The sequence below is a fragment of the Helianthus annuus genome, chromosome 3 (assembly GCF_002127325.2).
Source record: "Helianthus annuus cultivar XRQ/B chromosome 3, HanXRQr2.0-SUNRISE, whole genome shotgun sequence".
Lineage (NCBI taxonomy): Eukaryota > Viridiplantae > Streptophyta > Magnoliopsida > Asterales > Asteraceae > Helianthus > Helianthus annuus.
The window spans coordinates 4,447,481-4,519,569 of NC_035435.2; the positions used below are offsets into that span (position 1 = coordinate 4,447,481).

The 72,089-nt window shown below is 38.4% G+C and overlaps 4 protein-coding genes and 1 long non-coding RNA gene across 5 annotated transcripts; 3 read left to right on the forward strand and 2 right to left on the reverse strand.

The window, feature by feature from the left end:
* Positions 1–36,753: 36,753 nt before the first annotated feature.
* On the reverse strand, positions 36,754–38,440 carry LOC110928523 (F-box/LRR-repeat protein At4g29420). The gene is made up of 2 exons (XM_022171535.2): positions 37,933–38,440; positions 36,754–37,802 (listed from the first exon to the last, which is right to left on the reverse strand). The coding sequence occupies exons 1-2, from the start codon at positions 38,312–38,314 to the stop codon at positions 36,922–36,924; spliced, it is 1,263 nt and encodes a 420-aa protein (XP_022027227.1). The 5' UTR covers positions 38,315–38,440; the 3' UTR covers positions 36,754–36,921.
* A 5,137-nt stretch (positions 38,441–43,577) lies between these two features.
* On the forward strand, positions 43,578–46,449 carry LOC110928522 (profilin-like). The gene is made up of 3 exons (XM_022171533.2): positions 43,578–43,920; positions 45,928–46,065; positions 46,160–46,449. Exons 1-3 carry the CDS (start codon positions 43,666–43,668, stop codon positions 46,292–46,294), a joined length of 528 nt encoding a protein of 175 aa, XP_022027225.1. The 5' UTR covers positions 43,578–43,665; the 3' UTR covers positions 46,295–46,449.
* Positions 46,450–47,235: 786 nt separating this feature from the next.
* LOC110927492 lies at positions 47,236–48,236 on the forward strand. Its single transcript, XR_002585665.2, has 3 exons — positions 47,236–47,487; positions 47,778–47,926; positions 48,005–48,236. It is a non-coding gene; the product is annotated as an uncharacterized LOC110927492 (long non-coding RNA).
* Positions 48,237–60,263: 12,027 nt separating this feature from the next.
* On the forward strand, positions 60,264–63,537 carry LOC110928521 (profilin-2). The gene is made up of 4 exons (XM_022171532.2): positions 60,264–60,529; positions 61,726–61,863; positions 62,440–62,582; positions 63,296–63,537. Exons 1-3 carry the CDS (start codon positions 60,407–60,409, stop codon positions 62,572–62,574), a joined length of 396 nt encoding a protein of 131 aa, XP_022027224.1. The 5' UTR covers positions 60,264–60,406; the 3' UTR covers positions 62,575–62,582; positions 63,296–63,537.
* Positions 63,538–64,005: 468 nt separating this feature from the next.
* On the reverse strand, positions 64,006–67,918 carry LOC110928520 (glucan endo-1,3-beta-glucosidase 13). Its single transcript, XM_022171531.2, has 4 exons — positions 67,643–67,918; positions 65,050–66,324; positions 64,467–64,497; positions 64,006–64,359 (listed from the first exon to the last, which is right to left on the reverse strand). The coding sequence occupies exons 1-4, from the start codon at positions 67,695–67,697 to the stop codon at positions 64,197–64,199; spliced, it is 1,524 nt and encodes a 507-aa protein (XP_022027223.1). The 5' UTR covers positions 67,698–67,918; the 3' UTR covers positions 64,006–64,196.
* Between the last annotated feature and the right edge of the window lie 4,171 nt (positions 67,919–72,089).

The following is a 72,089-nucleotide window of genomic DNA, read 5'->3' on the forward strand; positions in this document are numbered from 1 at the left end:
AAGTGATTTCGTCCACCAGATGTCCAACGAAAATCAAATGGGCTTTGGCCCAGTAGTTCCTTTTATATTTTATTCTCAACCCTTATGTGAAAAACTTAATCGCCAAACCCTAGAACCTTGGAACACGACGGCAACAATTCTTTTCGTGAAGCTTTTCCTTATTCCCTCTCTATTTTCGGTTAGTATGATGTTTCATGTATTGAATGAAATTCACTTCTATCGCATGCCTAGTTGTACTGATTTTTGATTACCGATTATGTTGTATGATATCTCTTATATGCTATCTGTTTACATGATATATCGATGGTTGCTTGTGATCCGATCTAAATGCGTAAACTATATTGTTGGTATGATGTGTTGCTTTGGATACCGTCATGTAGATGGGATAATGTAATCGACCATGGTTGCCGATGTTGATGATTTCGTATGTTAACTGTTATATATTGGTTAATAATATCGATCGTGTGTGCCTGTTATGATAGAATATTGATTGCAAACTGATTGTATAAACTGCTAGAATCTGGTTAGGGTTGTTGCTGTAACACGGAACTGCTGTTGATGATGATTGAGATCAACGAAATCACTGACACCACAAAAACACAAGGGTCAGACGAAAACCCTTTGTGTTTTCGTCACACCTCATGTTCAACCAAAACCCCCACGAAATCCCTGTTCTCAACGAAAACACATAAGTGTTTTCGGCCCAAGTTATGATCTCGGCCCAACAAGTGTTTTCGTTCTATAGTGTTTTCGCCCAAGAGAGTTTTCGGCCCATATAGTGATTTCGGCCCAAACAGTTTTCGGCTCAATGTGTTTTCGGCCCAAGCTTGGTTTCCGCCCACTAAGTGATTTCGTCCAATGACCTTTATTTGTTAACTTGGTTGGTTATTAATTCAGTTGGTTAATAACTCTATTAAGTAACTAATGCTCTTAGTTTGTAAATTAACACTGTTAGTTTGTCAAACCTGTAAAGTACTAACTCTGTTAGTTCAGTGAACTCAGTTAAATATCAGTTCTGTTAGACAATACCTCTGTTAAACATGTGACTCTGCTATATGTGTTGATCCAGCTAAGCTTGCTAACTCGGTTAAGTGTGTTATTGGTGATTATGCTAGTATAAACTGCAAAAGACATTGATGTGGAACATGAACTGTATGAATGTGATTAACTGTTGTGTGATGCATGAGGTTAACTGCCAAACACACTCTGTGATACTGATTGAACGTGAAACTTTACGAACATGAACTGATTGAGTATACGTGCACTATAGGACGTGACTGATTATTTGTGAGCTTGCATTCCTTTAGCATACCGAGCAAACCAAGGTGAGTTCACACAGCCAAGGCATGGGTTCCCGGGTGGGAATGGGATTTGTTGATTTATTGTACATACTCAGCTGATAGAATCGAACGATAAGATACAACTAGACTAGTAACACTTACTGAACTGATCTTCGCACACCTGCCAAGGGTTGGCCGCGATATTATGACTGACTTCGCACACCTGCCTTTGGAAGGCCGAGAACTAAACTTACTAACATCTTCGCACACCTGCCTGGTAGGCCGCGATACAAATAAACCTAGTCTAGAATACTTGGGATAGTTATCCCCTAATCTTCGCATACCTGCCTGGGAGGCCGCGATGGAAATATGATACATGATATAAACGAACGAACATACTATTACTCACACTATACTATTACTGAACTGTTAACTGTGAACTCGCTCAACTAGTTGTTGACTCTCTGCTGCATGCCTTGCAGGACCTTAGGTACTTATGGAGCTTGCACTGGAGGCGCGGTCGTTGTGGGATTTGGATCGTAGACATTATGCTAAACAATTGAACTTATAACTTTACTTTGGATTTTCACTATTACGCTTCCGCTATTGATACTATGTTTGGTTTGGAACATCAATCGTATTGATTTGGGTTTTTTTATTTATTTTATGCTATGTTCAATATGATTGATGGCTTGATCCTGGTCATGTCACGCCTCCAAGCGGTGGTACTCCGCGTGTGGATTTTGGGGGTGTGACAGATTGGTATCAGAGCCATTGGTTATAGATAACTTGGTTTTAATATGGGAAAACGTTTTATTAAAACCAGACTATAACCAGAACAGTGCTCTCAACGATCCACAACGACGCTTCGCTCCACGTGCAAGACTCGACATCCTAGGTAATAAGGTTTATGTTTATTACCTGCTTGCTAGAATTGCATAGAACTTTGTTCGTAGTATGCTTACCTTACTTTTGCTCACTACTTGTTACTGCCTAAGAACCTCTATGTGCTTACACTCTTCTGTCATCGCTCTATTCGCGAACCTCTCTAACTCATGTTGCATTTGTTACGAAGAATCATGTCTGGACGAATTAACATGACTCAAGCCCAGCTAGAGGCTCTCGTTCAAGCTCAAGTTGCTGCGGCACTTGCAGCTGCTCAAGCAGGTAGTATACCCTGCCGTATAGACACACACTAGGATCTTTAGATCCTACATTAACTCTCGTATTTAACTTTGTCCTATTCGTACACAATAGGTCAACACGCGCAGCAGCCTGTCTGCACTTTCAAGAACTTCATGGACTGTCGTCCAAGTACTTTCAGTGGCACCGAGGGGGCAGTGGGACTCCTCCATTGGTTTGAGAAGCTAGAGTCAGTGTTTGAAATGTGCGAATGCCCTGAGGCACGCAGGGTCAAGTATGCCACTGGCACGTTAGAAGGGATTGCGCTCACCTGGTGGAACGCGCAAGTGCAGATCCTAGGGTTGGCAGCTGCTAACGCCACACCTTGGGAGGATTTCAAGGAATTGATTAAGCGTGAGTATTGCACACGAGATGACATTCATAAGCTGGAAAATGAGCTATACCACTTGAAGATGACGGGGTCAGAGATTGAGGCTTACACGACACGGTCAAATGAACTGGCCATCTTATGTCCAATGATGGTGGACCCTCCAGTTAAACGCATTGAGTTGTATCTCAAGGGGCTTGCGCCAGAGATTCAGAGCCACGTGACGTCGGCTAACCTCAACAATATCCAAGACATTCAGCGTCTTGCTCACCGACTCACCGATCAGGCAGTGGATCAGAACAAGCTGCCAAAACGTATCAGTGCTACCACTACTGCCACTACTACTCCAGCTACTACTTCTGCCACACCCAGCGAGAACAAAAGAAAGTGGGATGGGGATTCCAGCAGGGGATCAGTATCTGTTCAGTCCCAAACACAGCAGCGTCGCACCAACGACTACCAAAGTCCGAATCAGCAATCATCAGGCAGTCAGGGGCAGAGTGGATATAGGGGGACTCACCCGTGGTGTAACAGGTGCAACAAACACCACAGTGGAAGATGTCGCAGGGAACGTTGTCAAAGATGCCTCAACCCGGGTCATGAGGCAAAGGATTGTAGAAGCTCACGGCCAGCAAATCAGAACCAGCAACTCCCGCCGCCAGCCCCTCAGAACCCACAGCAGCAGCAGCCACAGCGTGGAAACCGGGGATGTTTCCAGTGTGGGGCTGAAGGTCACTAAAAACGTGATTGCCCTCAACTTAACCAGAACCAGAATCGCAACAACAACAATCAGGGCAACGGGAACAATAACAACAACAACGGGGGAAACAACAACAACAATGGCAACGAAGCTCGGGGTCGTGCTTTTGTGCTAGGTCGGGGTGACGCAGTGAATGATCCCAACGTGGTTATGGGTAAGTTTCTTCTCGCCGATATTTACGTTACTGTCTTATTTGATTCGGGTGCTGATACAAGCTATATGTCTTTGAAAATGAGTAAACTGTTAAAACGTACACCAACACCCCTAAACACTAAACATGTCGTAGAGTTAGCAAATGGTAAAAGCGTAGAAGCCGCACACGTAATCAAGGGTTGTAGTATCGTTTTAGCTGGTCAGACCTTCTCGATTGATCTTATACTCATAGTTTTGGGTAGTTTCGACGTTGTCATCGGTATGGATTGGTTATCCCAACATCACGCAGAGATTTTATGCAAGGAAAAGATCATCCGTATTCCTCGCTCTAGTCAGGAACCTCTCGAAGTCCACGGCGACAAGAGTGGTGCTGTGGTTGGCATCATTTCTTTCTTGAAAGCTCAGAAATGTTTACGAAAGGGGCACACTGCCATTCTGGCACTTGTCACTGACGCATCAGCAAAGGAAAAGAAACTGGAGGATATTCCAGTTGTACGTGACTTTCCTCAGGTGTTTCCTGAAGATCTACCCGGTTTACCGCCTCACCGCCAAGTCGAATTCCAGATTGAGTTAGCTCCTGGAGCAGCACCAATAGCCCGCGCACCGTATCGTTTAGCTCCAACTGAATTGGAAGAACTTTCAAAGCAACTACAAGAGCTCTTGGATAAGGGCTTCATTCGTCCAAGCTCTTCGCCTTGGGGAGCTCCAGTACTTTTTGTGAAGAAGAAGGATGGCACTTTCAGGATGTGCATCGACTACCGTGAACTGAACAAGGTGACGGTGAAGAACCGTTATCCTCTTCCGCATATAGACGACTTATTCGACCAGTTGCAGGGGTCGAGTTACTACTCCAAGATAGACTTGAGGTCAGGGTATCATCAGCTGAGAGTCCGGGATGAGGACGTCTCCAAAACCGCATTCAGAACTCGTTACGGTCACTACGAGTTTCTTGTCATGCCATTTGGGTTAATGAACGCGCCTGCCGTATTCATGGATCTTATGAACAGGGTGTGCAAACCTTATCTAGACAAGTTCGTCATTGTTTTCATCGACGACATTCTGATTTACTCCAAGAGTCAGGAGGAGCACGAGCAACACCTACGATTGATCTTGGAACTTCTTAGAAAGGAGCAATTGTACGCCAAGTTTTCAAAATTCGACTTCTGGCTTCGTGAAGTCCACTTTTTAGGCCATGTGGTGAACAGGGATGGGATTCATGTCGATCCATCCAAGGTAGATTCGATCAGAAACTGGCCTACACCACGTACACCAACGGAAATACGCCAATTCTTGGGTTTGGCGGGTTACTACAGACGGTTTATCAAAGACTTCTCCAAGATCGCACAGCCGCTCACACTACTGACACAGAAGGGTGTCACCTATCGCTGGGGAGAGCCCCAGGAAACCGCTTTTCAGTACCTAAAGGATAGGCTTTGCAGCGCGCCTATTCTCTCATTGCCAGAGGGCACGGAAGATTTTGTGGTCTATTGTGACGCGTCGATACAGGGGCTTGGTTGTGTATTGATGCAGCGGGATAAAGTTATTACCTACGCTTCGCGACAACTCAAAGTTCATGAACGGAATTATACGACGCACGATTTAGAGCTGGGAGCTGTTGTTTTCGCGCTTAAGATATGGCGACACTACCTGTACGGTACCAGGTGCACGATTTACACCGATCACAGGAGTCTCGAGCATATCCTTAAGCAAAAGGATTTGAACATGCGTCAACGGAGATGGGTTGAACTACTGAACGACTACGAATGCGCCATCAAGTACCATCCAGGCAAGGCCAATGTTGTGGCTGATGCTCTCAGTCGGAAAGACACTCTACCAAGACGCGTACGAGCTTTGCAGCTCACTATTCAGTCCGGTCTTCCTGTACAGATACGAACTGCTCAGATAGAAGCATTGAAACCCGAAAACGTAAAGGCTGAAGCCTTACGCGGCTCAAGGCAACGAATGGAACAAAAGGAAGACGGCGCCTACTATGTAACGGGGCGTATTTTGTAAAACCCTTGCAGGATCAATCAATGATATCAACAATATCTTGTGAAAGCGCGGAATTCAATCACAAGACGATTCAAGATTAAACAATGATAATAAAGAACAATAGTTGAGAGTAATAGAAATCACAAACCAATAGATTCTTGCATTCAACGATAAACGTAGACTGATACAAGATCTAGCAAAGGAACTCGCAACCTTCTATCAACCAACAACCTCAACCCTAAGGTTGAGGTTTGTTTAAATACTAGTTATCTAGGCCGAAACCTAAGCCCACAAAACAACCTGGTTGCGACATAACCCAATCCACCTAATCGGCCCATACATAAACTAGAGAAATACACAAAACAACCCCTATACTATGCAAACCTACATGTATAAACCTTCAGGTTCCAACAATCTCCCCCTAGGTTTATGCATGCAGGTTTTTGACGCTTCAAGTATCACGATCACCACCCAACCGATCCTTTAGACCACCGAATCCCTTCTTGCGAATATGAATGGCCGAAGCAACAGCTGCGGTCCATCCCTTGGCGATAGCTTCATATTTCTCAGTAGCTCGTATCTGATTTTGAGCCAACACTTCTAAATCTTCAAGAGCAATGTTGAGCACATCTACTTGATCCACCAAGCGAAAATTAACATCACCATCACAAACAAACACTGCCTGACCAAGACGCTCATCATAAGCCCAGAAATGTAGAGACTTCAAAGCACCTTGAGGAATCTTCTTTACCAACGGAATCACTTTCTCTTTGTCTGTCACAGGCCAGTGCACTGCTTTCATTCGCTTATTAGTAAATGGATCCCGAACACCTTTAAGAGGTTTAACAATAGAGTCAGCAGTACGCAACGATGGAAAGTTACGCTGAACTTCCCTCTTCAATCTTTCGAAAAACATGTGTCCAGGACCTCCAGGATTATCATCAACGTAAGGTGCATTTGACAATTCAGTCAGATCAACCTTCGTAAATGATTGAAACTGACCAGGATGTTTATACCATTCCACAGGACCAACTTTCCTCTTGATCCACCATCTTTTTCTATCATGGTCATAACCCCAGCTTACCACACCTGAGCGATTTCCAACTTGATCATACAGAGTTTCACCAACATCCATCAGATGATGAGTAGCCTGAGCATCAACATCATCTGGGTTCAGATTCTTGTTCTTCAAAATCACCAACTCCCTTTTCCTTTTAATTCTTTCTGCCTTTGTTTTATCTGCTTCTGGATCAGTAACTCTCTCAAAGTATTTCTCCATTGCAGCATTCTTTTCAGCATTATCCTTTTCAAAGGCCTTCCTTTTGTTTTCAACATCTGTAGGATCAGAAAATTCCTGCCCAAACTTCTTTTCAAGTCTACCACGCAGATCATAGACCATAGAGAATAACAAACTAACATCTCCTTGAAGTTGCTCAATCTGTTGATCCTTTTTCACTATGGTGTCTTCAAGTTGGATAATCTTCGCTTCCTTGTGAATCGAGTCTTGCTCAACAACAACCAACCTTCTTTTCATCTCTCTCATACTGATAAATTCATCTTCATCACTTGAGTCATCGTCAAAAGGCATTCTTACTGGTTCCTCAGGCCTTTTACCACTTGAACTACTAGGCATATCATGAACAACATTAGAAGGACCAGCAGAATCAGAAACACCAAGTGACACAGCACCAACAGGCTCAGAAACAACACTCGTAGCTTGAACTTCGACAGTAACATCGGTGGTATCCATATCAGTTCTTTGAGCGTCAACATCAGACTCAAAGATGTCTGCGGTAGAGGTGGTGGTATCAGTAATATTCTTCTCAAAATCAAAATCGTAAAGACCTTCATCACCTTCATCAGTAATCAAGGGTTGATCTTTGTGTTTCTCAATATACATTCCAAGCCGAGGATCCCTCCTTTTCCGCTTCAAGGGTAGGGAATCAGGATCCTTTGGGTTTTCACTAGGCTCTTCATTTAGAACTGAAAGACCAGAAGGAGGATTTCCCATCTTTTCAGTCACAGACTTTAATAACTGAGCTAAACTTTCAGCAGTAATCACTGGATTAACCGTAGAAACAGCATCAGCATTAACTTCAGGAGGAAGTTCTATGTCATCATCAGAGTTACACATTATCTCAACACCTTCATCGTCAGAGTTAATTGTAATACGCTCTGGCTCAGGCTCACCTTCAACTGTCCTTGGAATATCATGTTCTTCAGCAACAATAGCACATGCAGTTACAGATCGTGCCACCACTGGATTCTCACCAATATCTTCCGTCTCTGCAAACTGACCAAATTTCTCCAATTCGATCAACCCTTCAAACTTTTTCTCGGTTCCTTTCTTCGTAGTGAGAGCACCAAAACATGAAGGACCCATAGGCTTTAACTCCAACGTATTACCAGATCTCTTCAATTCAGGATAACGCTCATTCAAAATCATCTGCACGAATCTTGGATACATAAGAAACTTATCCTTTCGAAGCCCAATTGCGTTTCTCTTCATTGCTTCCAGAATATATCTTGAATAGTTGAACGGCTCGTTTGTAATCACACATATCAATGCAGCAGTCTGTGTGGTATTCAACTGATCAATTCCCCCTCTATTTTCTGTCATGCACAAAAGAAACATGTGCAGTAATAGACGCCAGTAAGGATGCACAAACTTCTTAACCAGGGGAGGAAACTTTCCTTCATAACTTAAACGAGGCAAGATTGCTTCCACGGTTCCAGCAGGAAGTTCTATAGGATCTGTTTCCTGATCATTAAACTTCAACACATCTCTAATAATCTGCTCAGTCACTACAACTTTCGTCTTTTCAATCTCAGCAACTATAGCTCCTTTTCCTTCAACAATTTCAACTTTAGCAGTCTTCCAAAAGTCTTGAATAAGGCTTTCATAAACAACTGGATTCTCACGTAGAGCATGAACAATCCTGCATGTATTTAGGCCTTTTATCAATGACGTGTACAGCTGCTTGTGCTTCACTGGCGGAGGTGCTAAGTATCCAACTTGATTATGAGAAGATATAAACTTTAAATCCATTTTATGCACACAACACAAATCATATAAGTTTCCAACTACTGATATAACAGTGACAAAAATAAAAATCAAAACAAACACTGTTACTGTTCACTCGAAACCATGAGTCGCAACCAAAAGGTTTCGAGTCGAAACCATGAGTCGCAACCAGCAGATTACGAGTCGCAATCATGAGTCGCAACAAACAAATTGAGTCGCAACCATGAGTCGCAATCTTGTTGTTGCGACTCGTAACCACTGATTTCGAGTTCTAAACGTTCTTGATTGCGAGTCAAAACTTCATCGGAAATATCAAAACTTCGTCGGAAACATCAAAACTTCATCGGAAACATCATCGGAATCTTCAAACATTCATCGGAATCTTCAAACATTCATCGGAATCTTCAACAAGATATTCATAATCCCTGCAAAACTTGAATGATGATGTCATAATACCTTGAAGATTAACAAGGTAGATTGCGAGTCGCAATCGGAAACCAGTCGAAACTGTTGATGAATGCCGGAATCTTGAGAGAGAAAAGGAGATCAGATTGCGAATGAATAAGGATTATGACTCGTAATCCCCTTTTGTACTCAACTGTTTTCATGGGCCCATGTCTTATGGGCTTGGGCCTTATGGACTTGGGCTCAAAACAGATTTATCAATTAATTTTTAAACCCATTTAAAAACTGATTTAATAAAAACTATCCATTAAACCTTTTGAGCAATGTTTGCAAAATAAAACCTAAAAACAAAATTAAATAATAAAATATTACTTACAAAATAAAATCAGGAAATTTGCATAGATACTCAGGGATCAAATCACAAAGTTTCGGGCTTGACTTCACTTATCAACACTGATCTACTACAGGATGATCTAGACAACTGCCAGTATATTTGTCCTCTTAAACTCATCTCCCTAGACCTTTTCCATATAACTGCCTGTATCTCATTTTATCATGTTTTGATATTTTTAATAATGAACACCCAAACAAATACTAATCAAATCCTGGAATTATGCACAGCTCACTCTATCATGCAAGCAGTTTCCCTACCACATATTTCACAAGTCCAATCCAAATTTCTGAAATCTTAACTGGGAGTAGGTTAAGAAGAGAACAGAATAGATCTTATGCAGAAATGGTATAATATACAGATCAAATGAGTTTTCTCAATTTGATATAGGTTTATTGGGTTTCTTTTGGGCACTTGAGGGCCTCTTTCGGGTGTTAATTGATCTACAGATCGACAACGTACAGCTAGGTCAGCATGTATCTGGATGCAGCAGAAGCTGTAGTTGCCTAGCACCTCCAGGTCAGCATGTATCTGGATGCAGCAGAGGAGGTACACGACTTTTTCAGATAAGATTTCAGAATCAGATCAAAATTGTGTGTATCGGGAAAAAAACATACAGACATTCAAATAGACATGAGCTAATTCCAAGTGATTTTCTTTTCTGAGGTCATGTACTAGTTTAGTTCTGAACAGAAACAGCTAATGTTTCCAATCTTAAGGATAGAGCCTACCAACACATCATACTAGAGTCAAACTTTTTCGATACTGGTCTTACATGAGTCAGCCCTCGACCATAATGTGAAAATTCATTTCATTTCCCAGTCCAGCCACACTTCCTTTTGTACTTCTTTTTGTGTTTTTTCAATTTTTTAATGTTTTTGTATTTTTCGATTTTTCTCCCCCTAAATTTGAGCATAAATAAAAAACTACCTAAGAATAGAAAAACTTTATGAACAAATTTACCTACAAAAAACAAAACATGCTCAATCAGTAAAACGGATCATTTTTAGAAAATCCACAAGCACTCTGAATTTCGAGCTGCTGACAGGTTTAGTGAACAAATCGGCAGCATTTGCATCTGTGTCGATTTGTTCAAGAGTAATAAGACCTCTGTCAAAACAGTCTCGAATAAAACGAACTTTAATATCGATGTGCTTGGTTTTGGAGTGGAAAACAGGATTTCGAACAATTTGTATTGCAGCATCATTATCGCAGTAGATAGTAGTGTTAAGATAAGTCAAACCATAATCCTGCAATTGATGTTGCATCCACACCACTTGAGAGCAAGAAGCAGAAGCAGCAACATACTCGGCTTCAGCTGTAGATATCGCCACTGTTTGTTGTTTCTTGCACTGCCAAGAAATGAGCCGATCACCCAAAAATTGGCATCCCGCAGATGTAGATTTCCTGTCACTGTCAGTACCTCCAAAATTGCTGTCAGAGAAAGCAAACAAGTCAAAATTGGAATCCCTCGGATACCGCAGGCCAAACCGAGGTCGGCCTTTAAGATACCGAAAGATCCTTTTAACAGCAGTAAGGTGAGAAGTTTTAGGATTAGCCTGATAGCGTGCACAGTTGCAAACAGCAAACATGATGTCCGGACGGCTAGCTGTGAGATACATCAATGACCCGATCATGGACCTATATTGACGTTGATTGACAGACTCTCCTTCTTCATCTTCAGTCAATAGTGGTCTCTCTGCCATAGGTGTTTCAGCAGGCTTTGCGTCCGTGAATTTGAATTTTGCCAACACATCATCCACATACTTCCCTTGATGAATAAGAATTCCTTGCGAACTCTGCTTGACTTGTAGACCCAAAAATAGTGTCATCTCCCCCAGAGCACTCATTTCAAACTTTATCTTCATAACTCTCTCGAACTCCTTGCAAAGATCCTCGCTTGTAGATCCGAAAATGATATCATCAACGTAGATTTGAACCAAGATTTGATCACGTCCTACTTTCTTGATGAAAAGAGTCTGGTCTATGGTGCCACGCGTATACCCATGAGCCAACAGATGCTCTGTGAGTGTGGCATACCAAGCTCGAGGAGCCTGGTGTAACCCGTACAGCGCCTTGTCTAGCTTGTAAGCGTACTCAGGATGGTCTGGATGCACAAACCCTGGCGGCTGCTCGACAAAAATTTCTTCCTTCACATCTCCATAGAGAAACGCGGTCTTGACATCCATCTGATAAACAGTGAATCCCATGTATGATGCGTAAGCCAAAAAGATCCGGATGGCTTCAAGTCGTGCAACCGGAGCATATACTTCATCATAATCCAGTCCTTCAATTTGTCTAAATCCCTGAACCACCAGCCTTGCTTTGTTTCGAACGATGACTCCTGCAGAATCCTGCTTGTTTCGAAATACCCATCTAGTTCCAAGCTTACGTTTTCCTGCTGGCAACTTGACGAGCTTCCATACTCCAAGTTTTTCAAACTGGTTCAGCTCTTCGTGCATAGCATCTACCCAGCCAGGTTCCTGCAAAGCTATATCAATGGTTTTAGGTTCGATTTGAGAAAGATAACAAGAATATAAGCAAGTGTTAATGGTTCCTGATTGACTCCTGGTCAAAATTCCTGCATTTACAGGACCAATCACATTCTCGATTGGGTGATTGCGTTGAACGCTCGTAGGTATGGCCAAATCAGGTACAATCTCCTCTTCAGTGGTGGTGTTGCTAGACTCCCCCTCATTAGGTGCTGTAGTAGTGTGAACTACAGGAGAAGTGACAACACAATCCTCAGGAATTGGTTCAGGAAACAATGCAGAGTCACTCGTTGATGCACCCTCAGGGGATCGATTGACCGACGGAGTTGGTGTAGGATGTTGCGTAAACACCATTCCCGGTGGATCAATGGTATGATGCCTCACGTTGTCTTGCATCTGTTCTTCGTCTTCCGTATCTTCAAACGACAATGGTTGTTTGGGAATAGACACACCTGCAACTGAAACATCACTTGACAAAATGTTAAATGATTTAAACAGAGCAGAATAATCGTATAACCAATCTGGACCAACTCTAGCGTCCGTAGCATTCTCTTCAAGCCATTCAATGTTGCACGACTCGACAATCTTTTTAGTTACTTTGTTGTATACCCTATAAGCAGAGCCTTTAGCATATCCAACAAAGTAACATTCGTCACCTTTGACTTCAAACTTTCCATTGGAGTCCATTAGTAATAATACACATGGACAACCAAAGATACGAAAGTGTGAAACCGAAGGTTTATGTCCTTCCAGAATCTCATAAGGGGTTTTCATGTGACGTTTGTTTACTAAAGCATGATTCTGGATATAACAAGCCGTGCTAACAGCCTCGGCCCAAAAGAAGCTAGGAAGCTTTGAATCAGCCAGCATAGTACGTGCAGCCTCAATGAGAGTACGATTCCTTCTTTCAGCTACTCCATTTTGTTGTGGAGTTCGAGGCGCACTGAACTGACGATCGATTCCCTTATCAACACAGAAAGTATCCAAAGTAACGTTCTTGAATTCTGTTCCATTGTCTGATCGAATAACCTTCACCTTAGTACTCGCTTGATTTTCAGCCAAAGTAATGAATTGTTTTACCAAGACAGCAGTTTCATTTTTGTGGCTGAGAAAATACACCCAAGTATAGCGAGAGTAATCATCGACGATTACTAGACAGTAAGCTTTCTTCCCAATACTCAACACATTTACTGGACCAAAAAGATCCATGTGAAGTAGTTCAAGCACAGCTTTCGTCGAGGGTACTGGTTTAGTCTTATGAGGTTTTCGATGAGCTTTCCCTTTCGCACAAGCAACACATTTTTCCACCAACATGAAATCCTTGATTGGAAGATCACGTACCAGTTGACCTTTAGCCAGACGGTTCAGATTTTTCATGTTCACATGCCCAAGTCGACGATGCCACAACAGACCATCATGCTCTGAAATCTTTGAAAATAGACAAGTGATCTCTTCACACGGTTTCTTGTTCATATCAATGACGTAAGCATTTCCCTTTCTTTCAGCTGTCATCAAGAACCAGTCTTCTGGAATAACAATCCCAGGCTTAAGAACGTGACATCCCTTTTTCATGAAATGAACTGAATTCCCTCGATCACAAATCTGCGAAATACTTAACAGATTGTGTTTCAGTTCTGGAACATAATTAACATTTTCAAAGCTGAGAACACCGTTTCGAACAGTTCCTTTCAATGTGATTCTGCCAGATTCACCTCCCGCAAATGAGACATATCCTCCATTAAATTCTTTGACGTTCACAAGTTGGGATAAGTCTCCTGTCATGTGCCTGGAACAGCCACTATCCATGTACCAGAGGCGCACGGTAGTCCTCCATAGCTGTTCCTGCACGATTAGCGGGATTAGTTAGATTTAGGTACCCAGCCCATAGTGGATCTGGGTTTTCCATTTGCATCAATGTACGTTACTTTTTGCCAGATCAGATTATCTTTATTCAAAAATTTTGATTTATCTCTGTTGACAAAAGAGTTTGCATTCATGTTTGACTGGGCAGCCTTGACTTTTGGTCTCCAATGTTGATATGACCATTTAGAGCAATAATTATCAAAAACATTTTGTTGGTGTCTTTGAAAATTTTTTTGACTTTGTTGGTTTCTTCGTTTGGCTGCATTCCAGTCAAAATCAGAGGGCTTGGTCCTTCGACTGTTATTCCTCATTGCCTCAGTCTTTGTGACGTTCATAGGCTTTGAATAACTAGTTCGATTGGATTTATCCTTCTGATTTTTGAAGCCTTTGTGCTCAGATGACTTCCTTGGGAGATGGACACAATTTCGTGCAATGTGTCCCGCAATTCCACAATTGAAACAAGTTTGTCGTTTCAATGTGTGGAGAGTCGAGGTTTTCTGAAAATTGTTCCTGTTTTGCTTTTCAGGTTTTGCGATTTTTGCTGGCTTTCGTTTAGAGCGATCTGGGTTCGGCTGATTTGACGTTTCACAAGCATGTGATGTATGTTGAGATTCAGTCGCAACTTTCTTACTGTGATTACCTTTTTCTTGAAAATCTGATGACTTGAGATCAGTTTTATTAGGTAAAACGTCTGTTGAAGATTTTACGTTCATGTTAACATTTAATTCTTTGTCGATGATTTTTGATTCAGTTTCAATTTCAGAAGCATTTGAAATTTCACAAACACATGCTTCTTCAACATGTGTATCAACAGTTTCCAATGGGGTCCCACTAGATTCAACATTAGGGACTCCCACTGAGACCGATTCCAAAGAAGAATCAGGACATTCTTGATTTTCTTGAGAAGAAGTATCAGTGGTTTCACTGAATGTATCCTGAGGGACCTCACCTGCAACACTATCATCTGACATATTAGAACCACCACATTCACAATTATTAACCGAAGAAAATTCATCACCAGAATTAATGTTCACAGTTTCAACACAACCATCATCAGTCTTGCCCAAAACATCAGGCCCATTAGCAGCTAAAGAAAGAAACATGCTAAAAATATTTTGTCCCAAAATAACATCAGGATGATTTTCATCAAAACAAGGTTTTTGTGAATCAGAATTTAAAACGTGTTCTCCCCCAAGAGTATCTTCACATTTCAAATCAACTTTTTCTGCACATGCAAACGACTGGTTAGGATCAACATTTCCTTTTGAGACGAAATTCATTGAAGGAGCTGGTTGTTTGTTATCAACAGATTTGCTGTTGATTGATGACTTATCGGTTTTTGGACCGTAAGTCATCTTGCCCTCATTAATTAACTCCTCTTCCGTGAAAGGCATATAAGTGTAGTTATGATTGTATGGAGGAGGAGTTTTTGTGTATCCCAGACCAGCCCCTTTCTTTTCTTTATACTCTAGTTGTATATCACAAATGTTCTTGACCAAATTACTAGAGGTGTCAAATTTTTTAATATTGATTTCATTTATCTGATATTTGACTTTCAAGTCCTCTAATTCTTTGGTCAGGTCACTAATTGTGGCTAGAGAATCTAAGAAATTACAGTTTTTAGCACTGAGGTCTTCTTTTAGCTGAACTATATCCTTTCTTTGGGCCTCAATTTTTTCTTTGTAAAGTTTTTCATTTTTGGCCAAAGTAAAGTTTTTATTCTTAAGATCTTGATAATCTTGAATAAGTTCAGCATTATGTATCCTATAAGCCTCAACTCTTTCTCTGCATTCAGTAGTACAGAAAATAGAACGTACCTCCTCAGCAGTGAGTCCATGAACAGGAGCTGACAGGATTTTGGTCATGAACGCAATGTTCTCAGCTTGAGGCTCAGCATCTGGCGAAGAATCCTTTTCATCAGAAGTCGTGAAAGCTATGTTTTCAGCAGCACTCTGGATTTCTGGTTGAGAGATGTTCAGGCGTTGAATTTCATCATCCCAATTGAACTCTGCACTTGGTTGAACAACAAGGGCTGAACTCTGAGTTCCTTCACCAGCAGCAGTTGAATCGTTTGTCGTTACAAGAGCCCTTTCAGGATTTGGAGGGGCAGGATGTGCAGGTGTATAGTCTTTGTTGTTGTTGGACTTAGGACAATTTCGTGCCAAATGACCTGGTTCGTGACAGTTGTAGCAGCGTAACTTCAGTGGAACATTTGCAGAGTTTGAAAAAGAAGATCCCCATCTATTTTTGCCAGTTTTATTTGCGAATTTTTGTGCTCTGAATGCTGCCATTGCCATTTGCCAGGTGATGTCCATCTCCTCCACATCGTCAGGATGATACTGATATAGATCATTCAACGACCAGCTAGGAGGTTGTATTTTACCTGCGACAAAAGCATTTAAACAATTTATAACAGAAGCAGCGACCTCCAGATTCTCTTTAGATTGCTGAGTAAAGAAAGCAATGAGCTCGGATTTTGCTGAATGAGTTGTGGCAATCTTTGCTGCAGACGATGAGGGGCTTGAGCTAGAGTAATGCACAGTAGTGGTCGACCCAGAAGTAGCCTTTTTCGATCCATTCTGTGAAATCAGTGCAGCGTTGTCATTGCTTGAATTGGTAGAAGAAACAGAAATGCCTGTTGCTAACAAACTGGACTTGTGATTATTCTCCCGTTGCTTGTCATCAAGCTCACAAGCTTTGATATGAGAAATCATTTCAGTCAAGGTGCATCTTGCGAGATCTTTCGTCCGCTTGATCATAGCAACGTGGTTATCCCAACTCTTTGGCAAGGCATTCAGAAGTTGTCGATTCTGAGCAGCCTTTGAAGGAAGGATTTCTTCTAGGTCCATTTGAGTAATGATTTTTGAGAAACGCTGAATCTGATTCTCAATGGTTTCCCCATAGATGTAGTTGAAATTATTGAAATTTTGCCTTAACAGGTTCCTTCTGCTTTCCCTCATGTCTTCATTCCCTTCGTACACATCAATCAAAGCTTCCCACATTTCTTTAGCCGATTTGCAAGTGCGAAATCCCATAGCGATGTCTGACCCCAGTCCCATAGTCAAGTAAGACGTTGCTCGATTATCTTCTTCTTCAATAGCATAATCTTCATCAGTATACTCGGCACGAGGTTTCTTGACCTTGACTCCAGGGTTCGTTTCCCTCTCATACATGATTTCTCTAGGACCTCTTTCAATAACCCTCCAAAGTTTAGGCTCCTTAAACTTGATATGTTGCTCAAAACGCCACTTCCATTCAGGAAAATCATTTGCATCCAAAAGCCTTGTAATACGAGAGCTGGTTCCAATTTTGGAGTCCAACTCTTGCTGAGCATTTGTGACAGCTAGGTCATTAGCAGTTGACATGTTTTCTTAAATAAAATTAATTAAATCAATTATTTAAAGTCCAACAGTCCAACAGTGCAACAGTCCAAAGGTCCAAAAGTCCAACAGTCCGTAAATCAGTGTCGTTGCGAGTCGTAACAGAGGTTGCGAGTCAAATCTACTGTGATTGCGAGTCGTAACTGCAGAGGTTGCGAGTCGTAACTAAAACAGAATGAGCCGAAACCAGTGAGGATTGCGAGTCGCAATTGACACAGGATGAACCGAAACCACTGATGGTTGCGAGTCGTAACTGGAACGTGATGAGCCGCAACTAGATGGTTGCGAGTCGAAACCAATACAGCACAAGCCGAGACCACAGTTGTTGCGAGTCGAGACCTGCAAAACAGATAAGAGATAAGAACTGTTGACTCGTAATCCCGGATTTCCAGCACTTCCAAAATTCAAAGATTTGAGATCTTTGAATTTTCTTCAATCAGCTCCGAACAATCAGCAAACAGATTTCTGAAAATTATACGATCCAAATCAGTAACAATTTTTAACAAAATCACCAAGAACAGATCCAAAACAGATCGGTAAAACTAGTTCCTTTCACTGCAAAACAATCACCACAAACCAGATTAGTAATAACGGTTTAATCTTGAATCTGATTGATATCAAAACCGAACCAAGAATGGTTTCTTGGCTCTGATACCAATTGTAAAACCCTTGCAGGATCAATCAATGATATCAACAATATCTTGTGAAAGCGCGGAATTCAATCACAAGACGATTCAAGATTAAACAATGATAATAAAGAACAATAGTTGAGAGTAATAGAAATCACAAACCAATAGATTCTTGCATTCAACGATAAACGTAGACTGATACAAGATCTAGCAAAGGAACTCGCAACCTTCTATCAACCAACAACCTCAACCCTAAGGTTGAGGTTTGTTTAAATACTAGCTATCTAGGCCGAAACCTAAGCCCACAAAACAACCTGGTTGCGACATAACCCAATCCACCTAATCGGCCCATACATAAACTAGAGAAATACACAAAACAACCCCTATACTATGCAAACCTACATGTATAAACCTTCAGGTTCCAACATATTTGGGTCCCACTTTATGGCGGTTTACGCGAGCTGGTAATGGACGAAGCTCACAAGTCTCGCTACTCGGTACATCCAGGGTCGGATAAGATGTACCACGATCTCAAAACAACATACTGGTGGCCTAGCATGAAGGCCCACATCGCTACTTACGTCGGCAAGTGTTTGACATGTGCAAAGGTCAAAGTGGAATATCAGAAACCAGCGGGCCTACTTCAGCAACCCAAGATACCGCAATGGAAATGGGAAGAAATTTCCATGGATTTCGTTACAGGCTTACCTAGATCCCAGCGGGGGAATGATACCATATGGGTGATCGTGGATCGGCTCACCAAGTCTGCACACTTTCTGGCTATAAAGGAAACGGATAAGTTCTCCACTCTCGCAGACGTTTATCTTAAGGAAGTTGTTTCGAGGCACGGGGTGCCCACCTCCATCATTTCAGATTGGGATGCACGATTCACGTCAGAGCTATGGCAAGCGATGCACAAATCTTTCGGCTCACGGTTAGACATGAGCACAGCGTATCATCCTCAGACGGATGGGCAATCTGAGCGAACGATCCAAACTCTTGAAGACATGCTTCGGGCGTGTGTTATTGATTTCGGCAACGGCTGGGAAAAGCACCTCCCTTTGGTGGAGTTCACATACAATAACAGCTATCACACCAGCATTCAAGCCGCTCCATTCGAGGCATTGTACGGGCGTAAATGCCGGTTACCTCTCTGTTGGGCAGAGGTGGGGGATAGCCAGATCACGGGTCCAGAAATTGTGGTGGACGCCACAGAAAAGATTGCACAGATACGACAACGCATGGCAGCAGCACGCGACCGTCAGAAAGCATACGCGGATAAGCATAGGAAACCGTTGGAATTTCAGGTCGGGGACCGGGTTTTACTTAAAGTCTCACCCTGGAAGGGTGTGGTTCGCTTTGGCAAACGGGGCAAACTAAATCCGCGGTATGTCGGACCGTTCGAAATCATTGAGAAAATAGGCAAAGTGGCCTACAAGCTAAACCTACCAGCTGAACTCGGTGCAGTTCACAACGTATTTCACGTGTCGAATTTGAAGAAATGTCTGTCAGATGAGACCCTCATAGTTCCATTTAAGGAACTCACTATCGACGAGCGGTTGCAGTTCGTCGAGGAGCCAGTTGAAATCACGGACCGGGATGTTAAGGTCCTCAAAAACAAGAAAATCCCTCTTGTTCGAGTTCGTTGGAACTCCCGTCGTGGCCCAGAGTACACCTGGGAACGCGAAGACCAGATGACAGAAAAGTATCCCCAGTTATTCGAAAACTGTGCAACCACTACTGAGGCTGAAGCTACTACTACAGAATTTCGGGACGAAATTCCAAATCAACGGGGGGATGATGTGACACCCCAGGAAAACCAGTGAACGATACAATTTACCTAGCTTCCTCAGTGAGTGCGTACCAAATTTCGGGACGAAATTTCTTCTAAGTTAGGGATAATGTGACAACTCGAGTTTCCAAGATTTCCTTCGCATTTATGACACGTTAATTGTTTGTCTGTTTGTTTACACGACCGGTTTGTTTCACTACTGTACGCGTTTGTGATACATTGAGTCGTATTGTGATTGTCATGTTATGCATGTGTTGCTTCGTGTTTATGTATGGTGTGTACTATACGAGTATAGGTTATCAATTCATGTTGGTATTATGTTATTATGGTACAACTAAAATATGCACCCCACACGAAAACAGTCTTGCCGAAAATACACTCCACGAAATCAATAAGTGATTTCGTCCACCAGATGTCCAACGAAAATCAAATGGGCTTTGGCCCAGTAGTTCCTTTTATATTTTATTCTCAACCCTTATGTGAAAAACTTAATCGCCAAACCCTAGAACCTTGGAACACGACGGCAACAATTCTTTTCGTGAAGCTTTTCCTTATTCCCTCTCTATTTTCGGTTAGTATGATGTTTCATGTATTGAATGAAATTCACTTCTATCGCATGCCTAGTTGTACTGATTTTTGATTACCGATTATGTTGTATGATATCTCTTATATGCTATCTGTTTACATGATATATCGATGGTTGCTTGTGATCCGATCTAAATGCGTAAACTATATTGTTGGTATGATGTGTTGCTTTGGATACCGTCATGTAGATGGGATAATGTAATCGACCATGGTTGCCGATGTTGATGATTTCGTATGTTAACTGTTATATATTGGTTAATAATATCGATCGTGTGTGCCTGTTATGATAGAATATTGATTGCAAACTGATTGTATAAACTGCTAGAATCTGGTTAGGGTTGTTGTTGTAACACGGAACTGCTGTTGATGATGATTGAGATCAACGAAATCACTGACACCACAAAAACACAAGGGTCAGACGAAAACCCTTTGTGTTTTCGTCACACCTCATGTTCAACCAAAACCCCCACGAAATCCCTGTTCTCAACGAAAACACATAAGTGTTTTCGGCCCAAGTTATGATCTCGGCCCAACAAGTGTTTTCGTTCTATAGTGTTTTCGCCCAAGAGAGTTTTCGGCCCATATAGTGATTTCGGCCCAAACAGTTTTCGGCTCAATGTGTTTTCGGCCCAAGCTTGGTTTCCGCCCACTAAGTGATTTCGTCCAATGACCTTTATTTGTTAACTTGGTTGGTTATTAATTCAGTTGGTTAATAACTCTATTAAGTAACTAATGCTCTTAGTTTGTAAATTAACACTGTTAGTTTGTCAAACCTGTAAAGTACTAACTCTGTTAGTTCAGTGAACTCAGTTAAATATCAGTTCTGTTAGACAATACCTCTGTTAAACATGTGACTCTGCTATATGTGTTGATCCAGCTAAGCTTGCTAACTCGGTTAAGTGTGTTATTGGTGATTATGCTAGTATAAACTGCAAAAGACATTGATGTGGAACATGAACTGTATGAATGTGATTAACTGTTGTGTGATGCATGAGGTTAACTGCCAAACACACTCTGTGATACTGATTGAACGTGAAACTTTACGAACATGAACTGATTGAGTATACGTGCACTATAGGACGTCACTGATTATTTGTGAGCTTGCATTCCTTTAGCATACCGAGCAAACCAAGGTGAGTTCACACAGCCAAGGCATGGGTTCCCGGGTGGGAATGGGATTTGTTGATTTATTGTACATACTCAGCTGATAGAATCGAACGATAAGATACAACTAGACTAGTAACACTTACTGAACTGATCTTCGCACACCTGCCAAGGGTTGGCCACGATATTATGACTGACTTCGCACACCTGCCTTTGGAAGGCCGCGAACTAAACTTACTAACATCTTCGCACACCTGCCTGGTAGGCCGCGATACAAATAAACCTAGTCTAGAATACTTGGGATAGTTATCCCCTAATCTTCGCATACCTGCCTGGGAGGCCGCGATGGAAATATGATACATGATATAAACGAACGAACATACTATTACTCACACTATACTATTACTGAACTGTTAACTGTGAACTCGCTCAACTAGTTGTTGACTCTCTGCTGCATGTCTTGCAGGACCTTAGGTACTTATGGAGCTTGCACTGGAGGCGCGGTCGTTGTGGGATTTGGATCGTAGACATTATGCTAAACAATTGAACTTATAACTTTACTTTGGATTTTCACTATTACGCTTCCGCTATTGATACTATGTTTGGTTTGGAACATCAATCGTATTGATTTGGGTTTTTTTATTTATTTTATGCTATGTTCAATATGATTGATGGCTTGATCCTGGTCATGTCACGCCTCCAAGCGGTGGTACTCCGCGTGTGGATTTTGGGGGTGTGACAGCTCAGGTAAATACTTTTAACTTATTTTCCCTTATACAGGCTTGGGGGTACGGTATATAAAATACCGCTTGGTCGGGCAATTGACCCCAACTCATTAGTAGTTGGGTATTATCAATGTGACCCGTTTGAAAAATTGGTTTTGTTTGTTTTTACGCCTTTGGGAGTTTAATGACCATGTCCCGGATATCCTTGGCATCATTTTAAGTAATGGCCACGACCTTGACACCCGGGTGTAGGCGTACACCCGGTATTATGTCCATATTATTAAGGTATAAATGTTGGCTTCCCGCCGCGGACTTATACTGAGTGGTGTGTCAATTAACCTTAAACCCGACACGACTCGGGCGACTGAACGCATAACGAACATGTAAATCTTTTACAAGTTTAACTTTGATTAATTATTCCCAAGTTATAAAATGTTTTGTGCCTTGAGCATCTAAATCAATTTTTAAAACCTTTTCAAAATGAGTCAGTTAAATTGTATTTACCAGTGTAAACTGATGTATTTTCCCCAAAAAGATTAAGTGCAGGTGCTATACGTAATAGGCTGGTCTCTCCTTAGCATCATAGAGTCTCGCGAGCTTTGGGATGCATTTATCTGTTGAACAATTTTTCTCTTCTTATTCCGATCCGCCTGTGGATCTATTTCGACTATTTGTGATACTTTAATATTACATTTGATGGTTGAAATAAATCTATTTCTTTTGCTTCCGCTGTGCATTATAATTTGTGTTGTTTGACTATGACAATATCAACTGCGTCACGATACTCCCCCACCGGGCCCACCGGTGACACGTGGAAATTCGGGGTGTGACAAAATCTTGTTCGCTACGACAGAAACCTTGTTCGCTCCGGTGGGATCCTCGCATCTCCGAATCTCCAGCGATCTTCAAAACAGCGCGTGTGATAGATAGGGGATGGTGTGTGATGGTCGTTTATATAGCATTCACAAGTTTCGTAAGTATGGAAATGAAATTGTGAGATGTTTGGATAAGGTCTGCAGGAAAAGAAAAATGAAGTGGAGGCTAGGGTTTTCAAATAAAATGAAGGAGAAGAAGTTATGAAGAGTCTAAATAGTTATGATGAGTTTAAATAGAGTGGGTGGGAGTTGAACAACAAAAAAAGACTAAAGTGCCATGTTTGGCTGCTAACTTGCGGTTGCAAGTTTGGTCTAGCTTTATTTATATTTTTTTTTTGTGTGACAACTTGTGTTTAGTTATAATATGTTCTATAATTCAAGCACAATATTTAACCACGATGTATATTAAAAGTATTTAAAAATTCTTGAGTAAATATACAAGTAAATATATGTTAGTTAGGAGTTAGAACACAAATCAGCCAATGGCTAGTTTGAGTTATTTGTTTGTTTTATTATTTAGTTATTTTTTTTTAACTTGTATATGATATGAGTAGTGAATATTATAAATAATTTAGTTAGGTGATGGTCAATGGTGGTTCCAAATCTGGCCGCAAGTATGGATGGTTTTTATTTTTTATTTTTTTTCTGATTTCAATTGTGAATTCTAAAAATAGGAGGCGAATACAAATTTTCTAAAAATAGAAATACGGAAAGAGCGGAGCGTTACATCTTGGTACCGAAATTTCGTTTGATAGATTGCCGAGGTTCTGAGATATTCGGTCTTTATGCTGCTTATCATCTGGGTATCATGGTTATATCTTTTACCGAAAAATAACGGGGACGCAAGTCTAGATCTTCCATGATATCATACATACGTGTACATATTGCATTCGACCTCAATAAGTGATCAACAATCACATGTCCAAACAAATAAGTGATAAAATATCACATTTATCCAGGATTCAAGTTCGTCTCTCTGCTGTACGAAATTACTGACCTGTTCACGGACTTGTTCCTGTGCCCTCATGCATCGAAAATCAAGTTCCTCATCAATAAGTGATTCTATCACATAGGGCTTGTTTTCAAATCAAAATAAGTGAGTATCTCACATTTTTATACGATCAAACATATGATAATCGGTATACTCACCGGTAAGATGAATCCTCGTGCATACCTTGATACGGGAATGTGTCGTGAAGTGGATTCACATCAACTTGTAAGTATAATTCTTACCGTAAATCGTATCTCCTAATTGTGATTACGTTTGATAAGCTTGAGTTTATGTGGACAACAATACCGATAATCGAGGTAGTATACTTATCAAGAACTTTGAACAGAAATCAAAATCATGTTGACTAAGACCATAAGCTGGTATGATTCCTTATCCTTGAAACTCGCAAAAAGTTGCACTTGTACAGTTGCTTATTTCTTTCAATTGCCTTTCGTTTAGTTTTCCGCGCTTTAAAATTGTTTTTAGTGTAGTGTGTAAGTTCGTTTTTGATTAAGCCAAAGTTGTAGCTTGGTGTTTATGCCGGAAGCCTGAAACCTACTTCATAAAACGTCCTTGCATTTGAAAACTCAAACAAAATGAAAGAGTGTTGAATTAATCAAAACCTGTTCAGTGTACAAAATTTTCATGCCTTGGTACTTTTGAAAATGATGTCGACGAATCAAAGTATGGTCGACGAAACAGATCCTTATCGACGAAACAGAGAATGGTCAAAGTCCATGTTCCAATTTGGTCAACATCAGTCAAACCAGTCTGGTCATCGACGAAACAGGCCGTTTCGTCGAGGTAACGACGAAACGAAATTGGCCCACTCTGTTTCGTCGTGGGCTAACTTTCAAGGCCCAAGTTCAGCCCATCTTGTCTGTTTCGTCGAGGCCCAATTTCTGTTTCGTCGAGTTGTCCGTTTCGTCGAAGTGAGTCGGTGTATAAAGGGACCCAACTGTCAGACATGTCCTCATTTTTCAAACTTCATCAGTTTCATCTTCTCCAAACACACCAAACACCCATACTTTCGGTCATCCCTCAATCCCTTAAAATCATCATTTTATCTCGAAATCTTGCAAAAATCAAAGGTACAAATGTGTTGATGATTATGTTTATTACATTCTAAACCGTCGATTTTGTCCAAAACCCTCGGAGACCCTTTTTGCTTGTTGTGTTCATGCTCTAATCTTGTATGTTGTGTCTTCTCATGATAATACACAGATTTAGGATATTGTATTTGATGATACATGCTTTGATTTGGGTTTGGGTTATGTAACAAAAACAGAGGGTTGTGGATTGTTATGGGTTTGCTATTTTAAATGGGTTTTTGACCGAAAACAGTATCTTCATCAGTCTTTGGGTATGAATCCTACTTGGTTTGGGTTATTCAAAGCACTGATTTTGATTTATAATGATCTGCAATCTGTTTAAGCCCCATACGGCGAAACGCCCAATTTTCAAAACCCTAACCACGGCGAAACAGGCAGACGGCGAAACGGAACAGTCAACGAGACTAATCTGTTTCGTCGTGTAACTGGTCAACGAAACACATTGGGTCCGTTTCGTCGAAGACATGATCGACGAAACAAAATGGTCAACGAAACAGAGCTGGTCAACTGTCAAATTCTGTTTCGTCGAACATAATTCTGTTTCGTCGAAGACCTCCTGTTTCGTCGTCCATGCCTTAGGAAATTTCACAGTTTGTTACGTGTTCACAGTAGACATGGTTTGATAGGTTAACTGTCAATTGGATTCATGAACTTGTATCCATACATGTCTAAATGCATATGTGATATGATTGTTGCTAATTGTGGACATTTCCAATTTCAGATGGCACCGAAAGAAGGCAAACGGAAACCCGCGACAAAGAAGGAGAACAAGACGGAAGAGGAGATTATGTCTGAAAAGCGCCATAATCAAATCGCCTATTTGGATCCGGAAGAAAAGCTTGCTGAATTGAAAGATATCACGAAGTGGATCAGGGAGTCACGGATAAATTATGCTATCACTTTCTCGACGCCGATTTACAAGTCTCTTATCAAGGCGTTCTGGGATTCCGCAAGCGTTGTGCAAGTGGATGGAAAGGATGTTATCAGAGGCCGTGTGAACAATTTGGATGTGATAGTATCTCCGGATATTCTGAACGAAGTGTTACAACTACAAGACCATCCGGACGCTCCAGATTCTATTCCAATTATGTGTACGTGAGGCTGCTTGTTACGCATGAAGTGTACCGGAGACATCTTCAGCACTCAAATCAACAGGGTGATCTACCGTTACGCTACAAGTTTCTGCTACACGTTCTCATTCAGTGCCTTAGCAATAGACGTGCCGGATATGACATGGCTGGCAACGATCTAGTTGGTTTTATGGTGGCGTTGGTGCTAAACAAACCGTTTAGCATCTCAAGGTACATCTTCGGCAACATGAAAGAAAACATGACGAGAACTGGGAGTAGGATAACCGGGAACAAGTTCTGGATGTATCCACGGTTTCTTCAAATGATTATGAATATTCAACATCCTGGTCTTCCTAAAGCCGACAATGATATTCTGAAGATAGAAGCAATGAACTTCAATTCTTTAAGGATTATCAAGAATCTTGCGCACAAAAGATACAAAGAAAGTGATCCTCCAAGAAAGTTGTTCGGTGCGCTAGGAAACACTGAATACGTTGCTCCTGAAGAAAATAAATGGCGTCATGATGACAGTGAATCAGATGATGAAGAGCCGGAGTTGAAAAGAAGAATGAGTGAAAAGTTCGGTCCAGATCCAGTTGATTCGGAGAGTGATAGTGATGATGAAGGTGATGATGGTAGTGATACAGGTGCCGTTGGTGGATCTAGTGTTGGAACTACTGGTGGCACATCAGCTGGTGGTACATCAGCGGGTGGTACATCAGCAGGTGGTGTGTCAGCGGGTGATACATCAGCCGGTGGTGATGACGAGGCTGATTCTGATTCTGATGATGATCATCTGATCGAACCTGGATACGAGATGTATCTCGATGAACGTGGTGTTAAGAGATTCAGGAAGATTCGACAGGAAGATGATCCAGAATACGTTCCTTCTGATTCTGAAGCGAAACGTCTAAGGAAAAGGAGAGCAGAAAAATCTGCAGAACATCAGAAAAAGAAGAAAGCTCGAAGATACTTGAGTACCTCTTCCCGGGAATCTGTTCCACAAGCACCAGTTCAAGAACCACCTGTGGTATCTTCAGCTCCTGAAACTCAAACAATATCTCCTCAAGCTATTCCACAAAGATCGGTGGCTGAAGTAATTAGAGCAACAACTTCTCAGCCTAGTGGTGAGCGTCAAAGGATCTTCTCGGAAATGACTCAAGACGAGAAGAATAACTTCCTATTCTCTCAACTTGAAGCAACGGCTGATCCTATTCAAAGACAGACGGACTTCATCAGGATCACGAAAAACGATCAGATCACTCATCAGGTGGACATACATAAGTTGAAGTCCACTGTTGGCGAACAACAAGCTGTAATACAACGCCAACAAGCTGAGATTGATCAACTTAAAGCTGAAAACGTCCGTTTAAGAGCTGCAGACGAAGAAAGACAAAGAAGTAGCTCTATACTTCAGAAGCTGGCTGAAGATCTTAAGAGTAGATGTGATGTCATGAAAGAGTGGTACGACTCACGCAATACCACAATACTTGAAGGGGCTAAGAAGATAAACGCTGGCTACGAGTTTCTTCGAACTCGGTTTGCTACTCTGTGGGAGGATCGATGTAAGCAGCAAGAAATACTGAAGAAAAGGGATGATGATCCTGAGGATCAAGGGAATCCTGATCCATCTGCTACATCACAGCAGCCAACAGCCGCTACATCTTCCGCAATTATTGTTGTTCAGCCACCAATAGTTGAATCTACTCAAGGAACTTCTTCTGGAATAGCTGAAGAAGTACAACAAATTGAAGGTACATCTTATATTCCTAGCAGTGCTGATCATGCATTGCAGGTTATTCATCCATTCACCGGAGAACTTCTTGAAGAAGGTGAAATTGTTGAAGATCTCTCACAACAGCAGTTGATTACTCTGAAAGCAATGAGAGATATTGATGATGATGAGATTGAAAAGATGCCTAGTGAGCCGGAATCTACAAATGTTGAAAACATTGAAGAAATTGTCTTCGAGGGAAATGTGAAGAAGTCTTCGTATGTTCGACAAGACGGAACTGAGTTCGCCCCGTTTGATGAAGATTGGTTAAAGGACAATGTAGAAGACATTGATGAGCATCTGAAGAACCGCGATACATCAGAAAATGCCACCGATGCATTCTCCGCGTGGCGTCAACGGTTCTTGTCAAATCTTTCTAAGCCCGTGCCTGAGGCTGCTCAAGTTGACTACTTACGGTTTGAGAAAGTGAAGCCTAGCGGGAGAATCCTATGTTGGATGTTTGTGAAGGAAATACATTGTGTTGCCATTAAGCGGGAGTTTGGAATCCAGTACTTTCGGTCTTTACTGAGCATTCTGTCTTTGCCATTTTATGACGTGGCCGCATTGACAAAGATAGAGCTCATCAATCGCTCAAAATATGATGGTGCAACATTATTCGAGCGACTGATCAAGTTGAACAAGAAGTCTGGGTGGAAGGATAAGTCGTACAAACCTCAGTTCCCCATCTATCAACAAATCAAGTTTACGCTTGATCCGGCAACCAACACTGGCAGATACAAGCTTGTTTATGAGCCAGCGAAAGCGGTAGACAAGATTCCCTTGATGCCAATGAGGCAAGACTTTCTTGGTGAAATGCGTTTATGGTGTTATGATTCCGACACACATGAGGCAGTGATCATTTTTAATGGCGATCAAGAGAATTTCAGGATGTTGGATCCAATGTGGATAGTTAATATGTCCGCATCCGACATTAACAAGCTATACCGGTATGACATATTCTATGAAGACAAGGACGCGCATCAGGCGTTGAAATTTCAGCGCGTCGCTTGCTTCTGCTACTACAGGGGAATACATTCGAGCAGTTCGTGGTCCGAACGACACTGAAGAAGGAAGATTTAAAGACCGAAGACGAGTAACAGACAAGGGGGAGTTTGTTGATGCATTTTTGTGTCTGTCACTAGTCTTGTAATTTACGATGTATTTTGTACGGTCTTTTATCGTTTATCGAGTCTGTATTCGACGTCGACCAAGTCGGATATCCTTCAATCCGCTTGTGTCCGACTTGTTTGTCTCCTATGTTATCTAATAGTCTTTGAACAATGCATGTTGCATGTAAAGGGTATTTGTCATTTGTTTGTGTTTACATGTGCCTGCTGTTTGCTGTCTGTTTGCAGCAAACAGTTAACAATTTACAGCCATCGACAAAACAGATGTGTTTCATCGAACACTTGTCGACGAAACAGACCTTGATCTGTTGTTTCTGTTTCATCATGATCAGCGACGAAACAGATGTGTTTCATCGTCTGATGGGCTTGTGTTGTGGCCCAGTTGTGTTTCGTCGGCTCACTTAGTGTTTCGTCGATCACTTTGGCCCAGCTGCTATATAAAGGCACAGTCTGTCTCATTTACAACTTAGAGATGAGAGAATACCCTGAAAGTTACTTTGTCTAGACTGTGTTTGTATCAGTTTGCATTCTCATCCAGTTTAATCAAACGATTGTGTTTCTTTGGTTAAACCATTGTTGTTACTGTTTTCTATGTTTGATTTGGCTTAGTTACGTGGATTCTGCACACGTGACTTTGTTTGTTATAAACAAGGATTTGGTTGTGTAAATCGATCCTGCGATTTCGGGACCTACACAAATACATCTTACCTTATCCACTGTTCAACACTCACCAAACTTGACACAAAACTCAAACAATACTTTACTGAATGATAGATTTTCAACAACCCACCATGCTTTTAGACACAAAATTCAAACAACTTGTATTTTAATATTAATAACAACAATAATAATTCACTCTCAGAGATCAAACACAGACAATGTTATGAAGATCAACAAGAACACTTTGAATATAAGATGAACTCGATGAAGTTTCCGGTCACTGGAAAAATTACCGAACACAAATTTTAACGTCTAAACTCAAAACAACTTGTACTTTAATGATCTCCAACCTTTTTCTAACAAGTTTTAAACAAAACAACACCGATTTTCGACTTTTAAATTATAATTTTCATGAAGCACAGAACTGGGTTTTGAAGATTTATACAAGAAGAACTCAAAACCCACTCGAAAATCACACCGGTAACTCGGTTTTCAACAAGAAATCGAGCCTTGCACAGGCATTCTTTGTCATGTATAAAATAAACAGAACAATAATTCACATACAAAATTAACGTATGCAGCGGAATTATCATATTGGTTTGGTTCCATGATTACAAAACGGATTGATAATGAATCGATGATGATAGGAATGAATGGACAATTTTGGCGGTTAATTGTCTTGGTACCGAGAACAGTTCCCGACAACAAATATCTATATATTCAGACATGAAACGGTTATGTGTTTTCGGTTGAATAATGGCGGGAATAACTGCCATTTGAATGGAGATCAACCAACCGACACACGGTTCAATATTCGAGTTACATCGTTACACATACATACATAATAACATAAATATTACATATCCTAAATAATAAGAATTATGTTTATAATATGTCTAATACTCTCCCCTAAACATGATTCAGTTTACGAGAGTATTCAAGGTCACTTGCATTAGCTTCATCCATGGCTGCCCTTGCTCTGTTGAAATCGAAGGTCCTTCTGATCCGCCACCTTTTAATCTCATTCCATCCATTTTCAGTGAACAGTATGTAGTGCTCCATTGGATTTCCAGCAACCTCTTGACTGTCGTCATTTTCTGCATCTTCACCTGCATCTCGTTCGACATCTTCTCCTTCACTCCGGCTGCCTCTTGGATCCATCTTACCTCCAAGCACTTCCTTTTCATCTGTCACCTTCTTATCATAGACTTTTGATTGAACAGTCTTGAATTTATAGTAATAAACGATGATATCTAAGTACATTGCATACATAAGCCGCATTAATTCACCATCATTGTACTCTAATCCCATATCTTTGGCCACCTTAGGCCATAAATTATTTTCAGTCACCCTTCTATGCCCACCTTCCCTTTCTATTTCCAGATATAGATCTAACAGATTCACCTTTCGATTATTTGACACATAAGCCGGAATTGGTCTTGTAGTCACCCCCAGTTTCTTCGTTATAAACCATTCCACCGTCTCTTCAAACTTTGTTTGAAGAATGAACTTGTATTTTCCGATATACTCATCATCATCATCCATCATGTCAAGTAAAGCCTTACAATCCAAAAATTCCTTGAACTCCATTGTTTGAAGTATCATCACGTTCCAATCCGGTTCGTTGGATGATATTTCAAGTTTTTCGAAATAACTGTTCAAGTAATTTGTTTTGAATACCATAAATTCGGTTTCTTTTTCCATCATCTTCTGTTTCTCCTTGACACACATTTCTTCTTCTTTCGTTAATCCAGTTTTTATACTTCTAATATTGTTTAGGGGAATACTAAAGGTAGGAAATAGTTTACACTTATCCTCGGTGAATTTCACCGTGAAACCCTGTGTAATCATATGATCATAACTTAAAACATTCCTATCTATGTCTTGAGTATAAAATACACTTTGAACACGAATTTTTTTAACCCCTGAAACAATATCTACAACTCCGATGCCCCTTATAAAGTAAAACTGATTTTCGCCCGTGTTTGTTTCTACATCATTCATACACTTAATGCGCTTAAACATGTTCAGATTTCCAGAGAAGTGATGTTTTAGAGTTTTACTAACATACCACATTTCCGACCAAAAACCTCCATCTGTTCCGGCTACGAGATATTCTTGTTTCTGACCGATCTTGTGTTCTTCATTTTCGTCATACTGTCGTTGCACCCCATTATTAATGGCAAGACGTATTAGTTGGGATTCTTCATCGTCTTCTTTCTCTTTGCAGTTCGATATTTGATGGCCTGGGTTGTTACAATAGTAACATCACTTCATCAGCCACTTTCTTTCCCTTCTTTCGTCTGCACAATGTTGGCAAGGAAGTGTTGTAGAAGTTGCCCTAAGATCAGAATAACCTTGTGCTCTGATACCACTATGATAGACATCAGATTGATATGCAGCGGAATTATCATATTGGTTTGATTCCATGATTACAAAACGGATTGATAATAAATCGATGATGATAGGAATGAATGAACAATTTTGGCGGTTAATTGTCTTGGTACCGAGAACAGTTCCCGGCAACAAATATATATATATATATATATATATATATATATATATATATATATATATATATATATATATATATAGGGTAAGGTTCATGCGAGAACCACCTTTATTGCGAAAACCGCGAGAACCAATGTGAACACAAGCTAAAATAGCTAAAAAAACCTAAAAAAACCCTAAAAAAACCTAACCCCCACCCCCCCACCCGCCAAAAACCTAAACCCCCCCACCCCCCCCCCCCAAAAAAAAAAAAAACCTAACCCCCCCTCCCCCACCCCCCAAAAACCTAAACCCCCCCCCCACCCCCCCCCCCCCAAGCTAAAATGCTAAAAACTAAACCCCCCAAAAAACCTAAAAAATCTAAAAAAATCTAAAATTTTTTTTTATTTTTTTACTATTTTTTATGTTCAAATCGCTACTTTTAGTAGCCAAAAAAAAAATTTTTAAAAAAAAAATTTTTAAAAAAATTTTTTTTTTTTTTTGATACTAAAAGTAGCGATTTTTATATAAAAAATAGTAAAAAAATAAAAAAAAAATTTTTGGGTGTTTTTTAGATTTTTTTAGGTATTACTGTTTGTGTTCACACTGGTTCTCGCGGTTCTCGCAATAAAGGGTGGTTCCTAACGGATCTTTGTCCTCTATATATATATATATATATATATATATATATTCAGACATGAAACGGTTATGTGTTTTCGGTTGAATAATGGCGGGAATAACTGCCATTTGAAATGGAGATCAACCAACCGACACACCGGTTCAATATTCGAGTTACATCGTTACACATACATACATAATAACATAAATATTACATATCCTAAATAATAAGAATTATGTTTATAATATGTCTAATACATATTTCGTCATGATCATACAGACTGGACTTCCGTCAAGATCTTCACTTTGTTTCGTCATGCAGGATGTTTCAGGAGTTTCGTCATCAGGCTGCGTGTCTTTCGTCATGTAGGGGATCAGAGTGAAGTTTCGTCAATGTCTTGCACAGGCATTCTTTGTCATGTATAAAACAAACAGAACAATAATTCACATACAAAATTAACGTTTATATGTAGTCTCCATGTGAGAAGTCTTCTCATGACATCACCATGGTGATGTCATGATGATGTGGCGTCGGGAAACGGCTCGCGGCGCTTCGTGCTTCGTGTGTCGAACTCTGGGGCGCAAGACGGAGGAATGTCGTGACGTCGGACTTGAGCCGAACCTAACCGAGTCGAACCGAACCGAGTTGCGTCCACATAATATGTATCAACAGGTGTGGGGCTCGTCCCCCGTCCACACCGCCCCCTCCGGGTCGGCACGTCACCAACGTCGGCCTGCTGCCGTTCTCGACGCTCCACTTCTCTCTTTCTTCTTTATGCTAACACACACACATTTGATATTGAAAGTGATTTCAACGCTACAAAAACCAAAACCCGTAGTCAGCCAGCCAACCACTCGTTAATGTAAAAAGGTCCCTTGGGGTGAGGTACAAAGCCTCATCATCATCCTTAACGTCGTCATGGAGCATCTGTCGCACGACGCTGATACTCATCGATTCAACAAATGCCATATTTGATATAACATTGCATTTACTTAAAAAACTTGGTGTTTTGATAAGAACTTGAAGAATGTGAAACCTACACCTTATGTGTAATTTCACCGAACATTATACATTCATTGATAGTAGGTGTTGATATACAATATAGAAAGTCTTGTAAAGTAGTTCACATCAAGCTGTATAGCTGGGTCCTTCTTAAAAGTACAAAAAAAAATGTTAAGGCTAGGTAGTTACTAGTTATGGCTATTGTGACAAATATTGTAACTTCCAATCACAATTACATATTTTACAGGGTATTTTCTCTACATTGGATTAGTATACATTTTGGTCATTTTGTTTAAGCAAACTTTACATGGCATATTGGTTTTATAACATATGATGACTTTCTTTTTTGTTTGATTTTTTTTTATTTTCTAAAAATCATGCAATCATTCTAAATTTTATTAACCGAGCAAGATTAAGTGAAGTAAGTTGTGCTAGCTGAGCAAAGCATCTAGTCAACGCACAAAACGATGTCAAACATTTCTAGTTATTATCATTGTAGCTTGCCTCAACCGATAACTTACATCTCTCTTTGTAACCATCCATAAGAAAACTTGTGTCTGACGAGAAATTCGTTGCACAATATTTCCAGTTATACACCGCTCCAGGATTATTAAGGACTCAGGAAGGCGTCCATGAAAAAAATGAGGTGTAGCCGAATTGATAAAATGGGACTATTTATACTAGGGTGGACTATAATGGACCAATAGAAACCCACCCAAACCCGAAATAACAAATCATGAAGTGTAAGACCAACAACTAATATGCATTAAATTGAATCGTTTTCTTCCCATCCGAACCAATGAACTGCTAGTTGGAATGTGGAATATGCAAGTCTTTCTTGGGGTGATTCGTTCAAATGATTATGTAATTGTTGGTCCATTCTTTTAGTGTTATGCTCTCTGTATATGTTTGATAAATGAATTTAACATATGGACACTGAATCAAGACTCACTGTAATGGAAAATCATTAGCTTAGCCGACAATATATATATATGTTTATAAACTAACCCTTCGACTTTGACAACTGGCACTTATGAAACTAATTATTTATAAACGTAACACTGGAACAACTCAATGAGAAAAAAACTAGTCATATGGTAAATGAAGATGTTTCAGATTTTTAAAAAGTATTTGGTCGGGGTTGGATTCTTCTATGTTTTCATCGGCTTCAGCCGCGACCAAAACTTGTGAAATTTGTAAACATGAGAACCGGACCCTGTACATCAATTGGGCCATAAGCCCATAACCGGGTCGGTCCTGTGCAGGTTCTCAGTTTTCTCGGTGGGACCCGATGCTGCTCAGCATTTATACCCATAAACTTTAGCCATCATCTGTGATTCTATGCAATAAATACCGCTCATTTAGCCACAATCTAATTAATTCCGAAATGTTGCAACTTGAAAGTTTAAACATGATGAGAATAATAATGCAATACAATTCATATATATGCCTAACATTTAGATCAGCTATTTTCTTCACCTCTCTATTATAATTCATAAAAACTGAAAACTCACTAGCCTTTAACATAAATTAAAAATGCTAAAAGCCTGCATCAACATAAACGATTACAAATGACATATGATGGATCTTACCTCGTCACAACTGGAGCTTCTTAGATGATTTGTGGTGTTCAAGTATCTTTCATGCGTTTACCCCATATTCCCCACCGCCACTTCAACCAGGCCAACGAGCCATGCACTTAGACCTGAATCTTTTACATCGAGTACCATCAACACCACTGTGGATAAGCAACGAGACCACCGACAAGTCTACGCATTGGTCCAACAGACACACAACATATGAGAAAAAGTCAAAGACGGGTCAACTAACTTCAGATATGCACAAATTGTTTTCAATCCTATCCTCCCATCCAAAGTCTCCCAACCTTCTAATAATTCCGACCAAAATGATTAGATGGAAATTCTTATACTAGGGTGTGCTATACAGGACCAGTAGAAACCGACCCAAACCCAAAGCCAGTATCATGAAGTGTAGGACCAAAGACAAAACCAGAAGCGCCTTAGTTGGTCTTGGTGCTCTCGGTAGTGAAAAATATTGGGCCTTTACTACAAATTGTTAAACCATCAATATGACATGATTGACAGCCCTACTCACTGGACCTATTTTGTTAATCATCAAAGGACACTTTTCGTAAAATTCATGAGACATCCTTGAGCACGTTGACTATTTTAAAGCCCAACTACTTCCGTTCTGATAAGGAAACTCCACTTGCTAACCCGATCTTAATTATTTGAGGCTATTATAGTTTGGTAACTTTATATAGCACAACAAATGATATCTCAAAATAATCAAAGGTCAAAAGTGTCAATTGACCCTTTACAGAAGCTGCAAGCATGAGCCTATTAGCCTCACTGATGTGGCCTAATAATATTTGACAGAACCAATTCAACAACAAATTAAACACAATTTTATTAATCAGTTGCTGCTTCAAAACCATATTCAGTCCTGAGTTGATCCTCAAAAACAATTTTATAAAATATTTGATTTCTGAAATAAAGAGTACCAAGAAATGAGAATGAAGTTGGATGGACGGATAGATATGATATAAAAGAATTACATATATATAATAGTTGATGTCATGCATGAACACATTTGTTATAATTAGAATAGATTGAATCAAAGTCTCCGATTAGTTGAGATGGTTATTACAAGTTAACGAGTGCATGTTTGTTTTGATACTTTTTCCTCTGAAACAACACATTTCAACTCAAGTTCTTTTTGGTTGGACCCGTTTGGACCCGAAACCAAAATGATACCTTTAAAGAACGACGCTCGACCCAAACTCTATATGCTCACAACCCGTTTTGACGCAAACTTAATTTACCTGTCGCCCAACCCGGCCCATAAATTTGACCAAAAACATGGACAAGAAACTAAAATTATAAAGGTGACACATTTTAATGGTATAACAGTAGCTTATGCATTAGTTTAGTATAATATATTGTAGATCAAAACCAATAATATTCTGGAAATATTGCACACCAACCAATCACATATTTCATAAAAACACACTAGCCTGTAACATAAACTAAAAATGTTAAAAGCCTTCATCAATAGAAACGATTACAAATGACATATGATCGATCTTACTTCATCACAACCGGAGCTTCTTAGATGATTTGGGGTGTTCGGTTATCTGTAGATCGGTTATCCAAGTATCTTTCATGCCTTCACCCCATATTCCCCACCGCCACTTCAACCCAGGCCAATGAGCCATGCACTTAGACCTGAAACTTTTACATTGAGTACCATCAACACAACAGTGGATAAGCAACGAGACCAGTGACAAGCCTACGCATTGGTCCAACAGACGTGCAACATATGAGAAAGTCAACAACGGGTCAACTAACATCAGATATGCACAGATTGTCTTCAATCCTTTACTCCCATCCAAAATCTCCCAACCTTCTGGATTCAAACAAGCTTCTAATTCCGACCAAGCACCTGAATTAATACGTAGAAAACTCACGTTCGGAAAAACCCTGAACACCTTCTCTAGGGTAAATTTTGAATATCTAGCGTCTCTTGGTGCTTTGCTTCTCGAATCCAATATCAAAGTTTCTACTGTTTTTGTGGTCGGGAATTCTGAAAGTAAGAAGCCAGCATGTTTAAGGGTATCAAGGCTAAGATGAAAGTGAGATAACATGGGAGCTTCAACATGAATTGCAGTGTAACAGAAACATTCAATTCTGAGTGTGATGAGGTTTGGTGTTATCAGAGTCAAAGACGGTTGCTTATGATATACAGACCAATGACAGGTTTGGAGGTTGAGATGGTGGAACTTTGGATCTTTAAGTCCTATGATACCTACCAACTTAAGAACTTGAAGATTAGGGAAACACTTATTAAACTGGTTTAGGTGTTGATCTTCTAAACTTGAATGTGCAAGTGTCAAGGTAGTAAGCATTGGCATTGGATTCAAGTTGTACACAGACAGCCATCCATAACCTAGATTTAACTCAACAAGATTATGACCTGCAACAAACAAAGCAGAACGAATAACTTAACAAAATCACTAGAAAGAAAATATTCAAAGAGAAGACTAATCTAGTGGCCATAATTGTACATTCAACTCAACAAAATCACTAGAAAATATTTAACTTACAATACTTAGAAATCAGAGGCAAAACATTCAAAGGAAGACGAAATAACGAAAGCGATTTCAAGGTTTGGGAAACCCTAGGCAGCCACTCCTTTAAAAATTCCTCATCTACGGGATCAACTCCAATGGCGTCATGAAGGCCGATACACACCGATTCAACAACTCTCAGTTTAGAAATAAGGTCCAGAAAAACCTTCTTGAAACAACTCGGAGAAACAGAGCCTGAAGTACCGCACCATGGGCATGAGCATAGTAGGTTAATTGATCGAAGGTCTGGAAAAACATTATTGAAAGCCTTGGAAGCGACTCGGCAGCAAGCAACGTCGGCTGAGTTGTCGAGTCGACTCAGGATTTCGAGTAGCAGAGACTCAGGAAGTTTGTCCATGGAAACAGTTGCTTCTTCAAGAGAGCTAGGGTTTTGAAATAGGATGAGAAGATGAAGCCTGAAGGCTATAAATTAAAACCCTAAGATGCCATGCATTCGGGTTACGTGGTCATTAAAACCCTAAGATGTCATCGACCTGATAGGGTCCAACCCAATCGACACCCTTTTTAAAGGTTTTTTTTTTTTTTTCTAAACCGGTTCAGATGGAACCCGTTCCGGTTTTGAGTCCACAAAAGCCGAAACATGTTTGTGTTGGAAAAAAAGTCAAACAATTGGGTTTGGTCAGTTTGAAGCTCGGTTTGACCGGGTTTAAGCCGATTTCGAGATACAGCATTATAACCCGATATAGCGTTATACTCAGTGGCGGAACTAGCCCAAAAAGTTAGGGGTATCCTAACTTTTTTTTAAGGCTCAGGGGTATCCTTTATATAACGTAAACGGAATTGAGAGATAATTTTACACTACGGAAATTGAGTTAAGGAGTATTTTTACACTACGGAGACGGTGTTGAAGGGTAGCCCGTGCTACCCCTACTTTCACTCTAAGTCCGCCATTGGTTATACCCGAGATAGCGTTATAACCCGACTTCAACTGTACGGTTCAAGTTGTTCTTTTTTTTTAAACGGCCAACATAATTATTTATTACTCAAAGGGCCAACAACATATTAGCCCACATCAAGTTACATACACCAATTACATACACCAATTAACTATCGATCTACTAACATTTCCTTGATATATCAAAATTACACCACTCCTCCCACGTTATTTCTTTCAATGTCGATCGGCTACCAATCCATAGGAAACCCAGTTGTTTAATTTCATTCGTCATCCGATCCAAATTTATTTGTTTGTCATTGAATAAGAGATCGTTTCTACTTCGCCAAATTACCCATAATGTCACCTGTATGTGTTGGTGCATTGTTTTGTGTCTGTAACTTGTTCTTAATTAACGTCGTTATTTTACGGTTTTTTATTTATCGAGTCTGTATGTATTCGTCAGTCGAATACATTTTTTTATAAAAAATATTAATTAGGGTGTTTTATAACATAAAAACCCTTAATTACCACACAATTTATTTTTTAAATTAATTTCATATGAGTCGTATAGGCAATGAGACTCATATACAACTCCTATAAGGTGTTCATTGACCAATAAGCCTCCCTTGGTAGACACCTTATGAGTGTCTCATTGACCAATAAAATGGAATGGTTCAGGTAAACCTCCGGACCATCGAACAAACGGGAAGTAAGTTTGACAAACACTAGTGCTTAAATACGTTTTGGCCCAACGTATCGTATAATAATAGTAACAGTAATAGTAATAATAATAATAATAATAATAATAATAATAATAATAATAATAATAATAATAATAATAATAATAATAATAAAGCATATGCACACATCGAGTTGCTCATTGATCAATAATAATAATAATAATAATAATAATAATAATAATAATAATAAAACATATGCACATTTAAAAAAAAATGATGTTATATCTAGTTCCGGCAAACGGGTCGGGCCGGGGGTCGGGTAGGGTCTTTGACCGATGACGATATTTTATGAAATGAATTGTGTGTATTATAAAATGTCAAATTTTTTATTTATCAATTATTATTATGTCTTTAATTATTTTCACTTGTCATTTATTAACCATAACACAATAAATACACGAAACATCGTTTTATTAATACACAAAACATGTAATTTTAATACAAAATGTAATGACTAAACCCTAAACCCTAAATCGCTAACTGTTACATATTCTTAAATTCTTGCAAACTGTATCGGTTATTCAAATCTCTATTCGGTCACCATATTGTTGCTATCAAGTTTAAGGATGCGTTCCACGGTAAACGTGCTTTCCGCTTCCCCATTACCACATAAAGAACCTCCGACCTGATCTGGCGCTCCCTCGTTGTTGCAGAAGAAATCTCAGCAACCGGTTCCACAGCATGAAGAACCAATCCATACAGAAGGAGTTCTCCCTCGAGGTTGCTGACGCAGAAGCATTGTCGTTGGTGGAGGTTCCAGGACATTCCAGTTCACCCTCACAGTCACCGGTAAATATATACTTCCACCCTCGCAGATTGTGGGTGCAGAAGCATTGTCGTTGGTGGACGTTCCGGTGCATGAATCTAGAATACGAACGCAGTTAAGCGTTTGAATCTGAAATATGAACGCAATGTACTTCTTCATAAGGATTACGCTATCACCTAGGGGTGTTCATCGAATCGAATAACGAATTTTTGAATTATTCGAATCGAATTATTCGAATTTTTATTTTTTTACCTGAATTCGTATTCGATTCGATTCGATTAGTATTTGAAACTCGAATTCGAATCGAATTCGAACCGAATTCGAATAATTCGATTTAGTTCAAATTCACCCTAAATAATAAATTATTTTACTTCCATTTTAAAAACTGCGACAACTAATTATATTCAAAATAAAATATAATAATTTGCAAAATGAATTAACTATCAATATGTCAAAACACCAAAATTTAAAAGATATGTTGGTTACTAATAGCGATTTGAGTTAGGTAAAAATTGATAAATAAGTAGTATGGGCTATTTGTAAGTAGATTTGGTTATATTATGAATAATAAACTTATCACTTATAGAGTTAGTTCATACTTTGGCCAAGTTTAGAAGTTATATGTGTGTGTATAAATATGTCTGTGCGTGTATATACATATATTAAAAAAATATATATAATTGAATTCGAATTTCGAATCGAACTGAATTTAAAATCATAAATTCGTATTCGATTACTAGATTCGAATACGAATCAACTCGAATTCGAATCTTTTTAATCGAATTCGAATCGAATTTCGAATTTTTCGAATCCGAATCGAATTCTGAACACCCCTACTACCACCACCATCAAAACACCGATTTTCGATATCCTGTTAATAAAACATACAATTATAGAATTAGACCCGACATCCGAAAATATATTGTTAAAAATAATAAATATAATAATAAAAATAACATATGCACATTTGCACAAGATTTTAGTCATACAAATTCGACTCGCTACTTGAGGATTCGAGTCTCATGGAAGGTGTCCACGAAAACACTGAGGTGTGTAGCCAAAATGATAAGATGGAAATATTATACTAGGGTATACAACCGACCTAAACCCGAAACCAAAATAAATAACCACAAACTAGATATGTTTGCTTAAAACTTTTTTTACACGAGATCGATTCTCGAAAAAAGCAAATTTACAAAAGCTTAGTAATTAGCATACTATTGTTTTAGTATTTTTATGAGTTTTATTAAACATGTACTTCTTGATTTCTTGTGTTTTCTATGAGCAGTTTAAATCGTTGCTCATTTATTTGAGTTGGACATCAATACTCTTCTTTCAATTCTGTGCACAGATATATTTTAGTTTAAAGCATAAACAGATTTACGACATTGAGCTGCATGTTTGAAAAAAAAAGGAATTATTGCTAAAAAAAAATATAAAGAGTTAGTCAGAAAATTAAAATCAAAGAAAAATATTGAATTGATTGAAAAAATATAAATCATTAAAGAGTAAAAAAATAGATATTTAATTAATTTAATAGAAATATTATATGTTGGTTAAAAAGGAAAAAAACATACACAAAATAAAGAAGTTCAAGGAGCACCATTTTAATAAATATTAGGACATGTTTGGGATAATTTAATAGAAATACTATATCTTGGTTAAAAAAGAAAAGACATACACAAAATAAAAAATAAAGAAGTTCAAAGAGCACCATTTTTTTATAAAAGAAAAGACATACACAAAATATTGAAACTCCTTATTCACTTATTGACTTATGAACTTTTATAAGTTAAAAAAGTGTTTGGCAAAGTGACTTTTACCCCTTAAGTGAAGAGGGTGCATGCCTAAAGGGATTAGGCAAAGTTTTCCCCATCGAATGTTATATACCATATAATTTGTCTCTCATTCTTGTCCAGGGGCGGACCTACATTGAACAGGTCGGGGTCCCCGGACCCCAATATTTTTAAAAAATTAGTAGATCTGGTATATTAAATTTTATAAGGACCCCATAAATATAATTAGGTTGACACCATAAAAAGAAAAGGAAAGTCGGTGTAGTGGTAAACCCTCCTCTTTACCAACAAGAGGTCATAGGCTCAATCCTTATATACCTTTTTTTTTTGTTTTTTAAAACCTAATTCAAAACTAGCTTTGACCCAACCCGAAAATTTTAAAGTTTTGTTATGAAAATTTTGAACACCGAAAAAATAGACCCCATTGGGAAAAAAAATCCTTGGTCCGCCACTGTTCTTGTCTATTACCCAAAAAAACATAACGGGTGCATGCCTAAAATGATATTAGGCAAACCATTTATAGAAAAAAAAAACAAAACAAAACAAAAAAGAATGATTGGTTGATTTGGTTATGGCCCCACCATTCTCTCTCTCTCTCTCTCTTCTTTCCCCATCGGCAAGTTCTCACCGATTTCTCCTCTCCATCTTCATTGTCGATCACCTTTACTCCATTGGCGGTGGTCATGCCCAAGCGACAAAGGGTTGCCGAAAGGGGTTGCCGAAGGCACCCCGTTGGCCCTTATGCAGTGGCGGAGCTTGACTAGAAGTTCTGAAGGGCGGAAAGTCATGGGACCCAATTTATATATTGTATAAATATTTAGGCAAAATAATTGGGGGCGATCCTTTATAATTTTAAAATTTCGAACGAAAAATCAAAAAGTTTACACTTTTAACCTAAACATTCGGGGAGAGAGACGGGTGCACACCCGGGTTTCCACTAAGCTTTGTCCCTGCCCTTATGACTTTTTAATGGTGTTTAAAAGGAGTTTTGAGAAGGTAGAGGGATATCTGGACCATTTGGAAGTGGAAAAAGTTGGTTTATGGGGTGATTCAAGTGACAATCTGGACCATTTGGAAGACTCGAAACGCGAAGGTGTTTACAAAGACCCTTGTATTCGTGCAATGAAAGAGGAGATTAGGCACTTTAGTTTTTTGTGGGTAAAAAGTAGAGCCAAGGTGAGGTTTTTGACATGGGAACAATGGGTTCGGTTCGATTTTGCTAATATGCTTTTGTAATCTGTTGTGTGGTGCTTTTTTGTTCTAACTAGTTTGTTAGTCTATGTTTATTAATAAAGGTTTGTTGGCCGTTAGAAAAAAAAAAAAAAAAAAAAAAAAAAAAAAAAGAGGGATGTCTGAATTATTTGCATACTCCTTATAAATAATATTTTGCAAAAGTCAATTAGTCAAGATATTCAAATATATCCAAACACCACCGGAGTTAATTAACGGACAATATTAACAAGGTTAGCCAGTCCGGCAAAAAAGACGGGCGAAAATGGCGGGAAATGGATGGACGGAAGTTACGCACACCATCACCTTTCCTCTACAAATCCTGTTCAAATCTCGTTATTTAACCCTAGAATTCACCTTTCAATCCATCAATTTCAATCGATTACTCACACATTTGGCGTCAAAATGTCGTGGCAAACTTACGTCGATGAACACTTGATGTGCGACATTGAAGGTACTGGCCAGCATCTCACATCTGCCGCTATTCTCGGTCTCGACGGTACTGTTTGGGCTCAGAGCGCTAAGTTTCCACAGGTTATTGATTTCTGATTTACGTTTTATAAGCATTTGTTAAGCGTTTTGGTTTCAGTTTTGTGAAATTGTTTGATATTACGTTGATTTGTGTATAATTTGTCAGATCTGGATGATTTTATCAGATTCGTGAATCTGATCGCCTAATGATAGTTTGCTTAAAGTAATTTAAATATCGAGATCTGAAATTGTGATTGATTTCACTGTTTTTGAGCTTTACTTAGGTTGAACGTAGTGGGGCTTGATATACCGCCCAAAATGGAGATCGCGCCATTATAGCGCCGGAAACACCGCCCCCAAGGGCGCTATGCTCGAAAATTTTTTTGAAGCGCGATAATCTTCGCGGCGTGATGTTGGACGATTTTGAATATATGACCGTTACAAACGGTCAGTTTTAATAAAAAAAAAATTCAATTTATTTTTCAACCTTTCCTTTAATGATTACACAGGGGCTTTATGACTACGGCCTCAAATTGCATAACGCCCCATAAAGCCCCGGGGTGACATGGCATGCCACATGTCGCATAACGCCCCTAAAAGGGCTTTATGACTACACATGCCCTAAGGCCTTGTGTAGTGGGGCGCCATCTCACCTCATAAAGCCCCATAAGGCCCTTGAACACCATTACGGGGGGCTTTATGAGGGCGCTATAAATGAAAATGGGGGGAGGGCGCGAGTTTTTTCACGGCGTTTTGATTGTTTCCATTTTCCACTTTGGTCCCTGCATTAAAACACTTTGGTCCCTGCATTTTACACTTTGGTTATGATGAGGTAGGGGCTTTATGACTACGGGCTCTAGTGACATAACGCCCCATAAAGCCCCTGTGTGACGTGGCACGACACGTGTCGCATAACGCCCACAAAAGGGCTTTATGTTTTGGTTTCAGTTTTGTGAATTGCTTGACATTACGTTTGATTCGTGTATAATTTGCCAGATCTGAATGATTTTAGGATCTGTGAGATCTGATCGTGTAATGCCTGTTTGCTTAAAGTAATTATAGATTACGAGATCTGAAATTTAGATTGATTTCACTGTTTTTCAGCGTTATTATGTGTTTTCGTTTCGTTTTTGTGAAATTGTTTGATATTTCGTTTGATTCGTGTCTAATTTGCCAGATCTGGATGATTTTAGGATCTGTGAGATCTGATCGTATCGTGTAATGCTAGTTTGCTTAAAGTAATTATAGATTACGAGATCTGAAATTTAGATTGATTTCACTGTTTTTCAGCGTTATTATGTGTTTTGGTTTCGTTTTTGTGAAATTGTTTGATATTACGTTTGATATGTGTATAATTTGTCAGATCTGGAGATTTTAGGATCCGTGAGATCTGATTCGTGAATCTGATCGTGTAATGATAGTTTGCTTAAAGTAATTTAGATCACGAGATCGAAAATTGAGATTGATTTTGATGTGTTTCAGCGTTATTAAGTGTTTTGGTTTCAGTAGTTTGGATTTGTTTTAGTTACGTTCAGATTGCAGGATCTATGTGATCTGATTTGTGGAGCTGTTTGTGATATTGTTGGATGAACGATTCGTGAAATGATTGTGTAATTATAGTTTGATTAGAGTAATTCAAATAAGAAGATCTGAATTTGAGATTAGTTTTGCTGTTTTCGCTCTGATGATTAGCGGTTTATGTGAAGTTGATCGTGTAATGATAGGATCTATGTGATTCAGTTAGTCGATACTATCATTGTTAGACGAACATTTTTTTAATATGATCTTATCGCGTGCACAGCATAATATAAATCACTAGGTCAAAAATCGAGATTAAAATAACTGTTTTTTTAACTAGTTAGCGATTTCCCTGGGTTTGATTGTGTAGTGATAGCTTGAAGATAAGAACTCAAATATGTTAACTTACATGATCTTACTGATTATAAGATCTAAAATTGAGTTTTATGAATCTCATCACTTAGTGATAGTTTGCTCAAGGTTAATTCAAATCAAGAGATCTAAAATCGAGTTTTATGTCACTGTTTTTTTCTTCTGCTTCTTTTTTTTCAGTTTAAACCTGAGGAGATGAAAGGCATCATTAAGGAATTCGACGAAGCTGGTACTCTTGCTCCAACAGGTATGTTCATCGCGGGTGCAAAATATATGGTACTCCAAGGAGAGCCTGGAGCTGTTATCCGTGGAAAGAAGGTAATAAAGACTTATCGGATTCAGTTAAAACACGTCAATACTTGTTAATATTATTAAGAATTAAATTAAACCGTGTTAAATTTTGATTTGGTAGGGAGCTGGAGGAATATGCATCAAGAAAACGGGCCAAGCTATGATTATGGGAATTTACGACGAGCCCGTTGCTCCTGGACAATGCAACATGGTTGTTGAGAGGCTTGGCGATTACCTCGTTGATCAGGGCATGTAGACCTCATGTTCGTTATTCAATAACGCCTTTTTATTTATAGTTTTCTTTTGGCTACGGGTATATAAACAAAATCCAACGTGTCGGTTTTGGAGTTTTTGTCTCCGGTTTCTTGTTATACTATATATTGCATCTACTACTACACAAGTTCAATAACCTTTTGATCCCTTTGTGTGGTGTTTATTATGCTTATAAGGTCTGAATATTACATTAAAGTTATTTAAGCCGTGTGTAAACTTGGAGCATCCATAGTTTGTAACATGAGAACATGGTTTTTCTTTTTTCTTATTCTTATAATTGTTGTTGGTGGAGTAGATGAAGGGTGAAAAAGAAAAATTTTATTTCAACTAATGGTTGAAAGTTCTGATTTTCCACCGACTTTTACATACTTTAAAACCGCCCACCTAAAATCGTTTACTAGGTGGAACTATAATTGCACATATTTTGACTTATATATACTTTAAAACCACCTAAATTCTTATTCCAATATCATTTTCACTCTATCTATATATATTAGAGAGAGAGAGGAGTGGTATCTAAATATTAATACCCAAATTAAAATGGACATATTATTCAAATGGACAAGGCGTAAACTTTTTTAATGTTTATTTGTGAGTTATTTGAGATCATCTTGCTAAATTCTCAAATCAAGTTGAGTTAAACGAGCCGGAGAGAATAGACTTACAAGTTTAAAAAGGTTTATTATTTATTAAAGAGTTAAATACTTGGTTGGTCTCTGTGGTTTTCAAAAATTGCAGACTTGGTCCTAGTGGTTTACTAATTACACGCGTGATCCCAAAACTTATCAAAAATGAACTCGGTTGGTCCCCAGCCCTAACATCAGTTAAATTTCTCAGTTAAGTCCATGTTAAATGACCAAAATACCCTTGCTTATTAACAAAACCCACTGCATCATCTTCATCACCATCATCATCTGCATCATCTTCATCATCTGCTCCGATCCATTAAAAAAATCCACTGCATCATCTTCATCACCATCATCATCTTCATCACAAACCCACACCCAAGCTCAGCAAAGTTAAACGCCAGCTGTCGGTGGCCTGTGGCACCTCACTCACATACCCTCCTTCTCTGTTATACTCTCTCTCTCATCCCATCGTCACTTGTCTCCTAAGCAATCCATCAAATGCGTTGAGACCAACAGCAGATCTCTTCCCCTGTATCTTCCCACACTTGTAAGATTCACTCATTCTTCAATGTTTCGCTCTACATTCTCTGCATTTGTTTAATTCTACTTTTGTTGACAATATTCTGCCTAAATGTGTAATATGTTTGCTTCTATTGATTCAATTTTACAACGAAACAGTGTATGAATTATAAGATAAACCATAGTTGATTTGTTGTTTTTATCTAGCAAATAGTGGTTAATCTAGTCTTCTGTTTAGCTAATCATGAGGAATCTAATATGATTTGAATTAGGTTAGTTTGTGATGGGACTGATGAGGTTTTTGGTTGATTTCTTCAGGTAGCTATTGTGATTTGAACTTTTGATTGGGATTTGGAGTTAGGGAGGTAGATCTGCTTTGCAGTAAGAGTCGCATTGTTACGGCGAAGATGGCGGCGACTGTTGGTTGGGTGTATTCTTCCGGCAGTAGTCATGCCAATAATGATTTGGTAATTATTCCACTTAATCAATCATATATATCATTTTGGCCTTCTGTCATTGCCAATTTGCTAATGAAGATGATGCAGTGGGTTTTTTAATGGATCGGAGCAGATGATGAAGATGATGTAGATGATAATGGTGATGAAGATGATGATGATGATGGTGATGAAGATGATGCTGTAACGCCTCGTAATTTAATTCTTTTTTTAGAAAAAAAAAATCATATTTGTATCATAATTCAAGGCGTTAATCATAATAAAAAGAAGTAAATTACAAAGTTCGTCCTTTATGTATGTCACTTATTACAAAGTGTGTCATTTATCTTTACTATTTACAGAAAACATACTTAATGTTTGTAAAACCATTCAGGTTATGTCCTTTACCCTAAACCTAGTTTATTTTCCTAGTTAAGTCAGGTCACGTGGGAAGCACGTGAGGGCATTAATGTCAATCCACCTACCAATTACACCCACCATCATCTCCTCCATCCTGCAAGAGAAAACAACAATGGCGATCCATAAAGATTACATTCGATTGAGAGCTGTATGTATAGGTTTTCGGGACTCAGTCCCTAAAATCCCTAAACATCTGCCATGTCGATCCATAAATTCATCATGTTGTTATAACCATCATCTTCTTCATCATATCCTCCTTTGAATCAGGAAAAAAAAATCCAGAAGAAGAACAGGAGAGACAGAAAACAAGATGAGATAAGTGGGGTACCTTTTCTAGGGTTCACCCCTCTAATTCTTCTTCACTCTCTTCGTTTTCTTCCTTTTTTTCATCCCCAATTTAGGGTTTCCATCCTCAGGTACGCCCAATTCATCTTATTACACAGTTTTTTTGTTCAAATTAGGGTTTCCATTATTCAATTGGTGCTGGCGATTGTTTAACTTCGTTGATTTCGAGTCCAAATTTGCCGAAAAAATTGAATGAAATTGTATCTTTAAATTAGGTTTCTAAAGCTGATTGAAATTGTGGGAGAAGGGGTAAAATTTATGTCGAATTCGGTGGATTTATCAGAATTAGCACCAGAATTGCTCGAAACAATCGCGAAGAAACTGAAAATTCATAAAGATTATATTGTTGTTTTCTCTTGCACAATTGCGTAAGGTGATTTGCAGGGGGTGAATTGGGGATTAGGGTTACGTATGTGCAAGTGACTTGCAGGATGGATGGAGGAGATGATGGTGGGTGAAAGTGACTTCCAAGGGTTTAGGATTTTTATAAGATAGGACTGTAATTGGTAGGTGGATTGACATTAATGCCCTCACGTGCTTCCCATGTGACCTGACTTAACTGGGAAAATAAACTAGGTATAGGTTAAAGGACATAACCTGAATGGTTTTTCAAACATTAAGTATGTTTTGTGTAAATAGCAAAGATAAAGGACGCACTTTGTAATAAGTGACATACATAAAGGACGAACTTTGTAATTTACTCTAATAAAAATATATATTATTACATATTCGTTATTCGTGTGATCGACCATTTAAATAAGTAATTATGCATAAATCTGTACTTTTCGGTTTGCAATTACGCGTCCAACGTCATTTATCCACCCTACTCGACTTATTTTCGTTCTAAAATAAACATTTTACAACATGTTGCGACACTCGGGCTCGAAAACAGGACTCGTAGACGTGACCGGGCCGCTCTAATACGCAAAAACCAGATTAATGGGCTTTGGGCCCAAACCTACTAAAACCCTAGATATTTATACACTCTAACACACACACTCACACCACTCACGCACACACACCAGCCTCCCTCCTGCTCTCTCTAATTTCCGGCGACCGGAGCAGAAGTCCGGCGAACTCCGGCATCGACCATGTTCCAACAGAACCCACAACCCCCTCACCACCTTCTCTCTTCGCCTCAGACCACCGCACAACACCCCCCTCTGCCCAACTGAACGGCCGACCACCACTGCGGTGGTGGCGGCTCACAGCGGCTCACGGCGACGAGACAGAAACCGAGAGAGAGAGAGAAAAAGAGACGCAAAGAGAGAGACGACGGCCATGGCATCATCTGCGGCGGCGGCGGCAGTCGTTCAGCCCCGTTTTGGTTCGATTCGAGTCTGGTTCAAGTTCGAGATTCTTGTTTCGAGTTTGTTTCACTTCCGACAGTTAGGGGTTGAGTCGGGGTTTGGCTCTAACTGTTTCAGTTCGTGTTTCAAGTGCGAGTTCCGATGGTTCGGGTCAGGTGACACCAGTGGGCTCGGTTCGCACTTGGGTTTGAATGGGTTGGATGTCTCGGGTTAACCCAGTTAAGGTCCGACACGGTTCGACTCGGTCAACGCCCGAGTCAACTCGGTTCAAGCTACGGGTCAACAGGTCAACGTTTCAGTCAAAGTCAGATACGGGTTCGCGGTCAGTTTGAGTTCATTCTGGTTCAAGCTGGTTTCAGCTCAGGTTAGTCTCGGTTCCAACATTGGTCTTTGCTTCTATTCGAATCCCGTTAATTTGTTGTTACTCAGCAGGTTCGGGTCACGTTACGATCGGGTTCGATTCGTTTTTTTTGGTCGAATAGTCAACTGTCAGGTACAACCTGGTCAAAGCTGGTCAACCGAGGTCTCGGAGCAGTCTGGCTACGGGTTCGGGCCATCGGGTTAAGAACGAGGCGTGATACTTTAGCGACGCAAATATTTCTATATTATCGTTTGTATTCTGTCGTTACGTAACCTTATTATATATAAATTGATTATAAAAATACATATAAATACTCGTTTATTTATTGATTGAATTTTGACAAAAAAAAACATCGGCGACTTGTATCGTCGGGATCGTCCAAAAACAGAGGAAACTCTGCCCTATTTTCGTAAAATTCCGTAAAATAAAATGCGTTAGTTTATAAAACGAAACTTATCGAATTCGACTAATTTTTATAAATAGATATAAATGAACATTTATTTTGACGATACTTCCATAATATTTTTCGATAAACTTAATTTAGATTATTACTTAAACTAAATAAAATATATATATGTAAAAATATATATATACTTATCGATCGACTAGATATACTTCAGTTTTCACTTCAAATCTACCGTCGTAATTCCGTTTACTCATGCACCATCGTTTGCCCATTTAGGGTGACCTCGGTGTTCCATCCTCCTGATCTTACGCTCGTCAACACTTGGATAATCGGAAGACTTAACAATTATGTGAGTATACTCGTATTTCCCCTTTTACTTTTATCACTTTTGGGGTGTAACATGTTTATCTATCAACAAACTTACACATGAACATTTTGCTTAAACACATGAACATTCCTATAACATGCTTGTATACGTGATGGCTTGATACTTTAAACTTGGGTGAAACTTATGTGTTGAATTTATCATTAACTTCGTACGAGCCAAACCGTGACATATGTAGCGCTATAGGATTAACGACCCGCCCTTTATCATCGGTAATGTCATGAGCATATTGCGTTTCCTTGGTTTGATATGTTAGACACATGCCATGTTTAAATGTTTATCTTGAATCACATGCTTGCTATGAGGAATTGTTTAAAACTTATCTTTTGCTATGTATGTATCAAACTTGTATACTCGCCTTTGCTTTTGCATTGAATTATTTTAAACATGTTACAGGTTGATGAGGATGATGCTAAGAAAAGAAGTAGCGTTGATGCCTAGATACACATATAGACGTTAGGGTTTAATATGTTGTATCAATTTTGTTATGTTGTCATGTTATTTTGTTAAACTTGTTGTATTTGAATTTCTTGTAATGTTGACAATTTATCTTATGAAATGAAATCGGATTATTTAAATACTTGTCGAAATTATTAGCGTTATGATGTCTCGAGCAATCTTCACACTTCGTCTCATCCCGATGTTTCCGCCATTGGTTGGGGTGTGACAGATTGGTATCAGAGCCATAACTATAGGGGATTAGGAAAAGTAGGAATGCTTTCACCTAGTCTATAGTTTTAGAGCCTTATTCGTATGCTTTGCTTGGACTACTACATGATACTTTATTTGTTACTTATTTATGCTCTTTTAAACATGTATGTTACTCATGTGTAATATTTGACATGTTATTCTTACGCATTAATGCTTGTTTTATTATGTGTTAACACTTGTTTCGTTGTTCGATTCTTTATGTGTTATTCTTGACATATTTCTCTATGTGTTAATACTTGTTTTATCATTTCATTATTTAAGTACCATTCTTGATATGCTTTCCTATGTGTTTATACTTGTTTGTGTATTTCCTTCGACATACACTTCCCTCATGCATTTTACTCGATTATTCTAAATCCGACAACACTCATATTGTACAAATGAGACGAGTTCACCAAAATAGGCGTGAAACCCACAATTTAGTGAACGACTCTCAATCTATCTATTCTTCTTTTTACACGAGATATCGCCATTGAGCTAGGAGTGAAATCCACATCTAAATGGTAAATCTCAAATTTCAAATTCTAGTGGACCCTCGTCAACATGTCGAAATTTAAATTTCGACCCGACGAGTACCAACCACACTTGGGATACGAAATCGTCAAGTTAGGGGTGAAACCCGCACCTTGTCGACTAGTTCCACTCCTTGATATTTTTTTTTCATAAATCCCGCTAAGTCTCGAAATTTCGATTGATTTGGGACATGTATTAACCGGAAGGGTAAATACCGTTAACCGACTTGTCGGCGAGAGTATTTACCTATTAGGCCAAAGCATGCTCCTCAAATTCAAAAGACTTTTCGACCACTTTGGTTAGTCAAAGTTCCGTTTTGGAACCATCCAAATTTTGATCAAACGTGTGTTTCTATTATTTACTTATACGATGCAATCTTTCAAACTCGAGTTTACTTTCGATTTCTCTTTTCACACACATCGTACTAAATCTTTTCATACATTTATACATATGCATGATTTCAAAACGACACTCAATTTTGTTTATATTCTTTATAGCACCAAAATGGAGACATATCATCGAGACAGAAGTGATTTCCTTACCTTGACGATTAACTCTACTCCTTCTTTCTTAAAACGACCTCACCGACGAGTTAGGGGTGATTCCCTTACCTAGGTGATCGTTACCAAAATTTTCTTTCAAAAAGAGACTTCATCATACAACACAGTCCTATTTTACACCTAAATCGTATATCATTCGTCAAAATCCTTACTTATGCGAATTTCAAAATTTATTAATTTATCAAACGTATTCTTTATCTCATATTCTATTTCACGTAAATCATATACACGAAAAAATCTTAATCATGCCTTAAAACGTTTTATCACCCGAATTTCAAAACCTCGCGAAATGCTACCTATCAACTTAATCGGTCAAATGGATCTCTTGCCCATGATCTTCATATTTAACCTAATCACTAAAACACGCTCACATTATATCATTATACTAAAGAATTTCGTTCTCAGACGTAAATCAAACCAACTTTCTCATATATTGATAAGTTTTATATATATTATATGACAGTTTTACCACAAACTCTTTTCAAAACCAACAAATCATTTTCATTGCTAAACTTCTTTTAAGAATCAACGTTTTCACAAAAACCTTCAAATTTCAAATTTTATATTTTAATGCAAGATTTTTTGAAATAATACGAACTAATTATTTACAACGAACTTTTATACACCGCTGAATACGTCATTCAAATTACTAAACACGTAGGCAAGACGACTTCATGGGGACCGACAATCTTCGACCTACGTAAATCTTCTTTTAAAACAAAAGTAGCATTTCCATTCCTTACAAAATACGTTACGTATAACCAATAAGTGCCTTATATTCTTCTTACATTACAGGCTAGAATCTACATTACTAGTCAAACTTAATATATTTCGATTCGATAAACTCAATGTTTCGCTTAAACAACTATACATGCATATCATCCTACATGTTTTTGTCACTATCTCACGACAACTCCACTTAAACCGTTCGTTTTACATACTCAACCTTTCGATCGTTTTCACATGTTTAAAATCGTTATATTCAGTTTATACTATTCACACAATCTTTATTATTCGTACCTACACTCATACTCATACATTTTATATTTATACTTACACCCACATGCGTATTTATACTTAAACTTATATTTTTGCTCATACTTTTCTTCATACTCATGATTCATACATTCGTACCCGTACGCGAGCGGAATCCGAGGGATTCGCTTACGTGGGTCCCATACATGCTTAAACATAAACATGCTTACATACGACATTCTTATACGTACACATTCTTATTTTCAAATTCATGTATACCCTGATTCATACATAACAAGTACAAGCTATGAGGATCATGCGACGATCAGTATAATCGCGAGTGCACACGGGATTATAGTGGTAGGCGCATGAGAATCATGGAGTGTACTACTGTGTATGGTAAGACACGTAACGTAACATGACACCGAATACGAAACGGGCGCAATGTGGTCAAAACATGGTGGATACGCCGCTGGTACTTTCTATATATAAGTGTTTTCACCATGTTACCAAACTTTCGTAGAACGTGCCATGAGAAATTCGGTGTTTTGCAGACCTCTTAGACCTGATACGAGACTTAAACAACTCACAAACGCATTATATACGATTATCCAAGACGAGACCTCATCCATAACACTACGTTCGTCTATCAGATACTTATGCTATTCTTATACTTGTATTCGTTTATTAAAGGTCGATCGTTCACTTTTATACTCCTATTACTCTCCAATTATTCTCTATCTTTTATATGAACCTCGTTTGCCATAAATCAGTTTAAACGTTCGAATCCCAATCTACCTCCTTACTTTTGAAACTACCTTTTTGTTCTTTATTCATGTGCAAACACCCGTAGTTGGTCGATACCCCTAAAACCGTTATGTATAGATGTCAAACCTATCCTTCCATCCTCCTTAGAGTCTTCCTCTTGAATAAATTTCGGGACGAAATTTCCAAAAGGATGGGAGACTGTAACGCCTCGTAATTTAATTCATTTTTTAGAAAAAAAATCATATTTGTATCATAATTCAAGGCGTTAATCATAATAAAAATATATATTATTACATATTCGTTATTCGTGTGATCGACCATTTAAATAAGTAATTATGCATAAATCTGTACTTTTCGGTTTGCAATTACGCGTCCAACGTCATTTATCCACCCTACTCGACTTATTTTCGTTCTAAAATAAACATTTTACAACATGTTGCGACACTCGGGCTCGAAAACAGGACTCGTAGACGTGACCGGGCCGCTCTAATACGCAAAAACCAGATTAATGGGCTTTGGGCCCAAACCTACTAAAACCCTAGATATTTATACACTCTAACACACACACTCACACCACTCACGCACACACACCAGCCTCCCTCCTGCTCTCTCTAATTTCCGGCGACCGGAGCCGAAGTCCGGCGAACTCCGGCATCGACCATGTTCCAACAGAACCCACAACCCCCTCACCACCTTCTCTCTTCGCCTCAGACCACCGCACAACACCCCCCTCTGCCCAACTGAACGGCCGACCACCACTGCGGTGGTGGCGGCTCACAGCGGCTCACGGCGACGAGACAGAAACCGAGAGAGAGAGAGAGAGAGAGACGCAGAGAGAGAGACGACGGCAATGGCATCATCTGCGGCGGCGGCGGCAGTCGTTCAGCCCCGTTTTGGTTCGATTCGAGTCTGGTTCAAGTTCGAGATTCTTGTTTCGAGTTTGTTTCACTTCCGACAGTTAGGGGTTGAGTCGGGGTTTGGCTCTAACTGTTTCAGTTCGTGTTTCGAGTGCGAGTTCCGATGGTTCGGGTCAGGTGACACCAGTGGGCTCGGTTCGCACTTGGGTTTGAATGGGTTGGATGTCTCGGGTTAACCCAGTTAAGGTCCGACACGGTTCGACTCGGTCAACGCCCGAGTCAACTCGGTTCAAGCTACGGGTCAACAGGTCAACGTTTCAGTCAAAGTCAGATACGGGTTCGCGGTCAGTTTGAGTTCATTCTGGTTCAAGCTAGTTTCAGCTCAGGTTAGTCTCGGTTCCAACATTGGTCTTTGCTTCTATTCGAATCCCGTTAATTTGTTGTTACTCAGCAGGTTCGGGTCACGTTACGATCGGGTTCGGTTCGTTTTTTTTGGTCGAATAGTCAACTGTCAGGTACAACCTGGTCAAAGCTGGTCAACCGAGGTCTCAGAGCAGTCTGGCTACGGGTTCTGGCCATCGGGTTAAGAACGAGGCGTGATACTTTAGCGACGCAAATATTTCTATATTATCGTTTGTATTCTGTCGTTACGTAACCTTATTATATATAAATTGATTATAAAAATACATATAAATACTCGTTTATTTATTGATTGAATTTTGACAAAAAAAAACATTGGCGACTTGTATCGTCGGGATCGTCCAAAAACAGAGGAAACTCTGCCCGATTTTCGTAAAATTCCGTAAAATAAAATGCGTTAGTTTATAAAACGAAACTTATCGAATTCGACTAATTTTTATAAAATAGATATAAATGAACATTTATTTTGACGATACTTCCATAATATTTTTCGATAAACTTAATTTAGATTATTACTTAAACTAAATAAAATATATATATGTAAAAAATATATATACTTATCGATCGACTAGATATACTTCAGTTTTCACTTCAAATCTACCGTCGTAATTCCGTTTACTCATGCACCATCGTTTGCCCATTTAGGGTGACCTCGGTGTTCCATCCTCCTGATCTTACGCTCGTCAACACTTGGATAATCGGAAGACTTAACAATTATGTGAGTATACTCGTATTTCCCCTTTTACTTTTATCACTTTTGGGGTGTAACATGTTTATCTATCAACAAACTTACACATGAACATTTTGCTTAAACACATGAACATTCCTATAACATGCTTGTATACGTGATGGCTTGATACTTTAAACTTGGGTGAAACTTATGTGTTGAATTTATCATTAACTTCGTACGAGCCAAACCGTGACATATGTAGCGCTATAGGATTAACGACCCGCCCTTTATCATCGGTAATGTCATGAGCATATTGCGTTTCCTTGGTTTGATATGTTAGACACATGCCATGTTTAAATGTTTATCTTGAATCACATGCTTGCTATGAGGAATTGTTTAAAACTTATCTTTTGCTATGTATGTATCAAACTTGTATACTCGCCTTTGCTTTTGCATTGAATTATTTTAAACATGTTACAGGTTGATGAGGATGATGCTAAGAAAAGAAGTAGCGTTGATGCCTAGATACACATATAGACGTTAGGGTTTAATATGTTGTATCAATTTTGTTATGTTGTCATGTTATTTTGTTAAACTTGTTGTATTTGAATTTCTTGTAATGTTGACAATTTATCTTATGAAATGAAATCGGATTATTTAAATACTTGTCGAAATTATTAGCGTTATGATGTCTCGAGCAATCTTCACACTTCGTCTCATCCCGATGTTTCCGCCATTGGTTGGGGTGTGACAGATGCAGTGGGTTTTGTTAATAAGCAAGAGTATTTTGGTCATTTAACATGGACTTAACTGAGAAATTTAACTGATGTTAGGGCTGGGGACCAACCGAGTTCATTTTTGACAAGTTTTGGGACCACGCGTGTAATTAGTAAACCACTAGGACCAAGTCTGCAATTTTTGAAAACCACAGGGACCAACCAAGCATTTAACTCTTTATTAAAATCTTACTATATAATAAAAGAAACCACTTTTGGGACATTTGTCATTATATTAGGCTATCTCTTATAGATAATTATTATTTTAGTTTAATATTATTTGGTTTAATAAGATAACCCTTCTACTAAATATTATTAGTTTAATATCTTATAGATAATTATTATTTAGTTTAATCTCTTTTTTCATTTATAATATTATTTATTTGAATTAATTATATTTGAACGTTTTGTTTAGTTTGATATCAAATAGATTTTATAGTTGATTACATAGTTAGTCCCTGTGGTTTGCACAAAATAACTTACTTAGATACTAATAGTTTAAAATCACCTTCTAGGGTATTAACTTTTAATTTTGTAACGTTTGGAGGTATTAATTTCTAGGGTATTAACATAGTTAGTCCCTGTGGTTTGCACAAAATAACAAACTTAGGTACTAATGGAATGTGATTTTAAACCTACAAATAACGTTAATACCTCCAAACGTTACAAAATGAAAAGTTAATACTCTAAAATGTTATTTTAAACTATTAGTACCTAAGTATATTATTTTGTGCAAATCACAGGGACTAACTATGTAATTAACTCTAGATTTTACGAAACTTAAAATAAAAATAACTAATATTATTTATCATTTATATATTTACAGAGTTTTAAATAAAGAATTAAATTTATTGAGACTTCATTAACAAATTTTGCATCAACAGAATAATCTATTTTTATCACGAAAACCAAACTTTGTATTAATATATTAAATATTTTTATTTTCACTATACAAAATTACATTTACTCAACCCATGTAATACATGGGGTTTTTTAAGATATAACTTTTTATTATTTGATATATAAAATTAGATTTATTGAATTCATACAATACACGGGTTTTTTAAGGATATATATATATATTTTTTATTTAGTACAGAAAATTACACTTATTCAAACCGTGTAATGCGCATATTTATAAAGATGTAAATTTTTTTTATTATTTGGTAAACAATATTACATTTATTCAACCCGTGTAATACACGTGGTTTTAAAGATATAACTTTTTTATTTGGTATATAAAACTACATTTATTCAACCCGTACAATATGGTTCTTATAGATATAATTTTTTATAATTTAATATATAAAATTATATTTATTTAACCCGTGCAATAAATGAGGTTTTTCAGGATATATTGTTTAATTATTTAGTATATAAAATTTATTTATTCAACCCGTGTAATACACGGGGTTATTACCTAGTATAAGTATATATTACATAATAAAAATAATTATATGTAATAACGGTAAAATAATTCAATGGTATTTTGAATATAAACCTACAGGGTAGGGCTAGATAGAAAACCCTATATATATAAAAAACCCGAGAAAACCCAAGCTCCCGACATTTTTTTTTTTGAAAAAAATAACACATGTAATATACATGTTTTTAAGACTTTTGGGCCAAAAAAATCAAAAAAGCGCCGAAGGGATATTTAAAAAAAAAAAACAAGTTTCAGCAATTTTCAGCGAAATTATGTTTTTTTTGCTTAACACGTGTTAGGAGCTGAAATTTGTTTATTTTTTTTAAAAAAATCCCTTCGGCGCTTTTTTGTTTTTTTTGGCCCAAAACACTCTAAAACATGTATATTACATGTGTAATTTTTTTCAAAAAAAAAAATGTCGGGAGGTTGGGTAAAAATGGCTTCCCATTTGGGTTTCCAGAGTTTTCTAAGAATTTTAGGGTTTTTTATCTAGCATTATCCTAAACCTACATATATATTCGCTTTGAGTACAAGTTTATAACGACGTAGCTTCGAGCTTTCAAAATATATTGTCATTAAGTGCGTTTTTCTACGTTTAAATTTTGAAACACAACCCATCGTAACGCTCCACTAAAAAATGTTATCCCGCCACTTAGTGTGAAAATAACAGTTGAAATATATTTAACAAGTAATAAAAGAGTCAGACACAAAATTTAGATACATAGCTTTAACTAAGTTTGAGCTCAACTTGACTCATTTACACCTTCAAATACTAGTTTTATCTTAGTTTGAGCTCGACTTGACTACCCTAGTAGTGAAATCCATCTTAAGACATATCTTAAGAGTTGAATGTTTATGGTTATAATGAAGTGTCAAAGTTAGGGGTGCAAACGAGCCGAGCTACTTGCGAGCTACTCGAGCTCGGCTTGAAAAAAAACTCGAACGAGTCGAGCTTAAACGAGCTCGAGCTCGAGCTCGAGCCCGAGCCTAAAAAACAAGCTCGCTTAGTAAACGAGCCCGAGCTTCGCTTATCGAGCTCGAGCCGGCTCGCGAGCCTAAACGAGCTTTCTATTTATATATTTTTTATTAATATATTAAACATATATTTATATAATAATAATTACCATTTATATAAATATAAAAAATAACTTAATTATTTGTATAATAATAATTATAATTAATATAAATTAATTAATAAATACTAAACGAGTCGAGCCCGAGCCGAGCTCGAGCTTGAAAAATTACCTTCGAGCCGAGCTTGAGCTTTAGAAATAAAGCTCGAATTGAGCCGAGCTCCAGCTCGAGCTTTCATATGTTAAACGAGCTCGAGCTCGGGCTCGGCTCGGCTCGTTTGCACCCCTAGTCAAAGTGATATACATGAAAAATAAAAATAATTTTAAAATACTTAAAAACAAAAATATCACAATTAGTTGTAAAACAAAGCGATAATCATTGGATCTTTATTCTGAAATTAATAAGTGCACACCACATCTTGCTTATTTCAACGCTATATCTCTCTCTCTCTCATCAATCACATTCAACAGCAACAAACACTCAATCAAATCTCACAGAAATTTCCGGAAGATCAAATCTCGCGATAATCGGATAACATGTCGTGGCAAGCGTACGTCGATGACCACTTGATGTGCGAGATTGAAGGCAACCACCTCACTGCTGCCGCTATTATCGGTCATGACGGCACCGTTTGGGCTCAATCCGCTAATTTCCCTCCGGTTTACACTCTATTTATCACTTTCTGTAACCTAATTTTGTTCACCGATTGATTTGTTTGTGTTAATTAGGTCATTTGTGCTTTAATTGAGTTGTTTAAGTCCGATTGTTGTTGATTTAGGTCATTTATGCTTCAATTGATCTGTTTAAGTTTGATTGTTGTTGATTTAGATTCGGATCTGATCCGTATCGTTACGTACTTGCGTTTCAGTTCAGATTCGTTTAGGTTTTCGAGGAGTTGATATGTTGATCTGGATTTACGATATACGATTGATGATTTGTTGATTGCGATCGGTTTGTGGTGTCGGTTTTGACTTAATGCTTGCTTGTTTTGATGATTTGATCTGATTTTGTTTGTTTAGTGATAGATAGATCATAGATATGAACTTGATTTTATTTTTGATTTTGTGAAGGATGTACAGTTTCAGATCTGTGTAAGGTTGAACGAAAAAAAGAAAAAAAAACTTTACAGTTGATTTTGATAGAGCTGTGAACAACTTATTGAGTGATGAAAATATTAAATGGTGACATGCATGATAACATGAGTTGGATGCTTGGAGTCTTTATTTGAGGATTGGAAGGAATTTTGTTAAAACTTTTTATCAGTTTATTTTGTTCCGGTATACAGTAAGCCGTGTTGAGGATGTCTGGATTGCTTATCGCGATGGTAAAGGGGGTTTAGGATTGTTTATTAAACCATTTTATCAGCTTATTGCGTTTCGATATCCAGTAAAAAGTTTCGAGGGTGTTTGGATTGCTTATCTTACTGTTCATCTTGCTATTTGTGACTGAAGTAGACATCAGTTTTGAATAAGCAGTTTGAAGCTTGGTTCAGAAAAGTGTGAGGTGCTCATAGTTGAGTGTGTGTCAACACGAAGCATGAGAAATGCTAAGGAAGCTAAAGTGGAGTGCTTATTTTATATATGTGGCTTGGTCAAGTTAAAAGCTTTAGAAAAATACCAAATAAAAAAAAAATAAACAGAAACTTGGATATATCAGCTAATGCTTATGATTTATGAAGAAATATTTCTACAATTCTCTCTCAGTTACCAAATTAAGAAAACTACCAATCGATATTGTTCGTTTTCATTGTTAAACAACTGTTGACGCTTAAATTTGCAGTTTATTAGCTTATTTCTGCCTTTCTAACAGCGGCTCTTTGTTGAACTAACGTTAATTGATTTGTCTAACGTGGCAGGTAAAGCCAGAGGAAATAACCGCTATCATTAACGACTTCAATGAGCCTGGCACACTGGCTCCAACTGGCTTACACCTTGGTGGGACCAAGTATATGGTGATTCAAGGCGAGGCAGGAGCCGTTATTCGAGGCAAAAAGGTAAGTGTTTGTAGTTTTTGGATGTGTTTCGGAATTTGAATTATTTGGTTTTTTTATCATGTTAATAGTGGTACTGCTGGTGGTTAATTTAGTATATACATTTCATACTGGATTTATTTTTAATTTGCACTTATGAGTATGTGTAGTAGATGTGGCAATTTCGATCCATTTACTTACGAATGGTCTCATTGTGTTTATCTCAACTGGTATATAAAAAATAGCTAGAAGGTGGATGGTCAAATGGGTTAAAGTTGCTCGAAGTCTACCGCTTAATGAATATAATCTCCAAAATTCTTTAATTCATATATTTGGATTGTTATTGATATTGTTTTTGTGATAGTGATTACCAACTTAATTATGTATAAGAAAGTAGAAAAAATAGAAGTGTTTGTATGTCTAATTCGATCCGCTTTGACCCGTTACCCAACTCGCTCATTTTAACATCTTGTCACACTTATTTCACTTTGTTTCTTTTCTCAACTGTAAGCTAACACAATTAGCTGTTCATGTAGGATAATTACTCTAATCAAGTAACTGGTTTGTTGTGCATTAATTTTTAATTTGTTTTTCCAACAGGGAGCTGGAGGTGTTACGGTTAAGAAGACCGGAATGGCTATAATTATTGGCATCTACGATGAGCCTATGGCTCCAGGCCAATGTAACATGATCGTTGAAAGGCTTGGTGACTACCTCCTTGATCAGGGTTTTTAATTTGCTTGGTATGTTCCGTATTTAACTTCTACATTAACTTTTCATACAATTGCATTGCATGTGTCGGGTTCTTTTATCTGTTTTGGACGACCTCATAGCTAGTTTAAAAACTACTGTAAATATATATATATATATATATATATATATATATATATATAAAGGTTAACATACAAAAAGCCTTATCATACATCACGTAGGAGACAATGATAACCGTTGGATCAGGGTATAATCACGCATGGGACCACATAATCACGCATGGGACTATAATCACGCACGTTCTATGATAATAACGCACGTTATATTTTTTGTCATGTATGAAGTACATTATACTTTCTCTCTCTCTCTATATATATATATATATATATATATATATGACTAATATAAAACGAAATAGACAACTACTTTATTTTTTCTGTGGATTTACAATGTTAACAAAATATGTAGTATGAACTATGAAGTGATAAATTAACAAGTAAATGAGATTTTGGAAGTGAAAAGAATGAAAACCGGTCAACAACCCTGTCAGGTTGGCCGGTTCAACTGGTCCAACTAGCACAAATAACTTGTAATGTTTTGACCAAGACCCGTTACCCAAATTTCCGACCCACTCGTTCTGTCAATCACCAATTTCTTTTCGGCTTCTTAAGTTTTAGTGTTGGAAAGAACAACCAGTTGCTATGATTCGATGCAACTAACGAGCATGATTCATAAACATTTGCAGGTAATTTGATATGGTGTGACAGTATATCAAGATTGGTCAATCTTTTGGTGGTGTTACCCTCATGATTTAGTGTGATACTTGTTGTGTTTCTTGAATTGTTTTGATGGATGTTTCAAATGCTCTCATCATCATCATAATATCTTTGTGTACGTTTTTAACTTTTTGTTAGCTTACTACTTTTCTCTTTTTGTACCATTTCAAGTCGGTCGGTCTTTGGTATTGAAATTGTTTATTTATTTATTTATCTCTAGCTTGATTCGGCGATGTTTAAAAACCGTGAGGCGGGCTGAGGTTCCCAGAACTGAGAGAGCATAACCTACGCAAGCGGCAGATACAATAACAACCATACCTAGTACAATTTTACACATAGCCTAAGCTCCAAAGTTGAAGGCAAACAGAAAAAATCCAACTTAAACATACATAGCTATTAAGAAAACAATATCGGGAAATTGGTGAAAACGTATAGAAGAGATAGATGGCACATCATATAAACTACGCGAGACATATTTGTTAGAACTAACTTGATGGCTTAACTGCGAAGGCAGGTTACGCATTCTAACGTTGTGTGTATATATGGACTTTATTTGTCACGACTAAACGTAAAAAGTTGGTTAAACCGCTCAAGTATTGTGTTTGCATACCCCCTTCGCAACGCTTGATATATTTCGTCAAATGATTCTTGATCCTATCATAAAGTAATCATTTCCATGGATATAAAAACCGAGCTTTCAATACAACAACGCTAAATAAACATGCAGTTCTCACATTCGATTCATTTTCATGATACATGTTTACAACATTTGTCTACTACCCTTATCTTACAAAACTAGGTAATATTTAACATCATGCTAGTGACATGGCTACCATAAAATGGCAACATACATACTCGAACACGGTCTCTTTAGACATTGGTCGAGAGAGATTGAATCATCACGAATACAATTACAAGTAGAAAGCAATGATAATTCGGAAGTGAAAACCTTCTTTGCCCTGAAGAGTTCGAATGTGCATTTGCATGCGAATTTGCAGTGATGTTACTTGCAGCAGTTATGTTATTGTTACTCCTGTGATAAGTTGGTAACAAAATTTTAGTTAAAGTACATGAAAAATAAAATGAAAAAATTAAAAGAAAATAATCGATGAATTGAAAGCGTTTAAGAGTTTTACATACCCGGCTGTCATGTACAAGCAATTGTCGTAACCTGTCCAAAAATGATCAAGATTAGTTAGGGGTGTTCATAAACCGTTGAAACCGACTTAATCATCTAAACCGAAGCAAGTCGAGCAGTTTGAGATTTATTTGTGAATAAAATGTCAGTTTTGTCCCTAAGGTTTGGCCATTTGTGCGACTTTGGTCTAAAGGTTTGTTTTTTCGCATTTGGATCCAAAAGGTTTGAAGTCTTGCCATTTTTATCCAGCTTGTTAACTCCATCCATTTTCTCCGTTAAGTCAGGGGTATTTCCGTCTTATTTGTTAACTTAAAAGGCAATTCGGTCTTTTTCACTTTATGTACAAGCATGTAGCATAAAAAAAATAAATAAAAAAATACAAGTATTCAAAAGACCGAATTGCCCTTTAAGTTAACAAAAAAGACAAACATACCCCTGACTTAACAAAGAAAAATGGATGGAGAGTTAACGAGCCGGATGAAAATGCAAAATTTCAAACCTTTTGGATCCTGATGCAGAAAAAACAAACCTTTGGACAAAAACCGCAAACCTCATGAACAAAAGCAATCACAAAACCTTACATACTTGGATTCTTATCGGTTTTGACGCCCGTTCCTCCAAAGCTACAAGCGATATCAGTAGCACCATTTTGCTGATAATAACTATTAAAAACATACGAAGCATGCGACACCAAACTATCAGGCTCGAAACAGGGCTGACTGGGCTGGACCGGTGAACAATCCACATTCCCAGACCCGCAAGCCCAATCCAGCCCATTTCTCAAATCATCCTCCGAAGCATTCGGGTCAGCAACACACCACGAAACACCATTCAAACTAGTCAAATTCCCCCCATTATTCACATCAACCGTACCTTTTCCGGTAAAATCGACGTTATAAACACTCGTTTGATCCGGATAATACAAGCCCCAGTTCCTTTCAGAGTCCAACCCGGGCTTTCGGTTCTCGTTAAACAACGAAAAGATGTAAACGTCCAGTGCTTCACCGGGCCTAGCTGGCGTACCCGTGTTGTTGATGACATGGCGGATCAAATTCGTGTTGTACGTCTGCGCGTTTTCAGGCGTTGCAGCGGTTTCTTTCGGGGAGCCTTTAGAGGGCCAGCCCGTTTCGGTCACTTTGACTTCTATCGTGTTGAAGTTTAGGCCCGTTAGCGCATAGTAAATCGAATCGATCTGCGCGTCAAACATGTTCATGTATAGTAAACCCGTGTTAGGGTCGATGACTTCCGATGACGACTCGAAAAGCGCGTAGTCTAACGAGACGTTATTTGATGAATCGCGGTACGCATAATATGGGTACACGTTGACCAAAAACGGCGAGTGTTTGTCCGCGAGAAACTCGAGTAACGGTCGTAAAAACCCGGCGTGTTTACTGTCGAACGCACCGGCTGATGGCGGGTACGACCGCGATAACACGCCTAACGAGTGTGTCGTCGAGACTTTGATCTTACGGTGCAAACCCGCCTTTCGAAGCGCGTTGTACACATTCGTCATGGCGGGAACCACCATCGATGAGATGTTACCCGTGGCTTCGGTTACTTCGGCTCCGACGGTAATGTAGGTGATACGGGTGGCGGGGTAGTACGGGACGATGCTGTTACGAAGCCACGTATCGGCGTTTGATTGGAACTGGGAAAACGGTAGGAGGTCGGAGTTTGGGATTCCGATCATGAGGTCGATTCCGGTGTTGGCGAAGGCTTTGAGGATTTGGATGTTGGAATCGTATATTCGGACCGAATTGATGTTTTGGTTCTTGATGAGGTCTACTGCTTTGTCCGGGGTTGGAAGATCGTCTGCGTTTCTTCCGTAGCAGATTCCGATTGTGCTTCCGTTGCAGATTCCTTGCAATGATTTAAAAAAAAAAATGTTGTTAAATGGGTCGTGTTCACAGGTTGACAGGTCAGCCCCGAGACAAACCCGAAATCGTGTTAGATGCATTAACCTGAACACGATAGTGTTAAAAAAAACACGAATACACATTTAAAAAAATAGACGTTTAGCTAAATGTGTCGAACTGAGACCAACCCAACCGACCAAACTCAAATACGCGAATTTCAGGTTAGGTTCGTGTCATAAACAAGAACCCAACTATGATCATTTGCCTCTAGGGTTCTTCTAACATAGAGATTGATGCACTAAAACAACACACTTGCAGAGATACAGCACAAAGAACACAATGTCTTTAACCCAAAGAATTTTTTAAAAAAAATAGACGGGTTAAATCGGTAAACTTGGGGTGGAAACGAGTCGAGCTTGAGCTCGTTTAACTTACGAAAGCTCGAGCTCGGCTCAATTCGAGCTTTATAGCTCAAGCTCGTAGGTAGCTTTTGAAACTCGAGCTTGGCTCAGGCTCGGCTCGATTCGAGCTTTGTTTCTAAAGCTCGAGCTCGTAGGTAGCTTTTGAATCTCGAGTTTGGCTCGTTTTTTATTTATAGTTAGTTTTTATTAATTTTAATTATTATTTTATATAAAATTTAGTTATTTTATATAATTTAATAAATAATAACTATTAATATTTAAATACATATATAATATATATTAATGAAAAATTTAATAAATTGCGAGCCGGCTCAAGCTCGATAAGCAAAGCTCATGCTCGTAACTCGTTTATTAAACTAGCTTGTTTTTAGGCTCGGGCTCGAGCTCGTTTGAACTTTTTTCGAGCCGAACTCGAGTATCTCAGCTCGTTTGCAGCCCTAGCCGCCCTAGGTAAGCGTCTCAAGGGTGTAAACGAGACGGAACGGCTCAAGAGCTACATCTGATCGGATTGGTAAAAAGCTCACGAGTCTAAATAAGCCTAAACAAATTTTATATTACTTTTATAAATAATACACCTGCTATGGCGAGCCAAGCTTTGACTCATTTAAGCTATCGAGGCGAGCTCGAGCCGAGCTTTTAGCTCATTTAAAATTGTTCTCAAATTACCAAGCTCGACCTCAAAATAGTAGGCTCAAACCGAGCTTTATAAAAACATGACGAGCCGAGCTCAAACAACTCGTCTACACCCCTATCCTGTCATGTCAACTTAGACACGCCCTGTTTAGCTAAACGTGTTAGTTTGTTCAGCTCAAAACTCACCCGAATCTGTGTGGACCAAACACTACAAAAACTGGTTCAAACATTTCCACAAACACATAATGTGCATATAACAAAACATACCGAAAACCATCAGAACAACAGAAGTAGCAAAGATCAGTCGAAACCCACGAGCCATTCTACTCAAAACTCCAATTGCAAGACTCTTCTGTTTTCAAAAAGACTACACAAAGTGAACCTCGAGAAATACTATGTAACGTCTCTGTTTCTCTCTCACACAGAAACACACACTGGTTCGAAGCTTTTTGCAGCTCGATAATGGCGTCAAGAGTGTGTGGGTGGGTACTGGGTGTCAGCACAAACGGGACAATTTGGCAGGAAACAGTATAAAGGAAAGTTTTTTTTATTTTTTTTTCGGGAATGACAAAAATCAAGACCCGGATTTCAAAGAAGTTTATAAGCTGGAATTGATTAAGTTGTTTTGAATCCAAACGTCTGATTGAAATGCACTGGTCGCGTTCTTTGTGTCACGTGACGGAAGCTTACAAAGCTGAAATAAATACGGACAGTTCAGGTGAAATAATTCTATGGCTTTTTACATATTTCTTAAGACTATCGATGTCATAAAATCTTTTTAGAGGCATTATACGACATGTGTCGTGCTACGTTATACAGGGGTTTTATAGAATGTTATATCATTAAAGGTCGTAGTGATAAAGCTTCTACCTCATCACTACTCAATTAATTAATTTTCAATTTTTTAATCAATTTCTAACTTTTTAAAATTAAAACTATTCCATTAAATAAAAAAACATTACAATAAAATTAATTTCTAACTTTTTAAAATTAAAACTATTCCATTAAATAAAAAAACATTACAATAAAATTAAAAAAAACACATTAAAATAAAATTTAAAAAAAAAAACATTACACTAAAAAAAACAATACATCTATTCTTCGTCTTCATCGCCGTTCTCTCATTCTTCCTCTTTGTTTTCTCCAGCGTCCAAACCTACGTCTTCAAAGTTCCCGGCTTCGAATTCCTCAACTTCTTCTTCCTCGGAATCTTCTTCGTCGTCACCATCGTGTCGAATTGAGTGAATCGCCCAAGTATACTCGACCAGATCCGCCTTTAACGCGTTATGTATATCCTTAGATTGCAATAGTTGAGCATTTACGATTCTCTCTTCCATTGTTGTTTGGGTTCCTTCAACTACATCTTCCGGAATATAGTTTTGGCATATCGATTTTCCATCATCCTCTGTGATCATATTATGCATAATGATGCAAGCATACATGGTCATTCATATTCTATCCTTATGCCACATACGACAAGGATTTCTGATAAAATGTCATCGTTGTTGTAGAACCCCAAAGCAACTCTTATATTTGTAGAAGGTCATTCCAAGTGGGATTTCTCAAATAACGTTTTTCATATAACTGGCATATACCTAAAATTTAATTTAATATATAAAAATTTTACTAGTGATAAATAAAAGTAAATAAATAAAAGTGATTAAAAAATACCATAGCAAAATTGTTCCACGCAATCTCGTGTTGTTTTCTCCCCCATCTTCAAGTACTCGTCGTTGATGTCGTACATGTTTCCGTAGGCTAGTATGTGTAAAGCAGAAGTGACCTTTTGAATTGAGGTGAACCCTAAATATCCTCGCACATCCATTCTTTACTTAAAGAAATCATACTTAGCTTCCAAATCATTATTAATGCGCAAAAATAACCTTTGGCTCATCCGAAACCGTCGTCTAAACACATTGGGTCCATGAACCGGTGTGGGATCAAAATAGTCTTTCATCAAACGCTCGTTCGCGGCTTCACGATCTCGCAAGATATAGGTGCGCCTCAAAATGGGGCGTGGAGGAGAAGGCCGAACGTGTTCCATTGCTTGTATCAAGAGAGTACATGCACTCGTAACCGCTTCTTCCTCCTCCGCGATTTCTTCGGGTGAAATAAATCTTCGGTAAATATCAGTGAACGAATCTTCCGATGGGGAACCCATTTTTTTAGAATAAAGTGGGAGTAGTTTCTATACTTTTATAAAAAAATATAGAGAAGAATGGAATGAGATGTGATAAATTGTAAAAAAAATGGGAGATGTGGGATGTATTTATAGATTGGAAATTGAAAAGAAACAATTTTTTTTTTTAAATTTATGTAACACCTCGTAAAATCATGTCCAATGATATGTTGCGAAAAATCAAAAACTTTGAATGCGAAAGGACTAAAAGTGTTAACAGGCTTAAACTAAGCCTCTGAATAACGTTACACGGTATTCATATTCACAAATGAGCCACTTGTTGATCGAGAGTAGCCGTTTGCGTAATTATTTGAAAGTTTGCGCGACGAAGGGTTAAAAATGTCAACATGTTAATTCTTACCCCTGAGTGACCTTTTAACAAACCGAGAGCTTCATGATGTGTGTTTATACTCTCGCGGATATCTAATATTGGCCATCTAAGGCTTTTACGCCTATAAGTGACGTTACACGCAACTTTGCAAGTTTAAGGGGTTAAAAGCGTCAATATGTTTAATTATACCTTTGAATGACCTTTTAACGAACCCGAAGTATTATGAAGTGCAATTATACTCATGAGAATGCTTAATATGGATTGCACAAGGCTTCAATGCTATTAAACGATATTACGCGCAAGTTTACGCGTTAGAGGGCCCAAAAGCGTCTAAAACTATGCCTTTGAGAAGTCATTTAAGCAAACTGGAGCATCGTGTTATTCGATCATACTCTCGGGAATGCCTAACATGTGTTACGTAAGGCTTGGATATCATTAAACGATACTACGCACCTTTATGTGCGTTAGAAGGACTAGAAATGACAACGTACGAATCTATGCCTTTGAGTGACCTCCTAAACAAAACGGGAACTCAGTTATGCTCAGTCATACTCCCGGGCGTGCCTAAGATCGGTCACTAATGATAATTGAACCTTATATTAACATAATATTATATATATGAAAGTTATGTGCGTGGAAGGGTTAAAATCGTCAACGAGAGATACTGGTGTCTTCGGGTGATCTTTTGACGAACCCGGAGCTTTACGGTGTTTGTTATACTTCCGTGAATCCCTAAAACCTATCTCGAAGATCATTGCGCCAATTATAAAACTTAAAATGGCTTTAGAGGGGCTTAATATGTCAAGGATGAAAGTTATAAGGTTAAGGGGCCAAAATGTCAAGTTTTAGAACTTATTTGCTGCAACTTTGAGGGGTCGCGCTGCGCGACGCCCTCCCCCTCATGCCGTCGCGCGACGCGACGGTGTCATCTAGGCAGAATCCTTTGGCAGTTGTCCTTCTTCTTCCTTGATCACCAAACAAACCACCCTAGCTCTTGTATTTCGAAACCAATGGCTCTTTAATGGTTGCAGAAACCTGGTAATACACTTGGAATGATCTCTAATGATCCTAGACACTTGTCATGATCCAAACAAATCTCAAAATCTATAAATAGGCCAAGGAATTCTCATTTCAACCTGCTATCTCTCAATTCTAAGAGGATCCTGAACATTTTGGGAACATCCTTCTGTCCCTAGGACCTTATGTAAGTGTCCTTTCGTGACAAGTTTATTTTATTTGGCGTTTAAAGCTAGAAAGTCAAGCGTTTAGGACGAACGCTTTGACTTTTAGCTAGACCATAAATGGTCAAGCCATTGTTCGCTACGAACATGGCTATGTGATCGTAATTAGGTAGGTGATAAACCCTCAAAAGGGCACCTCCTAATTATCACGTTTACTTAGTTAATTGTCGGGTCAAAGTAATTAAAATAAAAGTCAAACGAGTCAGTTTTTAAATAAAATTCATAACTGATAATGTAGAAGCTATAAAATCATTTTTGTCACTTTAGTAACTTGGTAAATATTAATTGAACATGTCTAGGCATGTTCAACCCGACAATTCTGAGTTTAGGCTCGGTTCGCAACCGAAAGTCGCAAAAATTGACTTTTGCTTTGACTTTCAGTTCTGACCCGATTTAGCTTAGTTTCTTTATGCCTTAAGGTTCCTTTGTGACCATATTATATGTAAGCATAACCCTCTGAGGTTATACTACATGGTCCCATAGAAATCATAGTTCATTGCATGTTTCCGTTAAAAGCTTAAATTTAACTATTATGCCCTTATATTATAAAAACGAGATTTTTGAAAATGTGAGAGGGCAAAAAGCTTTATTACTGATATATAAGCATGTCATAAAAATTTGACATTAGTTTCTGGTCTCAAACAAAAGATATGCAAGATATCGTAAAATGAAACTTTTTATTAATTAAATCGCATTTTTAGCATAAATCATATTTAAACCTAATTTTTGGCACCAAACTTGCTACCCACTGTTATGATATAAATTTTAGGGATTTTTGGAATTTTTGGTCAAATTTTATACTGACCATAACATAGAGTTCTTGTGTAAATTCGGTAATTGACGATAATGCCCTTTTCATTAATAAAATGAGTTTTACATATCATTTACATGCCAAACCTTTTCCTACTGATGTTATATATTAAATAAAATATTTTAAGTATTCAAGACTGATCAAAACTTCAG

What these genes read in the sequence shown, in the direction of transcription:
- LOC110928522 (XM_022171533.2), top strand. Translation starts at nt 43,666, where the DNA reads ATGGACGGAAGTTACGCACACCATCACCTTTCCTCTACAAATCCTGTT. An exon ending in AGAGCGCTAAGTTTCCACAG is followed by an intron (nt 43,921 to 45,927) that starts GTTATTGATTTC and finishes CTTTTTTTTCAG; the next exon opens with TTTAAACCTGAGGAGATGAA. An exon ending in CTGTTATCCGTGGAAAGAAG is followed by an intron (nt 46,066 to 46,159) that starts GTAATAAAGACT and finishes TTGATTTGGTAG; the next exon opens with GGAGCTGGAGGAATATGCAT.
- LOC110928523 (XM_022171535.2), bottom strand. Translation starts at nt 38,314, where the DNA reads ATGGACAAACTTCCTGAGTCTCTGCTACTCGAAATCCTGAGTCGACTC. An exon ending in GCCTCTGATTTCTAAGTATT is followed by an intron (nt 37,803 to 37,932) that starts GTAAGTTAAATA and finishes TGTTTGTTGCAG; the next exon opens with GTCATAATCTTGTTGAGTTA.
- LOC110928520 (XM_022171531.2), bottom strand. Translation starts at nt 67,697, where the DNA reads ATGGCTCGTGGGTTTCGACTGATCTTTGCTACTTCTGTTGTTCTGATG. An exon ending in CAAAACCGATAAGAATCCAA is followed by an intron (nt 64,498 to 65,049) that starts GTATGTAAGGTT and finishes ATTTTTGGACAG; the next exon opens with GTTACGACAATTGCTTGTAC. An exon ending in TGCTTGTACATGACAGCCGG is followed by an intron (nt 64,360 to 64,466) that starts GTATGTAAAACT and finishes AACTTATCACAG; the next exon opens with GAGTAACAATAACATAACTG.
- LOC110928521 (XM_022171532.2), top strand. Translation starts at nt 60,407, where the DNA reads ATGTCGTGGCAAGCGTACGTCGATGACCACTTGATGTGCGAGATTGAA. An exon ending in AATCCGCTAATTTCCCTCCG is followed by an intron (nt 60,530 to 61,725) that starts GTTTACACTCTA and finishes CTAACGTGGCAG; the next exon opens with GTAAAGCCAGAGGAAATAAC. An exon ending in CCGTTATTCGAGGCAAAAAG is followed by an intron (nt 61,864 to 62,439) that starts GTAAGTGTTTGT and finishes TTTTTCCAACAG; the next exon opens with GGAGCTGGAGGTGTTACGGT.